The following is a 68,937-nucleotide window of genomic DNA, read 5'->3' as shown; positions in this document are numbered from 1 at the left end:
ACATAACAATATTTGGTGCAGTGCTATGGATTAACCGAAACCAGTGGCCCCATAACTGTGTGTGATGGGGTCAGAGGCCGATTCCACGTCTCCATCGGAAGGTTGATCCCGACAATGGAAGCCAGGATTGCTGACGTGCGTACAGGAAAAGCTCTTCCACCGTATCGACATGGCGAACTGTGCGTCAGGGGGCCTCTCGTCATGCAAGGTACGTGACGCACCCATTGCATGCACGCACACTTGCAGGAGAGCAAATTAATAGCATTCCACAGAGGTGGTGGTGTCTTCATCTGAACCCTGGAATCCTGGTGTGGGGTATCTATCCCTAGGCTACATGAAGAACGAGGAAGCCACATCTCTTGCCATCGACCGAGAAGGGTGGCTGCACACCGGCGACTTGTGCTACATCGACAAGCGTGGGTTGGTCTACGTCGTCGACAGGATCAAAGAGCTCATAAAATACAAAGCTTACCAGGTTCTCTTTTGCTCAGCTTTCGATGACGAGCACTCGATTTGCCAGTTTCAGCCGATGCTTGCTTGGGGCATTGCAGGTATCTCCGGCGGAGCTTGAAGAGGTTCTTTCTACGCATCCTGATGTCATGGATGTTGCTGTCACTTCGTGAGTAAAAGGACTGCTTAGTTTTATTGTGATGGCGTTAATCGATTTGGTCACTGATCTAATATGACTGTGGGAAACTATAACTTGATCGAGAACTTTTCTCTTGTAAAAGGGAAAAGATAAAGAGGAAGAAAACACACTTGGCAGAACAGCTTAGCGATGAAAAGAGAACACAGGAGAAGAGTCTAGTGCATGTCAAATATTAAAAGACTAGTATACATGTATGACAGTGACCATTTCGATAGATATTTGGTAAAATGGCACCACACAATTCTAGTTAGAAATGGACTGCATTCACTTCTGTCGGTATCTAGCGTTGTTTCTGAAAGGGTAATGGCACTGCTATTCCCATGATTGGGTGTGTGAAAGTTCCAACTTTGATAGCAGGTACCCTGATGAAGAGGCAGGGGAGATCCCTGTGGCATGCGTTGTCAGAAAGCCGGGCAGCAATGTGGAGGAAGATGATATCTTCGCTTTCATGGACAACAAGGTAGAGGGCAGACTTTTAATATTCCATACACAGAGATTAGAACACTGTCATCTTCCTATCCAACCAAATAATAGAAAAAGGAAGATAGCAAATGCTGTTGGAAATATTCATATATGAATAGGGAGGATAGTCTCATACCCCACCCCACGCCCCTAAGGATCGAAAGAACCCAATTACATACACTAGATTTTACCGACAACATGATAACTCAAGTTTTTGTTTGACCTCATGCATATATTAACCTAAGCAAATCCGTAATAGATTCTTGGCAATAAGGGCTATTGTGATTGAGAAGAGAGAAAAAGGTTTATATTTTTGAATTTGTGTTTGTATAGGTGGCTCCTTACAAGAAGATTAGGAAAGTGGCTTTCGTGGAGTTCATCCCAAGATCTCCGTCAGGGAAGATCCTGAGGCGGCATCTGAAGGCCGCGGCTGTTCGCCGTCAGAGACGAGAGATATCTGCAAGGCTATAGAATAACATGTCACGAAGCATCACTTCCTTGAGCTGCGTTCGCCGTACTGTACGGAATGGATGTTGTCGGATTGGGAGGCTTTGCTTCTCTTACTGTTTGTTTTCCTTTGATGTTGTTCTCTAATCTGAATAAGTCGTCGTTTGATTCTATGTCAACAAACGGTGTAATAACACCACAGAAGGTTGCAAAGATTTGTTACATGAGTTCATCTAAATTTCCTTGGATTTCTCCCGACAGCTTTGGGATCAACACTTACTCAGCCACTATTATTATTTGATGAAAGAAACAACACATTGTTTGGTGAGAGCAGCAGTTGGATTCAAAATGTAGCAAACACCAGAAACCAGGAGATTGAGAATTACAATAAAGAACCGAACCATCTAACAGAGGCATAGTCGTTTCGAAATCAAATCGGATACTGCATTTAAGCTACGTAGCTTATCGTCGGGGCATATATAATTTGGTCCCATATGACCAGTGCTCATGGCTCACGAGAACCAACAGTTTACGATCTGCAATGATCAATCAACGTATAATTGGTTTGTTGGTAATAATGCCATGAAATAGACTGAGTTTAATGTAACACACACAGTTACATGGCATCCTTCGATAGCAGGTTGTGAGACTGCATTCTCCGTGCATTTGTGAGTCCATCGGTTGCGTCTCCTCTTTCGAAGACGGCGGCAGCACCCATCCCTGTGCCTGCACATACCATACAAATATTGGTCAGGTATGAACAGCAAAATCAGAGGAAGAGACAGTGGACGGTAAGAGAGGATGGACAGACCTATGCACATCGAGATGACCCCAAATCGGCAATCTTTTCCCCTTCGTTTCATTTCATTTAGGAGAGTGCTCACACTGCGAGCACCTGCAATGAACAGAGAAGCAATCACATATGACGTCCACCATCAGCCAAGAGCAGAATTTCCTCGATCATCTTATGGTTCGAGTGAATCAGAACTCTTCAATATTTGAAGATAGAAGGAAAAGATACCAAAGATAATAGAGAAGACAACAAAATATCCTCTATCTTAAGATAATGCCCCAGTGGAATTTAATCCAACTATTTGAAGTTATTCGTAATATCATGACTAAAAAAAATCATGCTAATTAATGAAAAGGCATGAAAGAGAAAGAGAAAAATCTGCAATCTCGTAAGACGTACTCGCATTTGATTTCCCAAATCCTCCGTACCGATCACATCGAACCATCTATGATCGATGGTGATTTTATATAAGAAAATATCTTAATTGCAACTGCAGTTAGTAAGAGATAATGGGTTACCATCTAATGAACCCATATACTAAAAGGTCATCGTACCCAATAAACAGGGCTTTGCTGAACTATTTTGATTCTAAGATGACAAGAAAACAAGGATGCTAAGAGATGAATGGTAAACACTCCTCGTTGAATAGGATATTTGTCAATCATAAAATATCAACCTCCTCCCGCATTGATCACATGCATCCAGAACAGATGCACATTGAAGAAAGATGTTTGGTAGTTCCTGCAATAAAGAAATAAACGGTGGCAAATACCTGTTGCACCCAAGGGGTGACCAAGAGCGATAGCACCTCCATTAACATTTACTTTTGTCGCATCCAGCTCCAGCTTCTTGCAGCAATATACAAATTGAGAGGCAAAAGCCTACACAGAAGCAACAACAAATATCAAGACATGCAATAATATAACTGCATGTTACCAAAGACAGTTATCGAAATACAAAATTTATACAACCTCATTAATTTCAAACAGATCGATGTCTTCAATCTGAAGACCAGCAGATTTTACTGCAGCTGGAATTGCTACAGCCGGACCGACACCCATGACAGCAGGGTCAACGCCAACCGCAGCAAAACTCCTGAAGTTATCAAGTAAATATAACTAATGGATAATCTTGGAAAATTATTCTCTCTTCAGAATAAAAAAAGATCACCACAGATATCAATGACCATGATAAAATGTATAACACAAGCCTTACAAAGGTTAAGTTAAAAACAAACAGTTTAGGCCAATCAAAACTATGATAAGGGTGGTCGAATGAGCAGTTGTGACTGCTGAAAAGATTGAACTTAACTATCTTATTCACCCTTAACAGTTTGCTCTTTGGCATGGTCTTGTACTGCTGTAGTTTAAGAATATGTTTACAATCATTTCATACCACCAAATATGAACCATCTGTATTGGTTATATTTGGTTACATTAAGTAAAAACTTCTGTCAAGGACAGGCTTTGATGTAACATGAACAAATATGTAGGATAGGATAGGAAATGGTCCTTTTCGTTGTATAATGTAAGCTCATCAAAGCAATAAGCTGCTACAACAATATAGTGTCCAAAAGGGATTTAAGTAGTTGTGATCATATCGGTGCTAACTTGCAAAACAAACAATATTCATGTTACAAGACGAATCACTCTCAGAGCTCGAGTTAAATAGACAAATTTACATAAGGTTGATTATGGTAAGCAGCTTAAAGCTTCACTGCACAAAATCAATGTACCAGAAAAACAAACTTAAGCATATGGAATGGGCCAGGTTGCTGTCAGGTCAACAATGACCAGATCCACAAAACTGAAACCTTCACTATACTCAGACCTAGACTGAACCATCATGAAGATTAGACCAAAACTTGGCCCAACCATAGAGAACAAAGCTCAGGTTGGGCTGACTGATCTGAGTCCTTGGTTGATATCGGTGCTACACGGAAGGATTACTTGTTTGGGAAGAAAGACTATTGAGAACATGATATTTAGATATATGCCACTTCAAACTCAAATCAGTTATAAAGCCACAAGCTAAAAGAGTTGATCGGTTTCTAGCCCAAAAAAACCTTACCGGCTAAATCACCAATCAGAATCCAACATGATGACCCTTGAAATTGCTAACCGCTATTTCTTTGAGTCAGCTCACAGCAGAGAGAGACTGGCCCATTCACACCCTCTAAAAGCCTATCCAAAAGCCAACTTTTGGCAAGAAAGGCTTGCAGGAAAGATAAAAAAAGGGCAGGAAAGACGTAACACCTATCCCCCTTCTTGTTTATTTATTTATTTTTTTGTGTACATGAGCATGATGCATATGCATTCATAAAGTAAGTTCAAGCAAGTGAAGCAAGGACCTCAAGCTATTAGATTCAAACAGACATGATTTATATTAGTACAAGAATAGATTTAATATTCAACGAAATATACAAAATTTAACCTGAATACACCAAGGATAGGAAATCCATTTTGCATTGCTACGTCTCTCCTCATCAAGAGGACTGCTCCAGCACCATCACTTACCTGACTAGAATTGCCTACAATAAAGTGTCACATACAAATGACTGCCAACAGAGAACCAGCTGATAACATATTCATCATATAAAAGAGAATTTTAATACCAGCAGTTGTACTTCCATCCTTCTTAAATACTGGTTTTAGCTTTGCCAAACTAGAGATGGAAGTTTCTGGCCGGATTCCATCATCCACGGATATGGTCACCTGCTTTTCCTCACCAGTTTTTGGGTCCACAATCTTCAAAAAGTTAATCATATCATCAGAACCAAGAATTAGCGAGCAATAGGTGCATAAGCTTTAATTTTGGGCCAATGATGGTTACTTTCTTGTGGTATATGTTGGGTGATACTATTGCTACTGACTGACTCGAGGCCAAATGATATTAAATTGCTAAAGGAAGCAAAAACGAAAAAGAAAAGGTATCGTGATAGGATCAGTCACCTTTGTGGTAACTGGTATGATTTCTTCTTTAAATTTACCGGCAGCAGTTGCTGCAGCTGCCTTCCTATGAGAATTAACCTGACCAAAGAAGAAAAGTACTTTAAGACAATAAAAAGCATCGAAACACCAGTATAATCAATGGCAACAGACGCACAGCAGCCTGGTCTTGCTCTTGTCTAGTCACACCATAGCGATGTGCAACATTCTCAGAGGTAATTCCCATGGGAAGTAGACAATTTTGGGCTTGCTGAAATGCATTTACCTGAATCACTCAGAAAAACTCTGCAGTCAGAAAAAGAATGCAAAAACTATCTTATGGAAAACTAAACAAGACTCCAAAAGCATACTTTTGGATTTATTGAACCGTCCCACGACATTGAATTTGTGGTCATAGATTCTAACCCAGCACCGATTCCTGTTTTGGCAAAGGGAAAAAGAAAAGATTAGGAGACGATTATTGCTCCAGCACAAAGGCAAGGAAACCAAAAGGACCTCACCGATATCATAGAATCCAGATTTAATAGCAGCAGCAACATCAGCAACTGCCTGAAGGCCTGACGAGCACTGCCTGTTGACAGTTCTGACTGGAACAGTTTCTGTGGGGAAAATTTTATGTTGTATGATGTAACAAAACTGTACATAAAACACCAACATAAATAAGAAAGCAGGAAGCCTAGGTACCAGGAAAACCAGCATAGAATGCTGCCATCCTGCATTCAGTTGCTCTTTGGGCGCCTGGTGCCAACACAGTACCGACCACAATATCACCCACTTCATTTGGGTTTAGGTTCGTCTTATCCAACAATGCCTATATGAGAAAAAGATCTTTTTGAGATTACCTCCACTATTTAATCTCTACCTTATCAAACACAAATCTGAGGAAAACAGACCTTCAGCACAGCAGTAAGCAGCTCCTCAGGATATGTATCCTTGAAACCCCCTCTCTTGGACTTGCAAATCGCAGTTCGATAAGCACTAAAACATATGGTGGTAGGATTGAGAACGATCAGGATAGGAGCAGAACACATAAACGAACAACATATGATGTGATAAACCATCGGAAATCACAACTAGCAACATACTAAACCAAGAATGAAAGAAGGCTCTAGTGGCTTGTAGGAAGAAAGATCACACTACAATAGTACTCAAACGACAACAGTCGTAAAATTAAGAAAACAGAAAGAAACTTTCTGTTTGACGACTGAATCATTGAATCATTGACAGAAGGTCTTGACGACCGAACCATCCTTCTAATTTAGCCAGCAGCAGTACACTTTCTCAATTCATTAGCATCTTGAAATGAGTTGAGAAGCAACATGGCCATTATAATCACTACCACAAGCGGTCAATGATGTCAGCCGATCATGACATCCTTGTGGAGTAACAAAACACTTAGGTGCATCATAATAATTGAACACAAATCTTCGCTGTAACTTACTCATTTGCCTTAGAATCCTTTTGTATTTTCTTTTGGCAATAAATCATTGTCAAAATTTAACAATTACATTCTAGAAAACGACAACCTTCTTTCAAAAAGAAGTACAATTATTTTGGACAACAAATAATCGATATGTCCAAATTTCACGATTACCTTGTAAAATTCTATTGGTTTACGATCTCACTTTTCCTCCCTAACAAATACTACAGTCTCCTTCCATATATCAAATACGAATTGAGGGAATTAGAATTCTGACCATTAATCACAACTCAAACAAAACAAAATTAAATTTACATATGAGAAAGAACTTACGCGACAACCACGACGTCATCGCCGAAGCAGGAATTCCTCTGATAAGCCGCACTGTCCCCAGCGGCACAAACAGAAGCCTGTCGTCGAGAATTTAAAAGGGGGGAAATGGTGAACTGGCTGTTTTATACCACAACAGAAACGGAACACGTCCAATATGATCGAACCAAATCAACAAAGGAAGAACCCAACACATAAAAGTAAAAAAAAAAACCCTCCAACGCGATGAATCACGATACAGGAAATGAAACACTAACTGATCCATCCACCACCGTGACGGAAAAGACAGGGTGGGAAGCGATTACCGATATCAAATGCGAACCATTCGGGGACGAAGAAGGGGAGGGTCGGAGGTGTCGAAGGAGGACCCGCTGCCGATCGATCGCCTTCTCCATGTACTTGATCCGATGCAGATCGCTTTCCCCCCTTTCTCTCTCTCTCTCTCTCTCTCTCCTCTCTCTCCAGAGATATTTCTTTTGTATCACCGGGCAGAAAGAAGCGTTCACGCCATTCCAACGGAGACGTCTCCGGACAATTATATCGGAGTAGCCACACGCGTAAGAGGTCGTATATAAGAATCTATGCGGACGGAAGCACGGCAATGACGAATTCCATATCAGCCCTTCGATCGATCCGATAACGAGAAGATCCAGCCGTCCGATTCTGGATGTTAACTTGAGACGACATAAAACGTCACTTGTGACGTCGGCACTGATGGACGGGGGTGGGTGGGATATAGTTGTCTACGTGTCAGATTAGAGTGACTAGTTATTGTTTAGGAAAAGTGCCATATATGATGGCAGCATTTTTGGCATCTCCTAAAAATGACATGGAAATAGAATGTATTTATTAATACTTAGGAATTCCATTTAACTGTGGTAACGAATTGTTTTTCCACTTATGATATTAAAAATCAATAGGTTCGAATAGTAAGTATCAACAAATTGATATATGAATAAAATCATTTCAAATCAAGATCAACTCCAATGATTTTGTGGGATGGGGTCCACCATTCCTTTTTGTTATAATACTAAAAATAATCAGAAACTGGTGAAAGCAACCAACATATAGAAAGGAAAATTATCTCCTCTAAGATCTGGAATAAGCTAAATCATCCATTGTGCAGTTAAACCATTGTATTCTGAGAGAAGACAAAGAGAAACAGATAGATTAGGTATCAGGCAAAGATGGATACTTCCAGGTTTGCTATTTAAGAACCATAGTCAGTCTTATGAGGAGAGACCATACGTAATACAATCTTTAAGATGACAAAATCCATTCCTACCAATACAATGACCAAGCGAAAGGTACAAGGATAACGGGCAAAAGACTAAATTGCAACTATATAAAATTCTGCTGCATTGTAGCAAATTCAACTGTGACGACACGCCACCAGGATGAAGTCTATCTATAAACCCACTTATTGCTAGATGGACCGTGTAAAAGGTCAAACCGAGCTAAAACAGCAAAGTAGAATAAAAGAAACTGACAACGCTTCCGCATGCGCTCCACATATGGAGGCAGGCGGAGGTTGGGCAATTGGAGGAAATGACATTTCTGACGGTGTAACATAGAAGAAATTTGTAACACCGTCAAGTACAATTTCCCATCCTTCGGGTTGTAGCGTTCTGCTACTTGGCATTACGTTAACATCGAGTGCCGACTTGGCAAGACAGGACCCCAGCATCAGAAGTCAGTGTGTCAACCAAGAAAGAGGGCTTGGCCCCAAAGCTGGAGGCCCGTGCGTAGCTGGCTGAAACCCCTGCACCGGAAGGGGTGAAAAAAGCACCATTCAGAAGCAGGTCACCCTCCGACCTCCAATTCCAGTTCTTCCACGTGCTTTGATCTGTGTCCACTCTTTTTGTTACCTATTCAATCGAAGCATAGGGATTATTAGAAGTCGCGATGGAAGGAAAATTCTTATAAATGGTGCACAAAAGAGGGAGGATGGACGGAGCTGTTGTAGGTTGCTTCTTGTACCTCCTTTGCAAATGGATTGGTCGGCGCAAGGTATCGGTTGCCTTGACTGTTGATCGTTGGATTCGCGCTCCCGCCAATGGCGTACATCTCCCAGTGCGTGTAGTCATTGTTTACCACGTGGAAGTAGCCATGCCTGCACCTGAAATCTCAAGCAACATAGTCATTGTGGAGATTATTTATTACTTTCAACTTCTCGGACAATATGTTAATTTGTTCCGTTTTCCTAAGCGGATCAAAAGAGTTGAACAATATATATTCCATCGTTGTGGATTTCCGAAAGTTACCTGGGCATTCTCTGAATCAGGCTTTCACCAAAATGATTAAATGCGATCGTTACTTGCATGATGCTGTCCCTTGCATAAGAATCAGTGTGTCCCAAAAGCATGACCTGCATCAATTCGGCCAATAATGCTCACACAAGACAAATTTTCAGAATTTAGATAAATCATCAATGTCAATCATGCAAATCTTTTTTGTTCTCCCGTGCTAAATGCCAATTGCAGTTAAGAAAATAGAAATCAATTCTTTGGCGAATGCTCCTTGGTGCCTGTCATAATAGGCAATCTCAATCATCAAAGAAAGAGCACTGAAATAAGGTGGCTAGATGTACAGTAGTCATATTTAGAAAGTAACATTTGGTAGCAACATATTTTCTTTGTTTTTAACATGTCTTGCACTGGACAAATAGAACGCATGATATATGAAATAGCACTTCCTGTCGAATTCGTCCCCTATTCAACACTCTTTTGGTGCTACAGAATAAAATCGAATAACCGACGTTCGACTGGAGCAATGCAAGAAAGGGATACCTCATTGTGGTGGGTGAAGTAATTGTTGGAGACCGTAATGGCAGTGGAGCCCATGACGGCATCGACAAGTCCATCGGCGCAGTTGGACAGAGAGCAGTGGTCCACCCAAATGTGGCTGGAGCCGAAAATGGAAACGGCATCCCCATCAGCCATGGTTCTCCATCCATAGTGAGAAGGAGAGCTGCGGACCATGGCATTCCCGGTGGGCTTGCAGTCGTGGATGTGGAGGCCATGGATGATGACGTTGGTGATGTACTGGATGGTGATGCAGGCGCCATTGGCAATGTGGACGCTGACACCGCGTCCATCGATCGTCTTAAAGCTGTTCATAATGAGTTCCTCCTTGAGCGTGATCTCCATGTCGTGTTTAAAGGTGATCCAGAGGGGCACGTCCTGGATGACGGCGTATCTAAGTGTTCCCGGGCGAGGATTCACGGGATCATCGTCCCCGGAGTCTGTCACAACGTACAACTCCCCGTCGCGGCCACCTATCGCGTTGCGTCCAAAGCCAATGCCGCAGTCAGCGAGCTTTTTTCTGTTGACATGCCAATCAGGGTCGCACCGCCAGCAGTCGTCGATCGGGTTGCCTGAACCGCACGACAGATAACCAAGAGATCTGCGAGCCGTGCTGTTGATTATGGTCCTGACGAAAGAAGTTTGTCATACCGAATCGTTAGCATTTCCTCATGAAAAGAGTGGACTCTCCGTCCGTTGCTAAGGCTATGTAGCAAAGATGCTCGGTGAATTGGCAGAACAAAACACCATAAGTAAATCCATAGGCCATCAATTTTGAGGAATTTATGGACCAGTCACCTACAGGGATGGGAAAGGATAGCATCTCAGATGCAAGTTTCACTGGTCCACTAGACCTGTGGAGCAAACCGTTCATGTGAGGAATTAATGCGGGTGTAGGAAGTACAACGTCAAGGAGAAGCATGTCTTTAATGCAGCGAAAGATAAGAGACTTGTTGTACTAATTAGATGAAAGAAGGTGATGGCGACCACTCCAAGGGAGAAAGGTATTCTTCTATCATCGAAACAATCGAAGTCTCCGCAGGTAGAGCGAGCGCAAAGAGTGCATGGCGCACGTGATCCCATTCGGTACCAAAGAAACGAAGGTAAAATTGAAATGAAGAACCGAAAACAGTGCATCTAGTCTGTCTGTGATCATTAAAATGCAATTGAACATGTCGAAGGCGTCAATGGAATCCTATCATGAACAAGAAAAGATGCAACTGCAGGTGACTTATTCTGGCCGTGGGACTCCAGGAAATGATGGGAGGACACTCAACGTTGATGCTGCAGTTATTATAATTAAATAGCAGGAAGACGAGATTTTGACATGCAAAAAGAACAACAGGAAAACAGCAAACAACAAAAGTTTATATCCAACAAAGCTGCATTCATTTAGAATTCCTCAACTTTCTATTCGAGAGAATTGACAACGTAGGATATAGAAATCAGGATGACTTACATCAGGACCGTCGAAGCAACCTCCTCGGGGTCGTCGACTGCGGCTTCTGCTGCCCGGGTTACAGCCCTAGGAGTAGGAGAAGCGTGAAGCATCATTCTTGGTCAATAGTCATTGCTTGCAATTTTCATATATTAAAGCGACTAAGAAACAGTGAGAAAAATGGACTAGTCGATTTTATTTTGACCAAATCACGTCACGTCTCCCAAGTCGAGATGTTACAATTTTTCGGGAATGACGCACAGATCCCGGCGGTCGGTTGCCTTCTGACCTGACCATAGAATACCTCGGAAGGGAAATCTACGGTGCCAAAGCGGGAAACGCCATGGTTCAGCCATGGAGAATAAGGGAATCGATTGATTACCAAGAAACGACATTCTGGCCCCATCACAGCATCACTCACCCCATCCTTCGATGGGTATTGACCGGAGTCTTCTGCATTGGTGGTGTAAAAGGACGAAGAAAGGGCTTGAGATTTGATTTGGTTGGTTTTTTGTTCCTACCCTTTTCCAAGAAAGCAATGGCAGTGGAGGAGAGCAACGAGCAAAGCGAAGCGTAAGGAAATAAAGCGTGATCGGAAAGCTAAGAGATGTCGATCTCAGCGAAGTCCGATGAACGGCCCAGATTCTCGTAGGAACCGGGAAAACTCGAACATGGAGTTTGGAACTCACCTCTCTTCCAAGGAAGCATCGGCGCTGGTCGCGTTCGCGGAGGCCTCTCTCAAGCTCCTCCGCGATGCTCCGCCATTCCTGCAAGAAGCCCGAGAAGTACAACAACCTGTGAGAACCTTCTTCTTAACTAGTTCTGCCCAACGCCACTTGCTCGGCAAAACCTCAGCTCTCGCTCTGCTCCAGAACAGAATCAAAGCCATCTCAAACCCCCCAAATTCCCATTTCCATAGAAATGGCAGAAGCCCGCATAACGTTTCACAAGAAACGACTGGAACTCCTGCATCTTTATTTCAAATGAAACGGAAAGAAGGAAAGAGATGTCAAAGGGACAAACGATAGAAATGTACCTCGAGCCAGAGGACCTCTCGCTTCCAATCCACCCCCGACCTCCGTTCAAAACCAGCAGGAAGCCCAGAAGAAGAAGAAGCAGAGGAGGAATCCATCTTAAACCCGCCGTCATTGCCGCCCTCGTCTCACCTCTCACGTTTCCCAGAGCAAAAAGATGTGATCGAAGGAGAGAACAGAAAAGCTGATGGAGAATGCAGTTGCAAGGAAACACCGCAAAGGTAGTGGCATTATATAGAAGCCAATTCGCTGTCACCGTAACCCGGCCTAACCATGGTTAACCCACCGTTAACGGAGACGGCATCGGGCCCCGACGAACACCACTCCTCGCCTCCTCAACTAACAACAACACCAGCTTTAACAGAAGCTTCGCTCCTCCATCCGTAGCGGGGGGCGCCCGTCCACGTCGGACGTCGTACCGGGTTTCGCCCACGAGCGTTATCGTGGCGGACGTCGACGTCGACGCCGCTCCACGCACTTGACAATTTGGATGGCGACCATCGGATGCGTTTTAGACGGCTGATAAACAATCAGTTTTTGGAAATAGACATGGCTGACACGCAAGGGAGTATACGATGGAGTGTGCCGTCCATTCGTTTGATAAAATGCCGTGCCCTCGGTGCTTAGAGAATTCAAACACACTTGAGGTTGTTCTTAATCCAGATGATGGAAATCCAACTTTACATCAGATTTGACATCTTGAAGTCTTCCGCTAAACGAGAGGCTTCGAGTAAAAGTGATAAAGTGAAAGAAGTGGGCATGCTTGATGGCCTTTGTTAATGTCAACCGGTGACGGTCAAAGCTTCCATCCAAATGCCATGGAACCCAACTTTCCAGGCAGCAACTTCAACCCCCGGTCTCTGTGCAAATGGTTATCTCGCTCGGAACAAGTACCGTACCATGTTTGTCATCCATCATCTGCTGCTTTAACTGTTACCACTGCGTCCAAGCATCTTCGGAAGCGTGACGTACGCCGGAGTACCTCAGACAAAGGAAGGTTCATGTTCGTCCTTGTTCCTTCCGTTCACCCGTCGGCACATCTGATCCGATGAGATCAATCCGATGGACCGGTCAACACTCATCCCATGTGCCCTGTCTCTCTCTCTCTCTCTCTCGTACACGAGTCGGACTCGGAACAAACGCACTTGACGACCATAGCATCTTCGTCATCCGTTTCCATTTCAGCCTGAGCTGTATCTGAACATGTCCATCGTACACCAGTCGGCAAAATTGAATACCTTTGACCGCCCGATTGATTGAGGGATGCTCTCAAATCAAAGTGGTTGATTCTTGAAGAAGGTCAAGATCGTTGAACACCGAGGGTGGGTGAGTGTCGCCTCATAATTTTCTATATCTGACGCTTTTCAGCCTCGATTTCTTGTTATATCAGATTTGATATCCCGGCTGTGATGAGTATCTATGTGCATCGATCTTCTGATAGAAGGAGCATATGGGTTGTCTTCTCACCGAAACAAGGCAAGAAATATCGCATGGGGCACATCAGATTTATTCCGAGTCGAATTGATCGTGCCACATTGAAAGGTGGTGGAGAAGTGGAATTTGATGATCTTGCCATCCATCTCACGTAAAGGGAGGAGATGGAGTCATGATTGCGTGCAGGAAAGTCCAGCCGCCTCGCAAGAGCACACAGATATGCGACCTCCATTTTTGGCAGGTGCGAATGGTGATACGAAAGTTTAATTGCCTTCTGAGTGCTACAATTATTGTTGTTATTACTCTGATTATTATTATTATTATTATTATTATTATTATTATTATTATTATTATTATTATTTAGGGTCGAATCGACTACAGCTTTTTACTGGATACTTCCGAATTCCAATAGAATCCATGCAAGACTGCTGTGTCGTAAGAAAACTCTCCTTCCTCACTGCCATGCGTTATCGTGTCCGAGAACTCGTGGAATTCCAGGTGTTATCTTCGGCGTTCGGGTCATGGAAGAGTTATTGCAGTACACTCCTCTCTCTAGTCTTCTTCGTTAGATAGGGAATTGAGACGAGAGTCACTGGTTAAGGTTTAATTAGATTTTTTGGACCTTCCCGTGATGCGTCATTTTGATACGTTAAGGTGAACCACACCATCTTCTAACATCGTCACGCATGTCGATTCGTGACGAGAGATATTAACCGGAGGAGAGGATAATAGATTTCCCCCAATCTTGTCCTCTATGATATGACTTTTAAAATAGATATTATTATATATTCATCTTTTATCGATGTCGAAAATAATTAAACATAATAGATTTCGAATCGCTTAAATTAATTTAAGAGTTGATAAAGTTTATTATTTGAATAAATTAAAAATATATTTGAGAGGGCTTTTTATAGTTATGACTATATGATTATTATGCTCGTAGTTATACATTGGTGTCGAGAACAATTTTATATATTCCCTATCCTAAGTATGATTATATTGTCTCGAATTTGAGAACATGTCGTATAAACGATATGATCGATAATGCTTGAGAGATGATGTCATGCCATTTACACTTAACGAAAACACTGTGAATGAGGCATTGAGATGTCGATCATCGCCATGAGATATTGATCACGTGATGTATAGACGTTAGTCATCTTAGTGCCACAACATTGATCATTTTGCACTGTAGTATCTTGTCACCGATGAAGTGTCGATCACATAGGGTATAGGTATTGATTACTTAGCATCAAAGTGTTGACTATTTATTATATAGGTGTTGACCACCCTATTATCGAAGTATCGATCACCTCACGTCTCTATGTCAATCATGTAATGCAATCACATGATTATTTCTTTTTAAGATTAAAACTCTGAAATATATTTATATTTTTAATACCTATTTGGAGAAAGAGGTTTGAATAAATGTGTCATTGTGAAATGAGTATTTGATAAATAATAGATGAAAATTATATTTTTAATATGCATTCACATAAATATTATTTGATAAAATTATATTTCAAAAATTTATTAAATATTTTATAATAAAATTAATCCTTATAATATTTTTATATTTATTTTAAAACTGTACTTTTATTTAAATTAATAAGTAAAAAATAAAAATAAATAAATGAATGTATCTAATCTCATAAAAATTTCATAGGCCCAAGTACATAATAAATAAATAAAATTTTACCTTTATAAAAAAAAATATAAATTATATTGATTTCTCATGAAATTATATTGAATTTTAAAATTTTTAGATAAAGTCACAGAATATTTTTAAATTATCTAAAATTGTATTAATTTTTTATAAGATATTAATATTATCCTGAGGTAATATTAGTATTTAAATATTTTTAATATAATATTCAGATCACCTGTAATTTAAAAAAATATTAAATATGCATATTTTAAATATACATTGAGGATTATATTGGACAATGTACATTTAAATATGCTTCAAATGCACCATCAATCAAGTCTCTCTCTCTCTCTCTCTCTCTCAAAACAAGTCATCTAACCCGAAGGGACAATGGACACATGAATTGGGGAATGACACAACAGGATTCAAAACAATCATGTCAAATCTTCGTGCCATCATATCTGCATTGCACATCCCACCGATGTATATAATAATATAAAATAAATAAATTACATAACTGATAAGATATTGTTAATATTCTGATCACCCATATATATTTATATATATAATTATTTTGAGATAAAAATATTAAAATTTTAAGATGTGAACTGTAAAGAAAATTCTTGATCTAATTCCTCGTGCTCAAATTAATAATTTAAAATAAATATGTATAGACGTGAGTGATGAAAAATAATTTTTTTTATAATTACTTTAAAAATAAGTTTTTATATCGATTATAGGAGGACAATAGAGAAACAATATATTTTACGGGAATAATCCTTAATCATCTCTAATACATTATCTTTTTAGTTTTGTCCATATAAGCGACAAGAGAGAAGGTAACTTATAACTATCTATTTTGAACTTATGTGCGTATTGACAAATCAAAGAAGCATGTCTTATCACGTGGAGGCCCGATAACATATGATAATCGATTGATGATATTTATCTATCACATATCAATATAAAATGATATAGTTTCCATAACATATAACTATACAATATGCAAAGTATCGCCAAGCGCATTTGGGCTCGTTGAAATGGGCTAAGATTATCCCGGCCCGTTAACAGGCAAACCGATTCACAATTCACGTTTCCTTCTTGTTCCCAGCTTCGCCCTCTCTCTAGAAAACCCAAATACTTGCGAAGGGGAAGAGACAGATCGCTGGGAGATGGCTCGCCGTAGAAACGAAAGCGACGACGATGACGACGATTTCCTCTACCGATACCCCGTCCCCTCCTCCTCATCCGCCTCGGCCGCCAACTCCCGCTCCCGCGGCGGCAGCGGCGCCTCCTCCAAGGGCGGATCCGGCGGCCTCGCCCCCTCAAAATCGACGGTCTATGTCTCCAACATCGATTACACCCTCACCAACTCCGACCTCCACACGATCTTCTCCACCTTCGGCAAGGTCGCCCGCGTCACCGTCCTCAAGGACCACGCCACCCGCCGCAGCCGCGGCGTCGCTTTCGTGCTCTTCGTCTCCCGCCACGACGCTGCGGCGGCCGCTCGGTCCATGAACGGGAAGGTCCTCAACGGCCGCACGCTCTCGGCCTCCATCGCTGCTGACAACGGCCGTGCCGCCGAGTTCATTCGCCGGAGGGTCTACAAGGACAAGAGCCGGTGCTACGAATGCGGCGAGGAGGGCCACCTCTCCTACGAGTGTCCGAGGAACCAGCTGGGGCCCAGGGAGCGGCCCAATCCGAAGCGGGCGCGGCGGAGGGAACAGGGCGGCGGCGGCGGCGGTGGCGGTGGAGGTCAAGATGGTGGTTCTGACGGTGGCGAAGAGGAAGCTTTCGATAACGATAACTGGGCGTCGGTGGTGGACACGAGGGGGTTCGACGAGAAGGCGAGGGAAAGGGACGAGCGTTTTGGTGATGGGAACGACAAGAAGAAAAAGGAGAAGAAAGTTAGCTATTTCAGCGACGAGAGTGGCGAGGATGAATAGGAAGGTAATGCTGTGAAGCTTTCTCCATTCTCATATCGTTCTATTAGTTTGATATTACTCTATTCTGATCATGAAGAAACACTATTCTATGTCATGCTTCACAATGTGCTTATAGAGTTTCTGAACTATTTATTCATGACATAAACATAGGAATTAACCATCAAACTAACGTAGCTATACTGTAGCATCTCTACTTTTAATTTCTAATTGTTGTATGTCTCACCAGGTCTTTTTGTGTTTTCTTTTAAGACAGATTAAGTTAGAAATTATAAGTCTTTTCTAAGCCAAATTGGATCCAACTTTCAGAAATTGTAACCATCAGCCTATGGATGGATTTAATAGAATGATGAAGAAATAGTCTCTTGTCTAACCATAAGACTGATGCAGCAAAGCAAATCACAACTGGAACTTTTTTTTTTGGGTGACTAATGGGCAGTGGACCTTGAAAATAATTTGTCCTTGATCATCTCTGTAATTTTGCATAAGATCTGGCAATCTAGACTTGATTGGCAAATGCTAGAAGTTTTGGGATCTTAATATTTTGGAACCTAGGTCAAATTTTCCTATGAAGTAGAATTTTAAAAGTGATGGCTCTGAATAAGAATGAAGTGCTTACATTGTAGTTTTCCGCCAGGGATCATTAAGTTTAACTTTGGATGAGAGTCGAGTGAATATTATTCTGGGTAAGTGGATTAAAATATTCTCTAAATTGAGATAGGATTAAATAGAGAGTTGGATACCATCAATCTTTTTCTCTGATAAAGATGGAAAAAATGTATTTGTTTGGAACTCTTGTTCAAAAGGTATTTGTTTAACTTTGTTTAAAAGGTTTCTTCAATTGATGGTGTGATTTCATATAAGGAGCAAAATTTTAGCTAATCATGTGAAGTCAGTGAGTTCATCTTGATGACAGTGTGCTTGTTATGGTCCCTAACTGAAGTCAGTGACTTTTCTTGTACATATTTGACTGTCCATAGACCTGATATCGTTTGTGCTTATTGTGAAAAGGGGTGTACTGTGCTGAAGATTTTATTTGCAATGCATGTGATAAATGAGTTAATATTTTGTGCTTTTTGTGTATCAGTTTCACTTCTCTTTCAAGCTGAAGCTCTATGATTTTACTGGAACTGATAAGGTTAATAATTTTACTAAATGAGTTTGTAGTCTATAGTCAGTGTCAAAGATAATAGAGAGCGGTTGGGATAAACTGTTTGAATGGAAGTCTTGGATACATATATATGGTAGATTGGGCTATTCAGGCTGGAAGATCTTGATTTTGGCTGAACAAAGGTTTATATAACAAAATTCAGAAAATAATTTTAGGACAGCTATGAACATAATGCGCATTAATGAGGATATATAACCTAAACTCTATAACTTGTTCAATGGCACCTAGTCACAACTGTTAAAAAGAACGTTTGTAGCCCAGTTATTTGGGATCATTGTCATCTTGGCTGATACTGTGCATTTGATCAGCCAGGTCCATTTTTTCTGACTATTCCATGCTTATTGTTACCTGGATCCGAAACTGCCCTACTGATCGAACCTTGGCAAGTGTATGTAGTGCAAACTCTCTCGTTAACATCTGTTGAATGATTAACAGTTTCTGTTCTCATTTTAAATGGATTGTATTTCCATTTCTGAGGAAACCAAAATGATGAATATATGTGATTGCAGTTATGCCTTTACTTTTTCTTAGTTCTAATATTTGATTATGACATGAGAGTGCTTGTTTACTTTTCAGGTTCCTGATGAAGAGTTTGAGTATCTTAGGCATCTCATAGAAGAAAAGTGTACTGAATGAACTGATGAATGATAGGGTATATGCATGTCTTATGTGCTATTCCTTCTGTATCGATACACACAATTTTCTTAAGATGTTGCTTACTTTTGGAAGTAGACTTGATCTTTTATTTGGTTGAAATCATTTAAGTCTAAACTTCTAAAGTTCAACTCGATTAACGGTGGACTTGCTCTTCTTCTTATCACATTTTAATCTCATCTGCATATAGTTGAGGTATTTGCATACTTACAACATGGACCTACATCTATGTGGTGTGCCTATTTCAGTCAAATGTCGCCTTGCGAGGTATTTGCATAGGGCTGCAGCTGAACCTTGTGGGTCAAGGGCTCTGTGCAGCGTGGCCACAGCCAATGCTCCGCGCAGCTGCACCAAGCGTGCCTCGGCAATTCAGCATGCCCGCGGCTGCACCAAGCCTGCCTTGGCAATTCAGCATGTCCGCGGCTGCACCGAGCCTGCCACGTGGCTGTACTACTACAGCACTTTCGCCTGCATTCTGTGGCTGCCTATTTCAGTCAAATGTTGCCTTGCCAGGTATTTGTTGGTTCCTCTGGAGGTGTAGTTATTCTCAGCACTTATCATCTCATCACTGCACCTGCTTCCATTTTTGTTGATCCATTTATTTTGTTTCATATGCTCCAGATACTGTGTTCTTGGATCAATAATTCTATCTATCTTTCAACATGCAGTTTAGCTGCCATTACTGTTAAATTGTCAATCTATATATGTTAAGTGTATCTAGTCAAGTTTTTATATTAGAAGTAACATTAAAATGTAAGGCTTGATTAAATTCCGGCAAAATATGAAAGAAAAAATCGGCATGTTTGGCTCTTTAGTAAAATGTGTGTTTCTGATTTAACAGTTCTTTGTTAGTTCTCCACCACGTCTTATTAAAATTCTTGATATAACTATTATGAAAAAGATAATTGTGCAAATAAATTTTGTCTCAACTCATACCCACTCATTTATCTTTTTTTTTCTTCTCTTTCTGCTAATTCATTTTATTAACATATTTTCAACAACAAATGTCTTAAACTTGTTACCACCTTTTCTTTGTTGCAGCTGTATGTGCTTGCAAATAGTTCTCTATCTCTTCTGAGTAGTTCCAGCTTTTATGAAACTTGCTATGAATGGAAGTTTGATAAATATGTCATTTGCCTATCAAAGTGGAAATACAAGTGATATTCCATGGTGTTTATAACATATACTAATTGAGAATGATATTATGAGAATACTTAAGATGTCGAGGAGCTTTTTCTCTGCTAGATTGAAAACAACACTTTAAGAGTTTTTTCTCAATGTCATAAAAATAGCATAGAGAAAATGTCGATGATGTCCTAGTAAGCTCCACGTGATTTGATCTCATGTGTGCAAATTGGACGAGGTGTCCTTGAGGTGTTTTCAATGTGGCATTTGCACATAGACCAAGGTTGGAGGGAAGTTTCTAGACATGTTCCCTCCAAAATAAAGATGATAAAAGAGTAAAGTTTGATCTCTGTATTATGCCAAAAATAACTTTTTATGCCTATTAAGAGAGGAGAGGAATATTCTATGGCATATTTTTATATGAGACATCTTAAAATCACCTCCCATTTGACCTCTTGTCTACATAGGCATAAGAGGAAGGTAGCTTGCAACTATTGTTGTAGACTACGTTCACATGAGTAGATAAAGAGGGAGCAAGCTTCATCCTCAAGGCTGATGTGGCTATCATGATTATAGTCACATGTCGGATAAACATGAGCTCCAATATTTCCTCTATCATTTGTTCACTTTGTCTCCCTCCGCCAACCCCCCCAAGGCGTGCTTCGGGAGCTCCTTTTGGGAGGGTCTTGCAGCGAGGTGTTAGATTCATTCGACATGTGGATCTTATATTCCTTCGATTGCTTCTCCAAGGGAGTTGGGGGGCATCCAACCTACACACCTCAAGCAAGCCTCTACCGAGTTGCCTTACTTTCTAGGTGCACCTTCAACCCCAAGACGTTCACCCCCGTAGGGATGCGTCGGGTGCCCTTGGGATGCTCATCCCAAGGGGGGTGTATTAGGCAATCTTATATACTTGCCCCTATAGGTGAACTTGAGGGTTCACTGGGAAGTCTCGACCTTCGTCTCTTAAGGTGGGTGGGCGGAGTTCCTATGATGTAGGTACCTCGACCCGATCATTGGCCTTATGTTCCGATGTTCATATTCCTTTATCTGTCCTCGAATGCACTAGAGTTTGGGCTTCGGTTTCCTCTCCAACCATGGATAGTATCATGTCTTTAATGGTGGAGAATTTTTCTATCGTAGATGGCACCCAACTCATGACGTTATTTTGTGGTATGCATCAGGTATTACTGTCATGCCACCATCATCTTGACCTGTAAGGTCTTCACTGCATGTGTTTGGCTGTGCAAGAGATAGAGTGGCTATTGTCTTACCACTCGAGAGAGCTTCCAGGTGAGTGGTGTCCTGACCAACAATAAGGGTTGGACTGGCTGATCAACATGAGTCTCAACCTAGCTCCTTAGGGTGTGATCTGAATCCCTCATTCCCGAGATATTTTCTTTCGAGGTGTGATTTGTTAGACCGGTGACTTGTTTTTTTACTATGCTCTTTGTAGGGATGGATCTTCAAGTGATGAAGAGACAAGGAGCTGCCTCCTCTTCGGGTATGGTTGTCGCCTCCTCGTCTCTTCCCTTGCTTGCTCGCGAGCCTATGCTTGAGGTATCGATTTTGACCTAGTTCGATTGACCTTCCGTTGTCAGCCAGCCAAGGAAGAAGAAAGCCATGCAAAAGGTTTCTTGTCCCCGATCGATCGAGGAACATGAAATCGAGCATATTCCTAAAAAGGATCCTTCGACATCTAAGGCACCTAGGACATCCAGGCCCCCCTCCCCTCGAGGAGGCGGGGGGGAGATGTAAAGATTAATGTATGACTTGTGTCAGGGCAAGTTATTGCCTTTTGTAGCATTAAAGATTGCTGACCTACAAAACCCGACCTTTGGTGAGCAGCTCCAAGAGGTGGGATGACCTACAAGACGATGATGTTATATGGAGCGATAGGGAGGCCGTAGAATAGTACTGTTGAGGCTCCTTATGCGTTGGTATGGCCAAGTAGATTTACGTCTCTCCATTAGAAAGGGAGGGTGGGGTGGGGTGGGAGAGGCAAGTAGATTTACTTAGGACATCTCGGTCCTGCTCTGGGAGGAGGGGGGAATAGGCAAAGATCAACGTATGACTTATGTCAGGGCAAGTTATTGCCCTTCGTAGCATTGAAGATTGCTGACCTGCTAGACTCGCGATGATGTTATATGGAGCGATGGAGAGGCCATAGAACGGTATTGTTGAGGCTCCTTATGCGCTAGGATATCTAAGTAGATTTACGACTCTCTATCAGAAGTGATGATTGATGTCGCTTATTGTAACAAAGTGCTAGTAAGTAAAGTCATAGATTGGTTATTTGATTTCTTGAGATTGCTTCTCAATTAATGCCTCCACCTTGGCTTATAGCATCACCATTATGTCACGGCCCTGATCGACTGTGTATGTGATGTTGAATCCGTCATTAATTAGCCTTCGTGATTGATAGCCTTCGTGTAGATGTAGAGTTGAGAAGGGGGAGGGGTGTTCCAACCCTCATCGCTAGAATTGAAGCTCAAGTGACCGAGTTGGAGAAGTTGGAAGAGGCCCAATAGTGCCTTGCTAGTTAGGTCAACCAACTAAAGACTGTTTGGGCCAATAATCGTCAAATGAGAAATGAACTCCATGAGGACCTACAACACCGAGCTCCGTGATCAAATCTCTACAAACGAGTAGATTATAAACCTAACTGAGCAACTGGTTGTTGCAAACGAACAGATCCAGAGCCTGAACGAGCAGGTGGTCGCCTTGAACAATGAGGTGGAAGCTTTGAGGGAGGATGAGAGGGGCATGGTGCTGAGGTATTAAGAGGAATTCATCATTGACTACAAGGTCTCAATCAGGTCCAGGAAGGGCTTGGAGAGATCGGGGGTCTCCTTTTATCAGTACGGATACCACATTGCCTTGGCTCGTTTTAATGTAAGGTATCTTGGGATGGAGCTTGAGGAGGATCCCTTTGTTGATTACCTTGAGGATAGAAATATTCTGATGGCCCCCTTAAGTCCCCTTGAATGATGATTCTGGCTTACCTTCTTGCCTGAATGCTTGAGTCCTTAGTCCTATTGTATTTGTCTTGTTTAAATCATCAGGTCTATCTACCCAATCTGGTCTTTCGAGTCTTTACTTCGTAGAGTCGTCGGGCTTGTCCACTTGACTAACTTTCTATCTTGGTAGGTCGGGATCTCATTTTGGATATAAAGACAGTGTCAGGATGGTGTAGTCTTTGTTTGAAGCAATGAAACTTTTTTTCTTCGACTTGCTATATCTCCCACTTTGATATAATAATAAATTTTTTTCTTTTTTTAAATAATTATTGCATGAGGCATGGTAGGCCGAAGCCTAATACTCAAACATAGCAATCCAAACTAACCCTAAGGCATGCCTTAGGGGTAGAATTTCTTTAAATTTATAATATGTCATGTTTGAGGTAGCACCGTGCCTTTGTTGTCCCGAGGACATGGGTTTCGTATCAGACGACCTTAATGACTCGATAGGACCCTTCTTAATTGGTGCTAACTTACCTTGGGATCCAGTCAGATTACTGACTTCAACTTTCCGAAGTATTAGATCCCAAAGTCTGATTCCTCGAGGATAAATACCTTGATTATAGAGTTTGGCTACCACTTTTTTGTACCTCAGCATCCTTAGATGTGTCTTGACCTTGACCTCATCGATCAAGTTAAGACCAATCCGAAGTCCCTCTTCAGAGATTTTTTCATCAAGTTTTCAATTCGAGGTACTGGGAAGACAATCTCGGGTGGCAGGACAAGACAACCTTGATGCGAAAGGCTAGATTGAATGGCCTCTCGGGTCGAGGTGAGGGCTCTTGATGCTTTTAAACAAATCGCTTGAGTTCTTAAATATGCTCTTTTAAATCATGATAGTCTTTAGTGTTATGATCATAATTTTAATAAAATTGATAGTACTTGGATCTGTCTCTCCTTATTAGAGGGGGTTTTCATCGGGTAGGAGTCTCTCAAGAGCTCCCTCTTTTTGGTTTAGAGGAAAACTTTAGCTCTAATCATGTTGAGGAGTGTCAACTCTGATCTTGGATGAGGTGGTTCAAGCTAATCATTTCTCCTTTATTAAGGTGATCTCAGGGTTGGGGTCAGGGTTGGTTGTGGATGCTCTTGCTTTGGCTTATTGCATGACTTCTCATGCTTCTCGGAGACCATTGCATCAATGACAGTGTATTCACTAGCTCTTTGAAGTGCTTCGTGTATAGTCGCCAGTGATCTTTCTATTAAATGTCCAAAAAACATAAGAGGACCTATACCCCATCATAAAAGTTTGTATGAGGAGCGATGGATGAGCATCAGCTATGTCTTGGATCTCATTTGTGAATCAGGCGACGAAGTTCGAGAGTGTCTCTTCCTCCCCTTGTTGGAGGCCCAAGAGGGTTGTCGTCGAGCGCTAAGGGCGTACATTTCCGAGGAAGTATTGTTTGAACTCTCTTGCTAGCTGATCGAAAGAGCTGACTGAAAGCAGCTTTAGGTGGGCATACCCTTCCTGCGTCAGACCCCTTAGAGTGGTTGGGAAGGTACAACAAATCAAAGCATCAAGATACTATATACATATATTTGAGCATGAAAAGTTGTAATATATTCCATTGGGTCAACGCTACCATTGAACGCTTCTAAGATTGGGAGTCGATAGCTCATTGGAATTGGCTCCTCTTGAATCTTTTGGACAAATGGTGATCAGGCGGGGTCAACCTTTCATTTCGACAGTTGAATGTCTTATCACATCTTCGCCAAACGTTAGTCCATTTATCACAATTGGGCCTGAAGAGAGTCCTCCATTGAATCTACTGATTGAGCCTCAAACTCAACTACTACGGATTAAGGTAGTGCGACCCATTGAATTCTACGATCAAGGATCAAAGTGCCACCTCAACCAGGGGCTTAATAGGCTTCGAGCACTCCTAGGGGGTTAACACTTCGGATCGGGGAGCCTTGACGGGTGTTGAGGAACCAAGGACTACGTCTGGGCTAGTTGAGGTAAGAGCGGGGCAACGACCTGTATCATTCCTATTAACGTATAAACTTGTTGGGTGAGGTTTAAGAAGACATCAATGGGGATGAGCAGGTGGTTCGGGGTCATCCCTAGAGGCAAGAGACCTGGGTCATTAAATAGATGCCAGTACCTCATCAATGTTTGCATCAAGGTGGAAGTACCGAGGTGCAAAAATGATGAGTACTGCCCCCTTGAGTGAAATTACTATGGGTCGGGGGTAGAGCTTCTTCACTTGAGCGTTCGTATAGAGGGTCGATGGGTGAACATTCCAATGACATGAGCCCTCCTAACGCTAAAAAAATAGAAAAAAATATTGGTGATGTCCTAGTTAGTTCGACATGGTTCGGCCTCGTGTGTGCAGGTTGGATGAGGTGTTCCCGAGGTGGCCACTCCATCTCTCTCTATGACATCTGCATAAAGACCAAGGTCGGGGAGGCTTTCTTACTTGATCCCTCTTATGGTTAAGTTAACCAAGCTCAACGCCGAAATTAGTAAAAAGATGGTAAAAGAGTAAAGTCTGACCTTTGTGCCAAAATAACGTTTTATGCTTGTTAAGAGAGGAGGGGAATATTTTATGGCATATTCTTATATGAGACAATATAAAATCATCTCCTTTGGCCTCTCCTTCACACAAGTGCAAGAGGGAGGTGATAAGTCAATATTTGGTTATCATTATTATGACCTATAGACTCATGATGAATTTTTTACTTTAGGGGTGCTCGCATGATTTCGCTCTTTGGAGGCTTGTGAGCCCCAAAAAGCACCTTTATAGACTTGAGCGAAAGTATCGAGGTGCAAAAATGACGAGTACTGTCCTCTTGAGTGAAAGTACTATGGGTCGGGGGTAGAGTTTCTTCACTCGAGCGTTCATTGAGAGGGTCGATGGGTGAACATTCCAATGACATGAGCTCTCCTTCTAACACTATAAAAGTTAGAAAAAATATCGATGATGTCCCAGTTAGTTTGACATGATTCGACCTCGTGTGTGCAGGTTAGATGAGGTGTTCCCGAGGTGGCCACTCTATCTCTCCCTATGACATCTGCATAAAGACCAAGGTCAAGGGGAGGCTTTCTTACTCGATCTCTCTTATGGTTAAGTTAACCAAGCTCAATGACGAAATTAGTAAAAAGATGGTAAAAGAGTAAAGTCTGACCTATGTGCCAAAATAACGTTTTATGCTTGTTAAGAGAGGAGGAGAATATTTTGTGGCATATTCTTATATGGGACAATATAAAACCATCTCCTTAGCCTCTCGTTCACACAAGTACAAGAGGGAGGTGATAAGTAAATATTTGGTTGTCATTAGTATGACCTATAGACTCATGAGGAATTATTTACTTTAGGGTGCTCACATGATTTTGTCCTTTCGAGACTCGTGAGCCCCAAAAAGTACCTTTATAGATAAACGTGATGTTAAATACTTATAAACCCTTAGTTCCCCTACTCCTTAACCAACATGAGACTAAATGTCCTTATCAATACTCTCCCCCGGAGATAAGGGCACATGACTCTCCTTATTGCGCTATTATGATAAGTCAATATTTGATTGTCATTGGTGCAACCTCATGGACTCGCAAGAAATTGTTTACCTTGAGTGTGCTTGCACGATTTTGCCCTTTCGAGGCTCATGAGCCTCAAAAGGCACATTTAAGGTAAGGATAGCCCTAGGGCTTATAAGTCTTTGGTTCTCTTATTCATCAACCAATGTGAGACTAAATATCCTTATCAGGGCTCCCCCCTAGGAGAGTCAAGGGCTCATGATCGTCCTTTTAGTGTCATTCTGATAAGTTAACATTTAGTCGTTATTGGTGCGCTCCCATAGGCTCACGAGAAATTGTTCACTTTTGGCGTGCTCGTATGGTTTTGCCCTTTCGGGGCTTGTGAGTGTAGATTGGATGAGGTGTTCTCGAGGTGGCCACTCCATCTCTCTCTATGACATCTGCATAAAGACCAAGGTTGAGGGGAGGCTTTCTTACTTGATCCCTCTTATGGTTAAGTTAATCAAGCTCAAGGACAAAATTAGTAAAAAGATGGTAAAAGAGTAAAGTCTGACCTTTGTGCCAAAATAACGTTTTATGCTTGTTAAGAGAGGAGGGAAATATTTAATAGCATATTCTTATATGGGACAATATAAAACCATCTCCTTTGGCCTCTTGTTCACACAAGTGCAAGAAGGAGGTGATAAGTCAATATTTGGTTGTCATTAGTATGACCCATAGACTCATAAGGAATCATCTACTTTAGGGGTGCTCGCACGATTTTGCCCTTTTAAGGCTTGTGAGCCACAAAAAGCACCTTTGTAGATAAAAGTGATGCTATAGACTTATAAGCCATTAGTTCCCTTACTCCTTAACCAACGTAGGACTCTTCTTATAACATTATTATGATAAGTTAACATTTGATCGTCTGTCACGGCCTTAGCTGGAATTGCCTAAGGTGTGAGGCACCCTTGTGGCCAAGACGCGAACTTAGCTTGCGTTGCCTAAGTCGCGCTTCGCCCTTGCGATATTGCTCCGCAAAGATCAACCCACTTGTAACCTCTCGCAGGTCCTGAAGGACCTGTAAAAGAGAAAGTTGATTAGTTCGAAAGAACGAGCAACGGACAAGTCCTGAAGTCTCACGAAAAGGGGAAGCTTTACAAGCAATTCAGCGAGCACCTTGCGTGCACAAGAGAAAAGAGGGAGAGGGGGGAAAACAAGGGCTTTAGAAGGTTGAATGAACAGCTGCAAGCCCACAAACAGCTGCTCACCGAGTCCCGGGCGCGACAACAAGTTCCCGTTAAGGCAACGTGCGAACTTGCAAAAGAGTGTTCAACGCCCGGTACTATACCGAAGCCCCATCCAGCCCTGTGCCACCCGGGGGGTTCAAAGGGGCTGAGATAGCTGACATTTTGGTGAGCGGAGGCAGATTCCAGAAATCAGCCCGCGACACGCGAAAACAGAGCTGTTTTGGGGCTGTTTTGCGTGGTTTGGTGAGCGATCGCTTTGTAACGCCGCAGCTGGTTCGAACTTACATTTTTACAAGCAAAATGACCCAAAACCAAGAGAAAACATGCTATCAAGCAACTGTACATGTAGGTGTGAGCGACGAACGGTTCATTGAACGAAGTTGTTGCGAGTACGTGACGACCGTTCGTGACATTCTCCCCCACTTAAACTGTCGACGCCCTCGTCGACGCTTGTTGGTAGTTGTTGATGATTTCTTCTTCATGTCGCAGGGCGTCTTCAGGCTCCCAACTGGCTTCAGTTCGGGGAAGTTTTCGCCACTTCACCAAGTACTCTGTCTGCTAAGCTCCGTTGGGTAGCTTTATCTTACGGTCCGCCAGAATGGTTTCAACTCGCTTCTCGTAGGAGGCTGTGATGGGAGGTAGCCGAGTTGGAACACTTCGGGAAGCATCTTGCGGATCCGAGTGGTAGGCTTTTAGGTTGCTAGCGTGAAGGACGTTGTGAATTTTGAATCATGCCGGCAGTTGTAACTTATAAGAGACGTTGCCTACCCTGCTGATAATTGGGAAGGGCCCTTCATACTTACGCACCAATCCTTTGTGGACTTTGTTCCTAAAGAATTGGAGTGATGTTGGTTGGAGCTTTACCAACACCAAATCGCCAACTTTGAACTCTTGCGGTCGCCTTCCCAAGTCTGCCCACTTCTTCATCCTTTTTGTCGCCTTCTCCAAGTAAGCCCGCGCAATATCTGCATTTCGATGCCACTCCTTTGCGAAATGGTAGGCTGATGGACTACTCCCAGTATACCCAATGGCCATGGTATGCGGAGTCGATGGTTGTTGTCCAGTTATGATCTCGAAGGGGCTCTTGTTGGATGTAGAGCTCTGCTGCAAGTTGTAGGAGAATTGGGCAATGTCCAACAGCTTCACCAAATCTCGTTGGTTGGCACTCATGGCGTGCCGCCCGCAGACAAGGGCAGCGCCCCGCCCCCCGCCGCACAGGTCGCCGCCAGCAGGGTGGCGGCGGCGACAGCAGAAATTATGAAAATATCCCTATGAATTCAGAAATTCCCTATATGTCCTTGATTTCATAAAATACTAATTAATTAAAAGGTTTAGTTGATTATTATTTTTTATCATTATCTAGTAGTCCTACATGATGATGATTATTTATACATGTGATGTATGATGTGCGGACGGATGATCATGGACCGTGTGATGTGTGTACTTGTGATTATTATTATTGAGGTCCGCGAGCCTCCATTATATTTCTCGTTTATTGTCGGGCCTGCGTGCCTATGATTAAGTTGTAATCACATGAGGAGGCGCAGCGGGAGCGTGGATGCGATAGCGGGACCCACGAGACGGATGATTGCGATGCATCAAGATGTCGACGGAACCGACGATGACGAGATGGACGATCATAGGGCATGGAGATGCACCGTTGCACACATAGATCTTGATGTGAGTGATTAGGCCTACTGGCTCGGGCCTAATCACATTAGGTTGTGGTCCATGATCATCTGGTGTGATTGCTTATACACATACTAGATATGTATATATATTTGCATGCGATGTAGATATATATTAAATATGTATATGTGTGACATGTCATATTAGGAGACCAAATCATAGAAACATCACTCTTGATAATATTAAGTCGGTAAACGTGAGGCAATTAGATTGACCCACGTGGCCTTCCATCGTTATAAGTAGGAACCGATTTTCGGTGTAGGTTGAGTTGGTCGAGTCCCTCGAGACTCACCTATATTGCGATTCGCTATCTTGCTTATGACATTGAGATGTCACCGGTGACCTGAGGGCATGGTATGCTTGGTCGAGTCCCTCGAGGGTATATCATCAAATCAGACTCATCTTGTAACGAAGGTGTTGACTTAACCGAGCATCATAGTTGGTCGAGTCCCTCGAGGCCATGGTGATTCGGAGGCCGAACAGGACAGGAATCACAAGGAGTTGTGATCGACAAGAGTTGCCTACCTTTTAGGCTTAGTGTGATTGGTCGAGTCCCTCGAGGTTACACTAAGACGCTGATTGGATCCTGATCCCCACTAGAAGTCTGTCGGAGACTTTCGTTTCATGTGCTGAGGGTGTCGTGTGACTCGTTAGTAAAATAGTGGGAGCATATTAAGATAGAAGTCCATATCTTGATAGTTTATTTCTTGCAAAATCTGCATGTTATTCATTTCTGCTGTATCTTTATTTTCAGAAAATGTCGCTTTCAAATCCCTTATGTGGAATACTTGATGTCAACCGCCTCACTGGTCTAAATTATACGGATTGACTTCGTAACTTGAGAATTATTCTCACGGCGGAGAAAATCGTGTACGTCCTTGATATAGTGATGCCTGCGCCCGAAGAAGGGGCAAGCGAGGATGAGATCACTCACTACGTGAAGTACATTGATGACTCTACTCTTGCTCAGTGCTATATGTTGGGCTCTATGACTCCTGAGTTACAGAGACAACATGAAAAGATGGATGCCAGATCCATTCTCCTACATGTCCGCAAATTGTTTGAGGAACAGGGAAGGACTCAGCGATATGAGATATCCAAGAGCCTCTTCTGCGCTAAGATGATTGAGGGGACACCAGTTCAGAACCATGTCCTAAAGATGATTGAGTGGATAGAGAAACTCACAGGTCTAGGAATGGTCCAAGAGGATAACTTGTGTGTGGACATTGTGCTTCAGTCCCTACCAGATTCCTTTTCACAGTTCATAATGAATTTTAATATGAACAAGCTTGAGGTGACTCTCCATAGCTCCTCAATATGTTGAGGGAGGCAAAGAGTACTATTAAGAAAGAGAAGTCAGTTTTCTATAATGGTGAGACCAGAAAGAAAAGGAAAACAGAAAGGTCCCCCAAGAAGGGAAAGGGCAAGGGCAGACCATGCAAAGCAAATATTGCTAAGAAAGACCCAACAAAGGACAAAGGCCAATGTTTTCACTATAGCAAAGATGAACACTGGAAGAGAAACTGTAAAGAGTACCTTACAGAGAGGGCGAAATAGAAGCTTGGAGAAGCTTCAGGTACATTCATGATCAATCTCTAATTGTAAGATTTTTGTGATAGTGCATTGGTATTTGATACCAGTATTGCTTATCACATCTATAATTTATTGTAAATTCTAGCAAAGCCGAGGAGAGATTGGTGAGAGGAATATTGCATAAAGGTTTGTTTATGCTAGACACGACTCCACATATCATGAATGTAAATGTGTTCAAGAGGAAACGTGATGAGATGAACAGTGCATACCTGTGGCATTATAGGCTAGGTCACATCCATGAAAGAAGGATTCAAAAGTTGCTAAATGATGGATATCTAGATCCGTTCGACTATGTGTCATATGCAACTTGCGAGCCTTGCCTTCATGGAAAACTGACCAACTCTCCATTTAGTGGAATTGGAGAGAGAACCACTGAGCTGTTGGAACTCATACATAGTGATGTATGTGGACCCATGTCAACTCATGCCATTGGTGGTTACTCCTACTTCATTACCTTTGCTGATGATTTCTCAAGGTATGGATATGTGTACTTAATGAAGTACAAGTCCGAGGTTTTTGAGAAATTCAAAGAGTATAAGAATGAGGTGGAGAACTAGACTGGAAAGAGTATCAAAACTCTTCGATCAGATCGAGGAGGTGAGTACTTAAGTACAGAGTTTACTCAGTTCCTCAAGGACCATGAGATATTATCCCAATGGACACCTCCTTGTACACCTCAGCTCAATGGTGTCTCTGGAAGGAGGAATCGTACGCTATTAGATATGGTACGGTCCATGATGAGTTTTGCTGACCTACCCATCTTATTCTAGGGATATGCCCCAGAGACCGTAGCTTACCTTCTGAATAGAGTTCCAACTAAGTCGGTAGTGTCTACATCATATGAGATATGAAAAGGGAAGAAGCATAACCTTAAGGTTGTTAAGATTTGGGGCTGCCCTGCCCACGTTAAAAGACACAACCCCGATAAGTTAGAATCAAAGACAGAGCGATGCAAATTTGTGGGATACCCCAAGGAAACTTATGGGTATTATTTCTATCATCTCGAGGACCAAAAGATCTTTGCAGCTAAGAGAGCAGTGTTCCTTGAGAAAGAACATATTCTTGGCGGAGATAGTGGGAGAATGATAGAGTTGAGCAAGGTTGGAGAACCAAGCTCAAGCACCACTCTACAGCGCGAGTCTGTTCAGGTACCTAATACACAAGTTTCAACTTTACGTAGGTCTGATAGAGTATCTAATCCTCCTAAGAGATATGTGGGACATATTAGAGGAGAGGATGTTGAGGATATTGATCCTCAGACATACGAGGAGGCTATTATGAGTATAGAATCCGGGAAGTGGTAAGAAGCCATGAATTCTGATATGGATTCTATGTACTCCAATAAGGTTTGGAACCTAATTGATGCACCCGAAGTTATTGTACCCATCGGTTGCAAGTGAATCTTTAAGAAAAAGATCGGAGTAGATGGAAAGGTAGAGACCTATAAAGCAAGGCTAGTGGCTAAGGGGTATCGTCAAAGGCAAGATGTTAACTACGATGAAACCTTCTCACCCGTAGCAATGCTAAAATCCATCAGAATTCTATTGGCTATTGCAACACACTATGATATGAGATCTGGCAGATGGATGTGAAAATCACATTCTCAATTGGAACCTCGAGGAGGAGGTGTATATGATACAACCTGAGGGATTCGTGTCCAAGAACTGCCCAGATAAGGTATGTAGGTTGCTTAGATTCATTTATGGACTAAAGTAAGCTTCCCGAAGTTGGAACATAAGATTTGATGAGGCAATCAAATCTTATGACTTCGATAAGAACGAAGACGAGCCTTGTGTGTACAGGAAGGTAAGTGGGAGTGCTATCACCTTTTTGGTGTTGTATGTGGATGACATCCTCATCATTAGGAATGACGTAGGAATGCTATTCACAGTAAAGGCTTGGTTATCTAGACATTTCTCCATGAAGGACTTAGGGGAAGCATCCTATACGTTGGGGATTAGAATATATAGAGATAGATCCAAGAGGATGCTTGGCTTGTCCCAGTCCAGGTACATAGAAACTATTGTCAAATGGTTTGGCATGGAAAATTCCAAGAGAGGTCTCATACCGATAAGACATGGGATATCGTTTTCTACGAGTAAGTCTCCAAAGACTCCAAAAGAAAGGGCGAACATAGATATGATATCTTATGCCTCAGCAATAGGGTCTATCATGTATGCCATGCTATGTACTAGGCCTGATATAGCGCATGCTCTGAGTGTCACGAGCAGGTATTAGGCGGATCCAGGCTTGGAGCACTGGAAAGCAGTAAAGTGTATCCTTAAGTACTTGAGAAGGACTAAGGATCTTTTACTAGTATATGGAGGTAGTAGCCTTAAGGTTAAAGGCTACACAGACTCAATTTTTCAGTCTGATGTCGATGATAGCAAGTCGAATTCAGGGTATATGTACACCTTAAATGGAGGAGCAGTGTGCTGGAAGAGTTCCAAGCAAGATACTACTGCTGACTCGACTACAGAGGCGAAGTATATTGCTGCATCAGATGCAGCAAAGGAGGGAGTCTGGGTGAAGAAGTTCATCACAGATTTGGGAGTCATGTCGGGTAGCGAAGAGCTGATCTCCTTATATTGCGACAACAATGGGGCGATTACTCAAATAAGGGAACCCGGGTCTTATCAGAAGTGTTCTGAGGAGGTTCCAACTTATCAGAGAGATCGTAATCCGAGAAGATGTAGTAGTGGAAAGAGTTCCATCCGAAGATAACAGTGCAGATCCACTGACAAAGCCGTTATCTTAGATTATCTTTGAGTGTTACAGGGGTCTGATGGGGATCAGACACATAGGTGATTGGCTTTAGGTCAAGTGGGAGATTGCTAGTCATAGGTGCCTAGCAAGCCAATCAAGTGAGTGATGGCACGTGTGACTTGATACAGAATCTTTTTGCTTATTATATTTTGGCGTATATCACTTTATAACTATTGCATATGTGCATATATATATTGTGATGTCCTTGGATTTATGCAATGGGAATCGAATCGTGATGAGATCACGATAATGAGATCGATTCACCTTTAAATACATATCCTAAATAATCCCGGTCATAGGTTACTCGAGAGGGACATCGTGATAACCGGACAGACTGGTGTGTTGTATATCCATCCATATGATGGATGCAGCTGGTCTCATAGCTGCTCGTGTAAGGACACTAGAGATACAGTACAAGTGCTCATTGGAGAATGAGTTCACCGATTGATCTGCTTACGGAATGCTAGATGGTTGATGATGCCTTATTGTCAGACAACGATTCCGTAGTCCTAGTGGTGTATCTGGTCCTTAGACTTGAGACACCAAGGATGTCCTGTATGAGTGCTCCACTCTTTGATACCAGACTTATAGGTTTGGCTATCCCAGATCTAGTACAACTGGTCATTGGGAGTGGTAGTCGACCTTACGAGGGCTATTGAGTGTCGATAGAGGATCATCTACTCTCAGCGTCATGAGAGGAATATCCTATGTGTTCTTGCTCAGACAAATCCTTGTCCAGGGTCATTCGGGTTGAGAGAGAAAGAGTTCTTCAAGAGAATCCGATTAGAGCGAGACTCGAGTAGAAACCGTATGGGTCTGACAACACCATGCTCGATATATGGTCTCTGGGATATTAGAGGGATGAGGGACTATAGGTACACGGTAACTGAGGATAGACAGGTCCAATGGATTGGATTCCCCTGTATCGTCTGGGGACTACGGCGTAGTGGCCTAGTACGTCCGTAGTCGATGATGCTAGTCATAGGTGCCCAGCAAGCCAAATCACGTGAGTGATGGCACGTGTGACTTGATACATAATCTTTTTGCTTATTATATTTTGGCGTATATCACTTTATAACTATTGCATATGTGCATATATATATTGTGATATCCTTGGATTTGTGCAATGGGAATCGGATCGTGATGAGATCACGATAATGAGATCGATTCACTTTTAAACACATATCCTAAATGATCCCGGTCATAGGTTACTCGAGAGGGACATCGTGATAACCGGATAGACTGGTGTGCTGTATACCCGTCCATATGATGGATGCAGCTGGTCTCATAGCTGCTCGTGTAGGGACATTAGGGATACAGTACAGGTGCTCATTGGAGAATGAGTTCACTGATTGATCCGCTTACGGAATGCTGGATGGTTGATGATGCCTTATTGTCAGACAACGATTCCGTAGTCCTAATGGTGTATCTGGTCCTTAGACTTGAGACACCAAGGATGTCCTGTATTAGTGCTCCACTCTTTGATACCAGACTTATAGGTTTGGCTGTCCCAGATCTAGTACAGTTGGTCATTGGGAGTGGTAGTCGACCTTACGAGGGCTATTGAGTGTCGATAGAGGATCATCCACTCTCGGCATCATGAGAGGAATATCCCATGTGTTCTTGCTCAGACAAATCCCTGGCCAGGGTCATTCGGGTTGAGAGAGAAAGCGCTCTTCGGGAGAATCCGATTAGAGCGAGACTCGAGTAGAAACCGTATGGGTCTAACAACACCATGCTCAATATACGGTCTTTGGGATATTAAATGGATGAGGGATTATAGGTACACGGTAACTGAGGACAGACAGGTCCAATGGATTGGATTCCCCTGTATCGTCTGGGGACTATGGCGTAGTGGCATAGTACTTCTGTAGTCGATGAGTCAAGTGAATTATTACAGAGATAATAATTCACTGAGTTAGAAGGAGTTCTGACAGGTATGACTCACGGCCAGCTCGATATTGGGCCTAGAGGGTCACACACATATGGTAGGCATTGTGATGAGTAGAGGTTCAGATATGAGATATCCGACGGAGCCCTTGTCTTATTGGATGCAGATCCAATACCCACTAGGGGAGGACCCATTAGGGTTTGACAGGGGACCTCTATAAATAGGAGGGATTCAGAGCCTAATAAGCTAGAGCCTTTGCTTGGCTTTCCTATTCTCCTCTTCCTCTCCACCTCAGATCAGGCCTGGAGTTTTGAGGAGCGTCGTCGCAACCCTGCTGTGTGGATCACCGCTAGAGAGGAGGACGCTTGACCTCCTTTACCCTCTCCTAAGGATATGCAAGGAAACAGGGATATACGATCTCCCTAGGTAACACAATCTACTTTATACGCAGTTTTGAGTTTCGTGGATTTTGCGCACCAATCTTCGCACGACGACGAACATCTTTTTGGGAATCGGGGATTTTGTTTTCTTGTTCTTCCGCTGCGCATGTGATGTCGCCCTATCAGAGCCAGGTTGTTCGTGCGAATGATTGGTTTTGCGTGTGTTGTGTTTAGGAAGAATATCAAAATCGTTGACGCAAAAGCGAGAAAGGGCAGCAACAGTTGCTGCCCTCGATATGCGTGCGTGAAGCGCAGCCGAAGCCGGGCAGCACAGGGGCTGCGTCTGCAGCAGCCGACCGGCGGCCTACTTGCAGCAGGCTTGCTGCCGGCGGGGCTGGCAGCCCACGGGCAGATGCGCCGCAGGGCAGCGACGCCTGCCGCCGCTGCTCCCGCGGGCGAAACCCCCCCCCCCCCCACAGGGGTGGCCGCCCGGCGGGACAGCACCGCCCGAAGGGGGCGCCCACCCGCAGCGGCATCGCCGCCAGCGGGCGTGCCGCTTGCAGGCGAGGGCAGTGCCCTCGCCCCGCCGCACAGGCCGCCGCCAGCAGGGTGGCGGCGGCGGCAGCAGCAAAGGGGAGTCGGGCATTAGGGTTTTCTGGACAAAAGACAGTTTTGCCCCTCGGAATTTAAGAAATTCCAGTTTCTATCTTATGTCCAAATTACGAAAATACCCCTATAAATTAAGAAATTTCCTATATGTCCCTGATTTCAGAAAATATTAATTAATTAAAAGGTTTAGTTGATTATTATTTTTATTATTATCTAGTAGTCCTACATGATGATGATTATTTATACATGTGATGTATGATGTGTGGACGGATGATCATGGACCGTGTGATGTGTGTACTTGTGATTATTATTATCGAGGTCTGCGAACCTCCATTATATTTCTCGTTTATTGTCGGGCCTGCGTGCCTATGATTAAGTTGTAATCACATGAGGAGGCGCAGCGGGAGCATGGATGCGATAGCGGGACTCACGAGACGGACGATCGCGATGCATCAAGATGCATCAAATGTCGACGGAACCGACGAGGACGAGATGAACGATCACAGGGCATGGAGATGCACCGTAACACACATAGATCTTGATGTGAGTGATTAGGCCTACTGGCTCGGGCCTAATCACATTAGGTTGTGGTCCATGATCATCTGGTGTAATTGATTATACACATACTAGATAAGTATATATATTTGCATGCGATGTAAATATATATTAAATATGTATATGTGTGACATGTCATATTAGGAGACCAAATCTTAGAAACATCTCTCGATAATATTAAGTCGGTAAACGTGAGGCAATTAGATTGACCCACGTTGCCTTCCATCGTTATAAGTAGGAACCGATTCCCGGTATAGGTTGAGTTGGTTGAGTCCCTCGAGACTCACCTATATCGCGATTCCCTATCTTGCTTACGACATAGAGATGTCACCGGTGACCCGAGGGCATGGTATACTTGGTCGAGTCCCTCGAGGGTATATCATCAAATCAAACTCATCTTGTAACGAAGGTGTTGACTTAACCGAGCATCATGGTTGGTCGAGTCCCTCGAGGCCATGGTGATTCGGAGGCCGAACAGGACGGGAATCACAAGGAGTTGTGATCGGTAAGAGTTGCCTACCTTTTAGGCTTAGTGTGATTGGTCGAGTCCCTCGAGGTTACACTAAGATGCTGATTGGATCCTGATCCCCACTAGAAGTCTACCGGAGACTTCCGTTTCACGTGCTGAGGGTGTCGCGTGACTCGTTAGTAAAATAGTGGGAGCATATTAAGATAGAAGTCCATATCTTGATAGTTTATTTCTTGCAAAATCTGCATGTTATTCATTTCTGCTGTATCTTTATTTTCAGAAAATGTCGCTTTCAAATCCCTTATGTGGAATACTTGATGTCAACCGCCTCACTGGTCCGAATTATACGGATTGGTTCCGTAACTTGAGAATTGTTCTCACAGCGGAGAAAATCGTGTACGTCCTTGATACAGTGATGCCTACGCCCGAAGAAGGGGCAAGCGAGGATGAGATCGCTCGCTACGTGAAGTACATTGATGACTGCACTCTTGCTCAGTGCTATATGTTGGGCTCTATAACTCCTGAGTTACAGAGACAACATGAAAAGATGGATGCCAGATCCATTCTCCTACTTGTCCGCAAATTGTTTGAGGAACAGGGAAGGACTCAGCGATATGAGATATCTAAGAGCCTCTTCCGCGCTAGGATGACTGAGGGGACACCGGTTCAGAACCATGTCCTAAAGATGATTGAGTGGATAGAGAAACTCACAGGTCTAGGAATGGTCCTAGAGGATAACTTGTGTGTGAACATTGTGCTTCAGTCCCTACCAGATTCTTTTTCACAGTTCATAATGAATTTTAATATGAACAAGCTTGAGGTGACGCTCCCAGAGCTCCTCAATATGTTGAGGGAAGCAGAGAGTACTATTAAGAAAGAGAAGCCAGTTCTCTACAATGGTGAGACAAAAAAGAAAAGGAAAGCAGAAAGGTCCCTTAAGAAGGGAAAGGGCAAGGGCAAGGGCAGACCAGGTAAAGCAAAGGTTGCTAAGAAAGACCCAGTAAAGGACAAAGGCAAATGCTTCCACTGTGGTAAAGATGGGCACTGGAAGAGGAACTGCAAAGAGTACCTTGCAGAAAGGGCGAAATAGAAGCTTAGAGAAGCTTCAGGTACATTCATGATCAATCTCCAATTGTCAGATTTTTGTGATAGTGTATTGGTATTGGATTCCAGTATTGCTTATCACATCTACAATTTATTGTAAATTCTAGCAAAGCCGAGGGGAGATTGACGCGAGCAATATTGCATAAAGGTCTATTTATGCAAGACACTACTCTACACATCATGAATGTAAGTGTCTAAGAGGAAACGAGATGAGGTGAACAGTGCATACCTATGGCATTGTGGGCTAGGTCATATCCATGAGGGAATGATTCAAAAGTTGCTAAATGATGGATATATAGATCCATTCGACTATGTGTCATATGTAACTTGTGAGTCTTGCATTCATGGAAAACTGACCAACTCTCCATTTAGTGGAACTGGAGAGAGAGCCACTGAGTTGTTGGAACTCATACATAGTGATGTATGTGGACCCATGTCAACTCATGCCATTGGAGGTTACTCTTACTTCATTACATTTACTGATGATTTCTCAAGGTATGGATATGTGTACTTAATGAAGTACAAGTCCGAGGCCTTTGAGAAATTCAGAGAGTATAAGAATGAGGTGGAGAACCAGACTGGAAAGAGTATCAAAACTCTTCGATCAGATCGAGGAGGTGAGTACTTAAGTACAGAGTTTACTCAGTTCCTCAAGGACCATGGGATATTATCCCAATGGACACCTCCTTATACACCTCAGCTCAATGGTGTCTCTGAAAGGAGAAATCGTACGTTATTAGATATGGTACGGTCCATGATGAGTTTCGCTGACCTACCCATCTTATTCTAGGGATATGCCCTAGAGACCGCAGCTTACCTTCTGAACAGAGTTCCAACTAAGTCGGTAGTGTCTACACTATATGAGATATGGAAAGGGAAGAAGCCTGATCTTAAGGTTGTTAAGATTTGGGGCTGCCCTGCCCACATTAAAAGACACAACCCCGATAAGTTAGAATCAAGGACAGAGCGATGCAAATTTGTGGGACACCCCAAGGAAACTTGTGGGTATTATTTCTATCATCTCGAGGACCAAAAGGTCTTTGTAGCTAAGAGAGTAGTGTTCCTTGAGAAGGAACACATTCTTGGCGGAGACAGTGGGAGAATGATAGAGTTGAGCGAGGTTGGAGAACCAAGCTCAAGCACCACTCTACAGCCCAAGTCTGTTCAGGTACCTAATACACAAGTTTCAACTTTACGCAGGTCTGATATCACATCCTCCTGAGAGATATGTGGGACATATTAGAAGAGAGGATGTTGAGGATATTGATCCTCAGACCTACGAGGAGGCTATTATGAGTATAGACTCCGGGAAGTGGCAAGAAGCCATGAATTCTGAGATTGATTCTATGTACTCTAATAAGGTTTGGAACCTAGTTGATGCGCCCGAAGGTATTGTACCCATCGGTTGCAAGTGGATCTTTAAGAAAAAGATCGGAGTAGATGGAAAGGTAGAGACCTATAAAGCAAGGTTAGTGGCTAAGGGGTATCGTCAAAGGCAAGGTGTTGACTACGACGAAACCTTCTCACCTGTAGCAATGCTAAAATCCATTAGAATTCTATTGGCTATTGCAGCACGCTATGATTATGAGATCTGACAGATGGATGTGAAAACCACATTCCTCAACGGGAACCTCGAGGAGGAGGTGTATATGATGCAACCTGAGGGATTCGTGTCCAAGAACTGCCCAGATAAGGTATGTAGGTTGCTTAGATTCATTTATGGACTAAAGCAAGCTTCCCGAAGTTGGAACATAAGATTTGATGAGGCAATCAGATCTTATGACTTTGTTAAGAACGAAGATGAGCCTTGTGTGTACAGGAAGGTAACTGGGAGCGCTATCACTTTTTTTTTTTTGTGTTATATGTGGATGACATCCTGATCATTGGGAATGACGTAGGAATGCTATCCACGGTAAAGGCTTGGTTATCTAGACACTTCTCCATGAAGGACTTAGGGGAAGCATCCTATATCTTGGGGATTAGAATCTATAGAGATAGATCCAAGAGGATGCTTGGCTTGTCCCAGTCCAGGTACATATAAACCATTGTCAAAAGGTTTGGCATGGAAAATTCCAAGAGAGGTCTCATACCGATGAGACATGGGATATCGCTTTCTACGAGTATGTCCCCAAAGACTCTAGAAGAAAGGGCGAACATGAATATGATACCTTATGCCTTAGTAATAGGGTCTATCATGTATGCCATGCTATGTACTAGGCATGATATAGCGCATGCTCTGAGTGTCACGAGCAGGTATCAGGCGGATCCAGGCTTGGAGCACTGGAAAGCAGTAAAGTGTATCCTTATGTACTTGAGAAGGACTGAGAATCTTTTACTAGTATATGGAGGTAATAGCCTTAAGGTTGAAGGCTACACAGACTCAAGTTTTCAGTCTGATGTCGATGATAGCAAGTCGAATTCAAGGTATGTGTACACCTTGAATGGAGGAGCAGTATGTTGGAAGAGTTCCAAGCAAGATACCACTGCTGACTCGACCACAGAGGCAGAGTACATTGCTGCATTAGATGTAGCAAAGGAGGGAGTCTGGTTGAAGATGTTCATCACAGATTTGGGAGTCGTTCCGGATAGCGAGAAGTCGACTTCCTTATATTGCGACAACTATGGGGCGATTACTCAAATAAGGGAACCCGGGTCTTATCAGAAGTGTTCTGAGGAGGTTCCAGCTTATCAGAGAGATCGTAACCCGAGGAGATGTAGCAGTGGAAAGAGTTCCATCTGAAGATAACATTGTAGATCCACTGACAAAGCCGTTGTCTTAGTTTGTCTTTGAGCGTCATAGGGGTCTGATGGGGATCATACACATAGGTGATTGGCTTTAGGTCAAGTAGGAGATTGCTAGTCATAGGTGCCCAGCAAGCCAAATCACGTGAGTGATGACACGTGTGACTTGATACAGAATCTTTTTGCTTATTATATTTTGGCGTATATCACTTTATAACTATTGCATATGTGCATATATATATTGTGATATCCTTGGATTTGTGCAATGGGAATCGGATCGTGATGAGATCACGATAATGAGATCGATTCACCTTTAAACACATATCCTAAATGATCCCGGTCATAGGTTACTCGAGAGGGACATCGTGATAACCGGATAGACTGGTGTGCTGTATACCCGTCCATATGATGGATGCAGCTGGTCTCAGAGCTGCTCGTGTAGGGACACTAGGGATACAGTACAGGTGCTCATTGGAGAATGAGTTCACTGATTGATCCGCTTACGGAATGCTGGATGGTTGATGATGCCTTATTGTCAGACAGCGATTCCGTAGTCCTAGTGGTGTATTTGGTCCTTAGACTTGAGACACCAAGGATGTCCTGTATGAGTGCTCCACTCTTTTATACCAGACTTATAGGTTTGGCTGTCCCAGATCTAGTACAGTTGGTCATTGGGAGTGGTAGTCGACCTTACGAGGGCTATTGAGTGTCGATAGAGGATCATCCACTCTCGGCGTCATGAGAGGAATATCCCATGTGTTCTTGCTCAGACAAATCCCTGGCCAAGGTCATTCGGGTTGAGAGAGAAAGAGTTCTCCGGGAGAATCCGATTAGAGCGAGACTCGAGTAGAAACCGTATGGGTCTGACAACACCATGCTCAATATACGGTCTCTGGGATATTAGATGGATGAAGGATTATAGGTACACGGTAACTGAGGACAAACAGGTCCAATGGATTGGATTCCCCTGTATCGTCTGGGGACTACGGCCTAGTGACCTAGTACTTCCGTGGTCGATGAGTCAAGTGAATTATTATAGAGATAATAATTCACTGAGTTAGAAGGAGTTCTGACAGGTATGACTCACGGCCAGCTCGATATTGGGCCTAGAGGGTCACACACATATGGTAGGCATTGCGATGAGTAGATGTTCAGATATGAGATATCCGACGGAGCTCTTGTCTTATTGGATGCAGATCCAATACCTACTAGAGGAGGACCCATTAGGGTTTGACAGGGGATCTCTATAAATAGGAGGGATTCAGAGCCTCATAGGCTAGAGCCTTTGCTTGTCTTTCCTATTCTCCTCTTCCTCTCCACCTCAGATTAGGCCTGGAGTTTTGAGGAGCGTCGTCGCAACCCTGCTGTGTGGATCACCACTAGAGAGAAGGACGCTTGACCTCCTTTACCCTCTCCTAAGGATCTGCAAGGAAACAGGGATATACGATCTCCCTAGGTAACACAATCTACTTTATACGCAGTTTTGAGTTTCGTGGATTTTGCGCACCAATCTTCGCACGACGACGAACATCTTTTTGGGAATCGGGGATTTTGTTTTCTTGTTCTTCCGCTGCGCATGTGATGTCGCCCCCATGATTTCCCAACAGATGAGTCGAGTGAATTATTACAGAGATAATAATTCACTGAGATAGAAGGAGTTTTGACAGGTATGACTCACGGCCAGCTCGATATTGGGCCTAGAGGGTCACACACATATGGTAGGCATTGCGATGAGTAGAGGTTTGGATATGAGATATCCGACGGAGCCCTTGTCTTATTGGATACAGATCCAATACCCACTAGGGGAGGACCCATTAGGGTTTCACAGGGGGCCTCTATAAATAGGAGGGATTCAGAGCCTCATAGGCTAGAGCTTTTACTTGCCTCTTCTATTCTCCTCCCCCTCTCTACCTCAGAGTAGGCCTGGAGTTTTGAGGAGCGTCGTCGCAACCCTATTGTGTGGATCACCGCTAGAGAGGAGGACGCTTGACCTCCTTCATCCTCTCTTAAGGATCTGCAAGGAAACATGGATATACGATCTCCCTAGGTAATACAATCTACTCTATATGCAATTTTAAGTTTCGCTGATTTTACGCACCAATCTTTGCACAACAACGAACATCTCTTTGGGAATCGGGGATTTTGTTTTCTTGTTCTTCCGCTGCGCATATGATGTTCTTGTTCTTCCGCTGCGCATATGATGTCGCCCCCAAGATTTCCCAACAGGGGGGGGGGGGGGGTGGATGGAGGCCGTCAAAGCATTGAGTGCCTGTTTTTGTGGGCACTCCCTCACCATGTGCGGTCCTCCGCACAAGAAACATCCTCTAGATTTTGAGGTCTTGCCTTTCGGGTTTGGCCCTTTGTGGGAACTCTTCTTCTTTTGTTCGCCCCCGAGCTCCTTCCCTTGAGAATGTTTTGGAGGGCGATTGCCTGAAGATTGTTTCCTTCTCCCTAGGTCTTCGGAGGAAACAAAGTCGGTGAGTCTTTCTGTAGTAACAATTGCCCCAACCACATCAGTAACATTCCTTCGATTGAGCTTCTGTCGAGCCCATGACTTCAAACCATCGAGGAAGCTGAACAACTTGTCCTTCTCGGACATGTCCTGTATGTCCAGCATTAGTGCAGAAAATTATTTCACATAGTCTCGGATCGCTCTTTAGCATCTCTGGCCCCTCCATATCCATGAGGCTCGGGTGCCCTCAAATTTTATGGCGGTGCAACGCTGGTGTTGCTTCCTCTCGCATTTAGTGTTCTTATGAGCATGACACCTTTGAAGTGAGTTCCGCCACAACATCCTGTAAGTGTTGCACGGAGTCTTTGGTGTCATCAGACAGTCGGTCGACTAGGGCCTTGACCTTGTCGATTCTGGACTCCGCTTCCTCTTGCGAGCTCTCTACCCCAACAAGCCTATGTTGGCCATGGTAGAGTTCCTCCATGCTCGCTTCAAGAACATCCAGGAGGGTTTCCGCCGTTGTGAGTCTCTTCATGTGACTCTTTTTCCTAATTAGCGCTCCAGATTGTGCTTCCTCCGCTCATGAAGAGTAGCCAACTTCTCGCTCATCATGTTCGCTACCGCGCTCCTCTTAAGCGGCTCCAACAACATGAGAGCGAGTGTGCACATGCAGCCCACCTGCGGTTGCTTGGGGCAAGGGTCCGGCTTGCCCCATCTTGCTTGATTCGCCACGATGCTTTGCCATGGTGAAGTTGCGAAGTTCGTTCGCTGCTCGCTCGAAGTGCTTGCTCGCTCTGATACCACAATGTCACGGCCTTAGCTGGAATTGCCTAAGGCGTGAGGGACCCTTACGGCCAAGACACGAACTTAGCTTGCGTTGCCTAAGTCGCGCTTCGCCCTTGCGATATTGCTCCGCAAAGATCAGCCCACTTGTAACCTCTCGTAGGTCCTGAAGGACCTGTAAAAGAGAAAGTTAATTAGTTCGAAAGAACGAGCAACAGACAAGTCCCGAAGTCTCGCGAAAAGGGGAAGCTTTACAAGCAATTCAACGAGCACCTTGCGTGCACAAGAGAAAAGAGGGAGAGGGGGAAAACAAGGGCTTTAGAAGGTTGAACGAACAGCTGCAAGCCCACAAACAGCTGCTCACCGAGTCCCGGGCGCGACAACAAGTTCCCGTTAAGGCAACGTGCGAACTTGCGAAAGAGTGTTCAACGCCCGGTACTATACCGAAGCCCCATCCAGCCCTGTGCCACCCGGGGGGTTCAAAGGGGCTGAGATGGCTGACGTTTTGGTGAGCGGAGGCAGATTCCAGAAATCGGCCCGCGGTACGTGAAAACGGAGCTGTTTTGGGCTGTTTTGAGGCTATTTTGCTCGGTTCGATGAGCGGTCGCTTTGTAACGTTGCAGCTGGTTCGAATTTACATTTTTACAAGCAAAATGACCCAAAACCAAGAGAAAACATGCTGTCAAGCAGCTGTACATGTAGGTGTGAGCGACGAACGGTTCATTGAACAGAGTTGTTGCGAGTGCGCGATGACCGTTCGTGACACGTCGGTACTCCCCCCTAGGAGAGTCAATGGCTCATGATCGTCCTTTTAGTGCCATTCTGATAAGTTAACATTTGGTCGTGGTGCGCTCCCATAGGCTCACAAGAAATTGTCCACTTTTGGCGTGCTCGTATGGTTTTGTCCTTTCGGGGCTTGTGAGCCTCAAAAGGCACCTTTAAAGATAAGGGTGACCCGGGAGGCTTATAAACCCTTAAGTTCTTCTACTCCTTAACCAATGTGGGACGAAATGTCCTTATCAGTACTCCCCCTCATGAGGGAGCCTATACGATTTTGCTCTTTCGGAGCTCATGAGCTTCCAAAGGCACCTTTGAAAATAAAAGTGACCTAGGGAGCTTATAAACCATTGGTTCCCTTACTCCTTAACTAATGTGAGACTAAATATCTTTATAGGGGAGTCAAGGGTTCATGATCTTCATTCTAGCGTCATTTTGATAAGTCAGCATTTGATCATCATTGGTGTGATCCCATAGGCTTACGAGTAATTGTCTGCCTTAGGCATACTCGTACAATTTTGCCTTTTCAAGACTCGTGACCCGGGGGGTTTATTAAGTCTTTGGTTCTCCTACTCCTCAATCAATAAGTGACTAAATGTCCTTATCATTACTCCACTCGTAGGGGAGTCAAGGACTCATGACCCTCTTCTTGGCATCATTTTGATAAGTTAACATTTGATCGCCATCGGTGCGACCTCGTAGGCTCACGAGGAATTGGTCGTTTTGGGTGTGATTGTACGATTTTGTTTTTCATGGCTCGTGAGTCCCAAAAGGTATATATGAGAGTAAGGGTGATGTTAGAGGTTTATAAACACTTAATTTTATCGAGAGGTAGCTTATAATCATTATCTTAAATTTATGTCCACTTAGATAGATAAAGTTGGAGTAGGCACGATTCTCGGATGTGATTGCCACGTCTATGTTCACGTGTCATATAAACATTGGCCATAATATTTCCCGGTCAAAATCAGTATCTACTATGCCATAAATAATTTGCAGATGATTGCAATGCTAATCAAACTACCAAAATTTATTGTTTTGGTCGACAAAGTACGTTTATGCTCCACACCTACCATAACATGCATATTAGATGGTTAAAGGTTTCTGCTTTTGCTTACGGTGTCTGAACCTGTAGGCTAATGGCTACGACTCTGTTGTGTGACTTATGGCTTCCCTACTTTGCAGCTGATTCTATTACATTATTCGTTGCAGTGGAGGCAGAACAATTCAGACTTTGAGCTGAGGTAGTCTTAAACTTGGACTGCACTTGTGCAAGGTAGCCGTCTTCTTCTTCTTCTTCCTCCTCCGCAGTCGGAAGCACTGCATCATATGCGAGCCATTCATAGTATCTACCACCGTATGACATATGCACATTAAAGCACGCTCGTTTGGGATCGGAGGTCAAAGATTCACAGGAAGACGCTACCAGGAAATGTGTCAGCTCTCTTTGTCACAGCCCTCCTGCCTTAGCTGTTCTCGACTCAACGTGGAGACTTGCACCGGTTCTGAACCAGCGATGCAAAGGACAAGCATGACAGCCGGACGCCGGCACCAAATCCATCCCACATCGACAGGTACGTCTCTGCCTCTTAATTACCCCTATCCATCCCATTCAAGACACTGTTTCATTTGCAGGAAGACTCATCGATCCGATTCATCTGAAGCTCGAATCATCAGGACAGCGTCTTCGATAAGCATGTCGGTTAAGGTTGCAGAAAAACTAGCCATTAGGCCAACTGTTTCGCCCCTTCTAATCCTGCATGCAAAGCGTGTGTCCTGTCATATTACCTTTCCTCTTCCTCCTCTCGCTCATTAAGCAGCACCGCTCACTGTCCTCGCCCTATATAACTACTCCCGCCCTGCACCGCCCACTCCTCACCACGGTGGTAGAACGTCAAAGCTGCTGCTATCATGAGGAACCCCGTGCTGGTGGAAGGCGCCGGGGATGGGGCGGCGGTGGGGGAGAGGCTATTGGTGCTGTGGCGGCGGATCAGGACGCCCATGGTGGTGCCGCTGCTGTGGGCTCTCATGTACGCGTGCGCCTTCATGTCGGTGATGCTGTTCGTGGAGAGGGTGTACATGGCGATCGTCATCGTCCTCGTGAAGCTCCTCCGGATCAAGCGGTACACCAAGTACAAGCTCGATTCCATGAGGCAGGAGATGGAGGCGGAGTCGTCCCACCCCATGGTGCTCGTCCAAATACCCATGTTCAACGAGAAAGAGGTACGCCAATGGCCGGCCATTCGGCTCATCATCTAACAACTCTGCAATCGCCCATCCAAACAGATGTTGTCAGTTCGTAATTATGTGATTAGCTTTTATGAATCATATAGTTGGTAATGAAGAGGAACACAAATGCTAAGCACGCGATGACAGGTTTACCGCTTATCGATCGGGGCAGCCTGCGCCATGTCATGGCCGTCTAACAAGATGATAGTTCAAGTTCTCGATGACTCCACTGATCCCGTCATCAAGGTGATGATACCTGCAACACAGAGAAAGAACCACCGTGGCAACGACATGCGATGATGCTTTGCTCACCTACGATGCTTGCTTTTGGTTGCCGTGGTCGTCGCAGGAGATGGTGGAATACGAGTGCCAGTCGTGGGCGAGCAAGGGAGTCAACGTGGAGTACGAGTTCAGGAACAGCCGAAGCGGCTACAAGGCGGGCGCCCTTCGCGAAGGCCTCGAGAAGAGCTACGCCAAAGACTGCGACTTCGTCGCCATCTTTGATGCCGACTTCCAACCCGACCCCGACTACCTGTGGAGGACCATCCCTTTCCTTCTCACTAACCCTGAGCTCGCTCTGGTGCAAGCTCGATGGAAGTTCGGTGAGCCCGTCGATGGTGATCATCTACTAGTGCTTGCAGGTGGTTGGTAGCTCTCGTTATTCATCATCAACCACGTCTATCCGTTCTGGTGCAGTGAATGCTGACGAATGCCTCCTGACCCGCCTCCAAGAGATGTCTCTGGATTACCACTTCAGCGTGGAGCAGGAAGTAGGGTCTTCCACGTACTCCTTCTTCGGGTTCAACGGTAAGGGCCCTCCTCCCTCTTCGCATGCATGACCAGGAGACGACGGTCACGGATGCATGCATCTGCAGGCACTGCGGGGGTGTGGAGGATGCAAGCCCTCGTCGACGCCGGAGGGTGGAAGGACCGGACCACCGTGGAAGACATGGATCTTGCAGTCAGGGCTTCCCTCAGAGGGTGGAAGTTCGTGTTCGTCGGCGACCTGGCAGTAAGTGTCATCTCTGCTCTCCCAACCGAGCTCGGATGCATCATCTACTAGTGCTTGCAGGTGAAGAACGAGCTACCCAGCACGTTCAAGGCGTACCGCTTTCAGCAGCACCGGTGGTCTTGTGGCCCGGCAAACTTGTTCCGGAAGATGCTGAAAGAGATCCTATGCTGCAAGGTACCCTCGAAACCCTCCTCCTTTGGAGATCTCCCCCCGAAGCTCCTACTGTAGCAAGCGATGTGGTTTCCTGCAGAGGGTGTCCGCTTGGAAGAAGTTCCATGTCATCTACGACTTCTTCTTCGTGAGGAAGATTGTCGCCCACTTTGTGACCTTCTTCTTCTACTGCGTGATCATCCCGGCGTGCGTCCTGCTCCCGGACGTCCATCTTCCCAAGTTCATCGCCGTCTACATCCCCTCCGCCACCACCGTCCTCAACGCCATCTGCACTCCCAGGTTACCCAAATCCTGAATCACGCTAACGACATGAGATTCCCATGAGAAAGCTTCCCTGTTGGATCATGGCGCAGGTCCTTCCACCTGATCATCTTCTGGATCCTGTTCGAGAACGTCATGGCGATGCACCGAGCCAAGGCGACCATAATAGGGCTTCTGGAGGCGAACCGCGTCTACGAGTGGATCGTCACCGCCAAACTGGGGAACGCTTCCAGGAACAAGAACAGCTCCAGGTCGCACAGAAGATCTCGATGCCGCATCGTGGAAAGGTAAACGAACGCTGCAGAGTCGTCATCTCAAGGACAAAAGAGTGCCGCGTACTTGTACTGATGATGATACCTCGGTTGCATCAGAATCCACCTGATGGAGGTCCTCATGGGACTCTTCCTCTTGTACTGCACCATCTACGACATCATGTTCGGCCGCGACCTCTTCTACGTCTACTTGTTCGCCCAATCCATGGCGTTCTTCGTCGTCGGCTTCGGTTACGTTGGCGTATACGTTTCCAACTGAGAAGGAAAGGGGGAGACGGCCGAGGCCTTCAGATTCAATTTGCCGAACACCCCAAGTGCACAGAACTAACATACTGCTCCCACTGCTCTGATCTCCTGAGACACGGGAAATCCAACGTTGGATGTAGGGTTTGTGACAGGGTCAGTAGGGTCGTACCATTGACCCCACTCTATAGATGTTTTAAGCTTTACTTAAATGCAAGAAAGATGCAGTAGCAATACAAAGAATGTTGGAGTAATAATAATAAAGCCAAAAAAACTCTGATGTCATTTTAAGAAGAAGAAAGATATCATATCAGTTGCTTATGATGAGTACCTTTGTAATGAAACACTGGTGGAATATACCAGTCAGATGCATCATCCTACTCCATGCTCCAGTTTCTCTTACTCTCTCTCCCTGTCAAAATATATATGTTTGCAGAGGTAGCTTTTGTGCAGGCATCCATGGTGGTCAAAAGCTTCAACATATTAGTCACTGCAGTTCTTCAACACTCTGATATGCAGTACAGTTATTTCCATTATAAGAGAATGTTTGACCGGATAAGTGGAGAAAGAACAAATAACAGGCACATATTTAAAAGTTGGAAGGTGGAGTATGAAGTACATAAGACTTGTATTTCAACATAATACATTGCGCTTGTACAAAAATGAGGCTCAACCAAATCTACTAGAAATGATGGGAGTGGGTAACAATCAATGTAGCAATCCACTAAGAGAAAACTCACCTGTTATTGGCAGCAATTCTATAAATAGGAGAGGTTCACTAATCGACAAGGATGAAGGCCCAGAAATAACCAATCATCTATAACACTCAGTTAAGTTCATCGATTTTAGTTTCATATTCTTCTCTGGTCGATAGGACCTTGACGCGAACCATACCTCGTTGCCACTCAGAGTTCCCAACCAAGATAAGCCTGCTTGCATTGACTCGTTCGGCGTGCTTAAAAACCCTATCAAATAATCAAGAAATAACAATCAAGAGAGTCATTTCAAAATTACACAAGTTGTTAGTTTCTTGCATGATATACATTTTCAGGCTATACCTATGGGGTTTTATTAAATTAATGAAACTTAAACAGTTTAAGACATACCATTTAAGGCGTTTATCTTCTACAAGGTCAACACTATGGCCTTTTCTTCTGAGGGCGGAGGCGACCATGGAGGCTTGTCCTTCAAGCTCCTCATCCAGTGGAAATACAATGTCATCTACTTGGCGACCCAGATCAGGCAGAAGCCCTTTTTCCTTTAGCAACTGCAAAGATGACCATTCTGAAGATGTTAAATGATGGTTACGGCAGATATGAAGGGAGATGGTCACTTGATGAATTGTTTCAAATGAATAGTGAATAAATCAGTTGACTAAAAATTGAGTAACAGTTGCATGTTCTTCTTAAGATTTAAATTTCTGTTGGGATGTTCATATTTATCTAATAATGAGTATCTTAATTCTGGATGTCTCAAAAACAACATTAACAATAAAGCAACCAGATATTTACTTCCACTATAACTGCATCTCCGAACCCAAACCCACAAGCGGGAATGTCATCACTTCCAAATGTGGACAGCAGCTGGTCATACCTTCCTCCACCACAAATCGCTCGTAGTTTGCCTTCTCTATCAAAGGCCTGGCAAAACAAAAAAGTGACAAATTAATAGACAACTGGCAGTTACCTCCAAGATTCATCATGTATGCAAGATTTGTTATGTATGAACGTGATACACTATGTGACACAAGCATGATCGATCTCATTCTTATGTGCATTAATAAAAGAGGAAATTCAAATGCAGTCTGCAAGGTAGAAGGTTTGGTAGAGAAAGGACTAGAACACAAGAGTTGCACTTGGCAGCAATAAAAAAGAAAAAGAATACTATTCCAATTAACTTCATATCCATCTACAAAATCAAGTTGCTAGTAGAACCAAAACATTCAGCTAAGATGGACAAATGGCATCATAGTTGCTAGTAAAACCAAAACATTCAGCAAAAATGGACAAATGGATATCAATGTAGCATCCAAGTAAATTATTACTCAAATTGATTGGAACCAGATGAAATTAAACCATAATCAAATCATTCACTTGTTTAAGATACCAAGGTTAATAAACTAATGCTAAATTTCACTAAGGGTGTGACTGGTCTCATAAAAGGGCAGGTGATACAGCAGAAGTTGAGAAAACCTCTCAAATGACTGGTTCTTTGCCTGTTGCTTTTGATCTAGCATCATGTTTAAACATGGTGTCTTGTGAGTATACCCATTTTCGGTTTTGTTTCCCTGTACAGGATTCATGACTTGCATGATACTTCTAATTCTTGAAAGTGAATCATGATTAGACGATAATTGAGCCAAACAATGTAAGAATAGCTGTCAATGTGCATCAATTAGTCTCTGATCAGAACACTAATAAATTTGGTGGGAGACATCTACTTCTGTAAGTATCCGCATAGAGAACAAAATGACTGCATCTTTGGCATATAAAACATAAACTCTACTGCATCGTTTGGTTTTGAAACATTGACTGGCATGTAGTTGAAGTATTTGATCACGTGATCACTGGAATTATATCTTTAAAGCAAGGAATTGAGATGTCAACATTCGAACCAAGGTTTGATTGCAGCACAAAAGACTTGCAGTTCAGCTAACCTAGGGCATCTAGATTAACTGACCTATAAATTCCTAACTTTTCGACAGAAAGTTGAGTGACTATTTATTGTCATTTATATGACATGTTAAGAACCATAACTCTTAAAATGAAGTAACAGGAAAATTTACTACATATCTGACCTCGAATACTATTCCTGTATAATAGGCAAGTCCACGGACTACAGATGCATCAAAAGTAATCCACTGAGAATAACCGTAATGCTCAGCAAGTGAAAAAAACTTTTTCAAATCAGCAATAGCTTCAACATCAGAACCCAGTACCGCTGCATAAGCACAACCAGACATGTCATAAAAGATTAACACTCTGTTGGTTCAAGCACCACTACATGTAGCCATTATCTATAACAACAAACCTTCAAGTTTGTCTAATGATGTAAGAGAGAGAACTTCAACGATCCCCTTGACAGCTTCTGAAGTTACCCCAGCACTCATGAGTTCTTTTTCAACCTCTTCTTTAGTAATTTTTCCCAACTGCACTATATGCAACAGAGCGAGCATCATAAGAACAAAAGCTAACATATATTGTAGTAAAAAATTCAGATGGAAAGAAACATTTTGAATGGGTGGTCAGAACTCAAATAATCACTGGATACCAAGATCTTATTTATAAGTGAGAAAAAACTAGTTTTTAAAGAATTTTCTAAATTAAAGGTAGGAATTATAAATTTCAAGCAGCACTTAGGCTAAGAGAAACAGCTATATGTCCCTTCTTAGTGCAAATGTCTTCTAGAAATTTTGAAGGACACAAAGCGTTCTCAAACTCAAGCCTTTGGTCTCATAGCAGATTCATGCAAGAAGTGCTGATCAAGAAAACTACAACTGGCTGAGGACATTTCATCACAACTCAAAAGGCTTTTATTTACTGGTGATCCAACCGAACAGTAATCACATACTCCATATTGTTGAGATTTTCTAGGATTCTGAGACAAATTGTTTACATCTGTTTTAGTGGTCAACTACATTTCACACAAACACTATCTCCAGGTTTCTGAATTTTAGGCTGCAATGGTAGTGATTGAACTTGCTTTAAAAAGTTGTTGGTTGGTGTCCCCTGTCATATAATCAATGAATGTGCACAACTGCAGATATTTGAAATGGCTATGTGAGTTATATTCCCCAAGGGAATCAACAACAGTTTTAGTCTCAGATATCAACTTAGCATTATTAATTTATTACATCCTTCCATCTTCTCTCTAATCTGCAATTATTTAAGTGTCAGTTAGGACATATCCAATATTTACTGCAGAATTTGGAGCGATTTGTTAAGCTGCCACCTTTTGTTAGTAAGAGCTCATGCCTACTATGTTACCTTATTGGTTTAGCTATTACCAAATGGAAGTATCTTATGCTTTTCATCTCTAAAATCTCAAATCTTCCAATGTTTCTAATATATTTCAATTTAACCATTATCTGGATAGGGTATCTTAACAAAAGATAAACATCTGTAGCTGATGCATCTCAGAAACTAATGAATAGTACAAGTACCACAATCAGCATTGAAGCACTTCAATTGTAAATGATAAACTATCTTATGCATGTAAAACTAATTGTTTCAACTCAAACTATAAGTCGGTGAAGAAGATATTAAGAGTTGGAAGGTAAACTAACCTTGTCAACAATCACACAAACTTCTGCAAATAGATGTTCTGGTATAGCATACATTTGCAACACTGCCTGGAGAACCTGTAAGCAGAAAAGAATTCAAATCAGAGGCGGCTATGCATTCACAATTCTATATCGGAGTTCCACCTAATAATTTGAACAAGGATAAATTGAGAGCAATCATCAATGACAAACATCAGAAGACAAACAATTTCTTAAAATGATCCATGTACTACATTAGTGTTATGAAAATGACTACATAGTTAATAAAGAATATTAAAAAGATTGGGACAATTTTTTATGGGATTTCATGATCTTGATAGTAGATCAAATGGGCTTGTAAGTTGGAATACACAAATCCTGAGAACTAGAAGATCATGGAATTATATATCTCAATTCTTACAATCTAGTGATGCCTGGCAAATGGTTGTGGCATCTGAATTCTAATGCCCCCTTTGAGTAGAAAGCCATTATCTCAACAATAGAAGATGGAAGAATGATTACAGAAACAGATCTTAGCCACGTTTATAGAAAAGCATTTCAGACACTTTGCCTACTTTTAGAATCAGCACTCTTCACACAATTGGCAATGGTTTGGCTACCCATTTTGAAGGATTATTGTGCATGCACCTAAGACTGAAGGAACACTACTGCGACTATGCTTATAAACAGGTGCTGCAACTGATAAACATATTGTTATATTTATGGATGGATACATATGCATTAAAAAATAAAATATACACACATACATACATACATAAATAAATAAATAAATAAATATGTATGTATATTTTATTTTTATGTACCTATATTGATTATGTAAATTTGTACTTATAAAGCTCAACATATTTCACCTTTCAAGTTTTTTACAAATTCCAAGTCTTTCAACGTCGAATAAACTACCAACCATAAATGTAGGAAATAGGAACCGAGATACTCTTTCCAATCATATACACAGATATATAGACATGTTAAAATTAAAGAAAAGAATGATTTAAATGTACCTTTCGGCTAGAGACTCTGATTCCCACATCTGATGAAGTTATCCCAAGCCGCTCAAATAAGAGAACTATAGCATTAACAAGTTCAGCCTCAGCCTGTGACCAAAAGTAAATCTAGACAGGTTCTCAGGGAGAAAAGAAACATCAAAGATATTTCTCCAAACTATGACTGTGAAATAGAGAAAAATTTAATGACTGAAATTTACAATGTTTTATGAGAATGTTATCCATTGCATTCAACTTCTTCCCATAGATTATATCATAATACTTCGTTCACGATTTGTGCTCTCTTTTGTACTGTGTTTTTTATGCTATATATGACACTGTTACAACATTCACAACTACTAAGTTCCCAACCAAGTGTATCAGTTACATAGATGTTTACATGCCTTTGAGATCTTCAAGGGTAATATTATCCTACTCATGTTAAGGACCATCAAGTCTCCCTTTTATTATTTCTAATAAGGTTTTATACCTCTCCTTGAACCTCTAATCTTGGCTTGCCTTGTGCAACAAATCCTTTTTAAACATTCTCTGTCAATTTATCTTCAACTGAGAATATCTAGTATCCCATACATCTATCTTAACCTCCTCATCACATTGGAACTAATTTTTTGTTCAGTGTTTCTTAATTACATATATAATTCATAAAGCATAGCTGCTTTTATAACTATTTTATAAAAACAAATCTTTATGTCTATGTGAAATATGACAGTCCTTAACTGCAAGTCTCCATCTCTAGTTTAACCATTGTATTTTTTACTCATTAAAAATATGTTCAACAATATCCTATCTTTCTTAACACAATATATAAGAGAAATAAAGTTAACAATCTTTTAGTCATCTAAAATTTTAATTAATGCTAAAATCTTAGAAATCCTTTGAATATATGACAATGATGCGTTGAACCACTCATACAAGGAGAAGAAAATAGTCATGGTCTTTTCTTATGTGACCAAGATGTATAACATATAAAAAACTTACAATAAAAAACATGCAATACTACCAGTAAAATATACTGCAACAAAAGTGCAGCTGCACATACCCGAACTCTAGAAACACCTATTATATCCATATTCCACTGGTAATGTTCTCGACGTCTTCCTCTTGTCATCCGTTCATATCGCCAACATTGTCCTATGGTAAACCATTTTAATGGAAGAGAGACTGATTTGCTGAACAAAGAGGCATGTAAAATGTTAATTCTGGTGAAGGATACTACAATCACTTTTATGAACCGATATAAGTAGTCAACAACCACAAAGACTCCATAAATCATTCTGAGGTTCACAACAAGGAGGAACTGTATGTAAAAGAGAAAAGCTGGATAGATTCTCATGCATATTCAAAAAGTCTTATGCGAAAGATTACCCCTGCTTTATAAGAAGTCGTGCAAGTGAAGGGGTTATTTCAGGCCTTAAGACAACACGGCGACCCCCTTTGTCCTCAAAATTGTACAGCTGACAATGAAAGATTAATCAGTCAAATAATATACTCTTTTAAATATTTTAAACATATATGAACGTGAACAAACTCAGCAGCGAAATTTTAGGAAATGTTTAGTGTATCTACTCGGCAGTATGAAAAGAGGAGAATAAAGAAGTGCCAGGACATAAAAAGAACACAAATCCTACACTTCTTTACCTATTGTCTTAAATTAGTACATCAGAAGAAGATAGACTTCGCAAGGAATTAGTAACAGAGGGAAGTCAAAGAATATTGCTAGCGCCAAAAAGGTCTGCAGTTAACTGATGGTTGAAGTTGCGGGCACAAGTAAGATAGTGTAGGAAACGACATTATGACACTGGTCGCCACCACTCGTCAAGAAATAACCTAAAAATCGCATCTTTAGTTCCTATTGTCCAAGCACATACATCAAATTAGTATGCACATACCTGTTGGGTGATCTCCTCCCCAGCTTTCCTAATGAAAAGAGCCTCAGACTCGAGGACCGGGAAATCAACCTCCTCGAAAGATAGAATCCGAGACACCTGACAGGTATACATCAACCACGAATAACATCGAACACTTGGAGTGCAGAACACCAACACGATGATAGCCATATAACCGTTCACCAGACTCTTACCTCCCTGAACTGTTGGAAGAGCCAGTTCCGAAGCCTCATGTCCTCCGGAGGGAAATCCCTCGTTCCCCTTGGAGGGTTAACATCAATGAGCTGTTGCGTCTCCCTCCCGGAACCAGGCGGCGGCGGGACGCCTGGCGGCTCCGCAACCTCATCGATGTCGTCTGAATGAGGAGCGGATGAGATTGACGGAGCAGGTCGGTGAACGTAGGACAACGAGGATGGGAGGGCTCACCTCGAGATGCAGTGGAGGAGGAGGAGGAGGAGGGCAAGGACGAGGAACATTGAACGGAGGCGGCGGAGAAGAAAAGGCGGCGGCGCAGGCGAGGGGAGAATGGTATGAATGAAAGATGGAGGCGGGGACGGAGGAAGAGGAGGTGGTGTTGTAGAACCGGGAAGGCGGACATCGGGAGGGGAATCTCGAGTTCTCTCTCCCGCAGAGGAGGGGTCGGGAGCGAGGGCGAGGCTTCAACCGGTCCGGGGTTTCTTCTGATATGCCTAACGGGGGAGCGGATAGCGATACGTGGCAGTTCATCAACCGATATAGATAAAGATCCCTGATTGGTGCGCTACGCCGTATCAGTTGTCGACCGAGAATTGTATAACAAAGGAAGACACCCGGCCATCCGTACACCAAAGTCGGCGCATCCACACCGCTCATCGTATTCTCGTGGGAATCTCAACGATGACCCTCAGGATTCCGTGCTCGGATCATGCAACGGTCACGACGTGATTGGACGGTGATCCTGCGCTCGATAAGATGATCCGGGTCCTCTAAAGATGGGATTGATGCGATTATGACGATCTGAAATATATAATGGAAAAAGAACACACATCGCCCTACGTCATACATGACTTGAATGGATCTATGACGATTCAGCATGGGTAATAAATCGAAGATATCAATTGGTCATTTGAAATGATAGGATGGGTGATTGGAGTTTTGACATAAGATAAACATTGTTTTGTAGATTTAATGTTTAACTTGGTTTTGATGAATTTGTACACTACTCATGGTCGAGAAATGTGTTGTGTGCTTTGTTTGATGTTAATGATGTCTCGTGGGACGAGAGAGAGGGCATCGGCTGCAGCCATGGGTAAGATAGGCGTTACAAATGTTTTGACCCGCTTCTCATTTCATGATCTCCTGCATGAATCATCAACGTGTGCATTGGTTTTCGCCACAGAAGAAGCGGAGGAGGAAGAGACCGGCAATGCAGCAGCAGCAGCAGGAGGTGGAGAGGCAGCAGAGATGGAAGAGGACGACGACGTCGGCAGCACCACCGTCGTGGTGAAGCTCATCATATTCATCATAGCACATGAAGGGCTTTCAAACGATTCTAATATTTCCTGGTGTTACAACATCAATAAATACATTTCTTGTATCCATGAAATCATTCGGGTGATTCCTATTGTTATGGTAAATAACTTTTTTAGTCGTGACCTCGGGGTCGACGCGGCTGGTTCAGGGGTCCGAATTGTCACGAACGGTCGTCGCGCACCCGCAACAACTTCGTTCAACGAACCGTTCGTCGCTCACACCCGCATGTACAGCTGCTTGACAGCATGTTTTCTCATGGTTTTGGGTCATTTTGCTTGTAAATATGTAAGTTCGAACAAGCTGCAGCGTTGCAAAGCGACCGCTCACCGAACCGAGCAAAACAACCCCAAAACAGCCCAAAACAGCTCCGTTTTCGCGTGCCGCGGGAGGTGAGCGGAGAGCTGCCTCCGCTCACCAAAATGTCAGCCATCTCAGACCCCAGGAACCCCCCGGGTGGCACAGGGCTAGATGGGGCTTCGGTTATATACCGGGCGTTGAACACTCTTTCGCAAGTTCGCACGTGACCTTTACGGGAACTTGGTTTTGCGCCCGGGACCAGGTGAGCGGCTGTTTGTGGGCTTGCAGCTGTTCGTTCATCCTTGAAAGCCTTGTTTTTCTCCCTCTCCCTCTTTTCTCTTGTGCACACAAGGTGTTCGTCGAATTGCTTGTAAAGCTTCCCTTTTCGTGAGACTTCGGGACTAGTCCGTTGCTCGTTCTTTCGAACTAACTTCTTTCTCTTTTACAGGTCCTTCGGGACCTGCGAGAGGTTACAAAGTGGGCTGATCCTTGCGGAGCAAGATCGCAAGGGCGAAGCGCGACTTAGGCAACGCAAGCTAAGTTCGCGTCTTTGCTACAAGGGTGACTCGCGACTTAGGCAACGTAAGCTAAGTTCGCGTCTTCGGCCGCGAGGGTGTCGCACGCCTTAGGCAATTCCAGGTAAGGTCGTGACATTGTGGTATCAGAGTGGGCAAGCTCTTCGATCGAACAGCGAACGAACTTCGCAACTTCGCCATGGCAAAGCATCGTGGCGAATCAAGCAAGACGGGGCAAGCCGGAACCTTGCCCCAAGCAGCCGCAGGTGGGTTGCTTGTGCACACTCTCTCTCATGCTGTTGGAGCCACTCACGAGGATCGCGGTAGCGAACAGGATGAGCGAGAAGTTGGCAACTCTCCGCGAGCGGAGGAAGCGCAATCTAGTGCGCTAACTGGGAAAAAGAGTCATAAGGAGAGACTCACGACGGCGGAAACCCGCCTGGATGTTCTGGAAGTGAGCATGGAGGAACTCTACCATGGCCAACAAAGACTTGTTGGGGTAGAGAGCTCGCAAGAGGAAGCGGAGTCCAGGATTGACAAGGTCGAGGCCCTAGTCGACCGACTGTCTGATGACACCAAGGACTCCGTGCAGCACTTACAGGATGTTGTGGCGGAACTCACGGCAAAGGTGGCTATGCTCACAAGAACGCTAAATGCGGGAGGAGGCAACACCCGCGTTGCACCGCGACAAAACTTGAGGGCACCTGAGCCCCATGGATACCGAGGGGCTAGAGATGCCAAGGAGCTCGAGAACTTTCTGTTCGACATGGAGCAATACTTCCGAGCTACGAGGCCCGATTCTGAAGATACCAAAGTTTCTATAGCAACAATGTATCTGAACGGAGATGCGAAACTTTGGTGGCGAACTCGTTGGGAGGAGATCCAACAAGGTCGGTGTCGAGTCGACACATGGGAAGACTTGAAGCGGGAGTTGAGAACTCAGTTCCTACCGGAGAATACAGAGTTCGTCGCAAGAAGGAAGTTGAGACAACTCCGCCAAAGTACCACCATCTGAGACTACGTGAAGCAATTTTCTGCACTAATGCTGGACATACAGGACATGTCCGAGAAGGACAAGTTGTTCAGCTTCCTTGATGGTTTGAAACCATGGGCTCAACAGGAGCTAAATCGAAGGAATGTTACCGATGTGGTCGGGGCAATTGCAGCTGCAGAAAGGCTCACCGACTTTGTTTCCTCGAAAGACCCAGCAAGAAGGAAACAATCTTCAGGCAATCACCCTCCAAAACATTCTCGAGGGAAGGAGCTCGGGGGCGAACAGAAGAAGAAGAGCTCCCACAAAGGGCCGAACCCGAAAGGCAAGGCCTCAAAACCTGGAGGATGCTTCTTGTGCGGAGGACCGCACATGGTAAGGGAGTGCCCACAGAAACAGGCACTCAATGCCTTGACGGCTTCCATCCACCCTCCCCGATCGGACAAGGGCAAAGCTGTTGCTCTTAGTTCGAGCAGTTTAGAATCCAGCAGCGACGATGAGGAGTCGCAAGGACCCCGAATGGGAGCAATGCGTTTGTTGAACGCTATGCGGGGTCAAGTGGGGGAGAACATGAAGACGAAGGCACAAAAAGCAGGAAGTAGCGAGCTGATGTATATGGACATCAAGCTAAATGGCCAAACGACCCGTGCAATGGTGGATACGGGCGCTACCCATAATTTCATAGCCGATCGCGAAGCACAGCGACTTGGGTTGACCTTAGAGAAGAGCCCAAGCTAAATGAAGGCGGTGAACTCGGAGGCCAGGCGAATCTCTGGGTTGGCGAAGGGTGTTCCTATCAAAATCGGGACTTGGAGCGGAAACACCAACATGATGGCCGTGCCACTGGACGACTTCCAAGTGATTCTTGGAATGGAGTTTATGCACGCGGCAAAGTTGGTGCCGATGCCGTTCTTGAACTCCCTATGTATGATGGGAGGCGACGACCCCTGCGTGGTTCCCGTCTCTCGGAAAGGAACCAAGGAGCCCCAACACCTTTCGGCATTACAATTGAAGAAAGGGGTGCGAAAAGGCGAACTGACATTCGTGGCTGCAATGAAGCTAGAGCCACTCAACAAGGAGGCCATTCAAGAACCTGCTGTGGTGGCGAACGTCCTAAAAGAGTTCAAAGACGTTATGCCACCCGATTTGCCGAAGACTCTCCCACCACGCAGAGGCGTGGATCACAGCATCGAGCTGGAGCCAGGAGTGAAGCCTCCAGCAAGACCACCCTACCGCATGCCCCCACCAGAGTTGGCAGAACTCAGGAAGCAATTAGGTGAACTGCTAAGCGGTGGTCTCATCCGCAGCTCTAAAGCACCTTTCGGAGCTCCAATTCTCTTCCAAAAGAAACAAGATGGGAGCCTCCGATTATGCGTCGACTACCGAGCCCTCAACAAAGTAACAGTGAAGAACAAGTATCCCATCCCGCTCATTGCGGACTTGTTCGATCAATTGGGCAAGGCGAAGTATTTCTCAAAACTCGACCTTCGGTCGGGATATTGGCAGGTGCGCATTGCTGAAGGCGACGAAGCAAAGACTACTTGTGTGACCAGATATGGAGCGTTTGAGTTCTTGGTGATGCCTTTTGGCTTAACCAACGCTCCGGCCACATTCTGTACTCTCATGAACCAGCTATTCAAGGAGTATTTGGATAAGTTCGTGGTCGTCTACTTGGACGATATCGTCGTCTACAGCCAAACGCTCGAGGAGCATGTCAAGCACCTTCGGACGATTTTCAAGGTTTTCAGGGAGAACACGTTGTTCGTAAAAAGGGAGAAATGCTACTTTACTCAAACTGAGATCCTATTCTTGGGGCATCGAATCGGTGATGGCTCCATTCGGATGGATAAGTCGAAGGTGCAAGCAGTTGCGGAATGGCGAACTCCAAAGAAGGTATCAGAGTTGAGATCCTTCCTTGGTTTCGTCAACTACTATCGATGCTTCATTGCCGGATATTCGAAGCGGGCAACCCCACTGACGGAGTTGCTGAAGAAGGAGCAGCCTTGGAAGTGGTCGGACAAATGTGAGATAGCATTCCAAGACCTGAAGGCTGCTGTCCTAGAAGAACCAGTGCTCAAATTGCCAAACTATGGAGAGCCCTTTGAAGTCCACACAGATGCTTCGGACTTCGCTATTAGAGGAGTACTCATGCAGGAAGGTCATCCGGTGGCCTACGAGAGCCGCAAACTCAACGAGACCGAGAGGCGGTATCCAGTGCATGAGAAGGAGATGACAGCAGTGATCCACTGTCTACGAGTTTGGCGACACTACCTTCTCGGGTCGCGATTTGTGCTAAGGACAGACAACATCGCCCTGAGTTATTTCCAAACTCAGAAGAAGCTCTCCCCAAAGCAAGCACGGTGGCAGGACTTCCTGGCTGAATTTAATATGGCAATGGAATACAAGCCCGGGAAGGCGAATGTCGTGGCCGATGCGCTGAGTCAGAAAGTGGAATGCGTGAATGCTGCACAACTGGAGGGCAGAGGCCAAGCAAGTCAGTTACACTCCAACTTCCTTTCCCGAATCAGAGATGGACTGTATAGTGATCCCCAGGCAGTTATCTTGATGCAGCTCATCAAAGAAGGCAAGGCACGACGATTTTGGGTCCAGGAGGGACTTGTTTACACAAAAGGGAATAGGGTTTATGTTCCCCGAGTGGACAATTTAAGGCGTGAACTCTTAAAAGAGTGTCACGATTCCCTTTGGGCTGGACACCCCGGCATTCACAGAACGTTGGCTCTCGTGGAGAGGGCCTTCTACTAGCCAAAGATGGGGATTGATGTGGAGGAGTATGTTCGAACATGCCTTACTTGCCAACAAGACAAGGTGGAACAGCGGAAGCCGGTGGGACTTTTGGAGCTGTTGCCCGTACCAGAAAGGCCATGGGAGAGCATTTCCTTAAACTTCATATCAAGCTTGCCACCTGTAGGGGGACTTGGATCGATACTCGTGGTGGTCGATCGGTTTTCAAAGTATGCAACTTTCATTGCTGCTCCCCTACACTGTTCAGCTGAAGAGGCGGCCAGACTGATGATGAAGGGCGTAGTGAAGTATTGGGGAGTCCCACACAATATCATTAGTGATCGAGACGCTCGGTTCCTGGGACGATTCTGGACCGAGCTATTCAAATTGTTGGGGTCAAAGTTATACTTCTCTACAAGCCTCCACCCCCAGACGGATGGCCAGACTGAAAGAATAAATTCGCTCTTGGAGCAGTATCTCCGGCACTACGTGAGTGCCAATCAACGAGATTGGGTGAAGCTGTTGGACATCGCCCAATTCTCCTACAACTTGCAGCGGAGCTCTGCATCCAACAAGAGCCCCTTCGAAATTATCACAAGACAACAACCGTCGACTCCGCACACTATGGCAATTGGGTATACTGGGAGTAGTCCATCAGCCTATCATTTCGCAAAGGAGTGGCATCGAAATACCGATATTGCGCGAGCTTACTTGGAGAAGGCGGCAAAACGGATGAAGAAGTGGGCAGACTTGGGAAGGCGACCACAAGAGTTCAAAGTTGGCGATTTGGTGTTGGTAAAGCTCCAACCAGCATCACTCCAATTCTTCAGGAACAAAGTTCACAAAGGATTGGTGCGTAAGTATGAAGGGCCCTTCCCAATTATCAGCAGGGTAGGCAATGTTTCTTACAAGTTGCAGCTGCCGGCGTGGTTCAAAATTCACAACGTTCTTCACGCCAGCAACTTGAAGGCCTACCATTCGGATCCGCAAGATGCTTCTCGAAGTGTTCCAACTCGGCTTCCTCCCATCACAGCCTCCTACGAGAAGCGAGTGGAAACCATTCTGGCGGATCGTAAGATAAAGCTACCCAGCGGAGCGGAGCAGACAGAGTACTTGGTGAAGTGGCGAAAGCTTCCCCGAACTGAAGCCAGTTGGGAGCCTGAAGACGCCCTGCGACATGAAGAAGAAGTCATCAACAACTACCAACAAGCGTCGACGAGGGCGTCGACAGGTTAAGTGGGGGAGAATGTCACGAACGGTCGTCGCGCACCCGCAACAACTTCGTTCAACGAATCGTTCGTCGCTCACACCCGCATGTACAGCTGCTTGACAGCATGTTTTCTCATGGTTTTGAGTCATTTTGCTTGTAAATATGTAAGTTCGAACAAGCTGCAGCGTTGCAAAGCGACCGCTCACCAAACCGAGCAAAACAGCCCAAAAACAGCCCAAAACAGCTCCGTTTTCGCGTGTCGCGGGAGGTGAGCGGAGAGCTGCCTCCGCTCACCAAAATGTCAGCCATTTCAGACCCCAGGAACCCCCCGGGTGGCACAGGGCTGGATGGGGCTTCGGTTATATACCGGGCGTTGAACACTCTTTCGCAAGTTCGCACGTGACCTTTACGGGAACTTGGTTTTGCGCCCGGGACTAGGTGAGCGGTTGTTTGTGGGCTTGCAGCTGTTCGTTCATCCTTGAAAGCCTTGTTTTTCTCCCTCTCCCTCTTTTCTCTTGTGCACACAAGGTGTTCGTCGAATTGCTTGTAAAGCTTCCCTTTTCGCGAGACTTCGGGACTTGTCCGTTGCTCGTTCTTTCGAACTAACTTCTTTCTCTTTTACAGGTCCTTCGGGACCTGCGAGAGGTTACAAAGTGGGCTGATCCTTGCGAAGCAAGATCGCAAGGGCGAAGCGCGACTTAGGCAACGCAAGCTAAGTTCGCGTCTTTGCTACAAGGGTGACTCGCGACTTAGGCAACGTAAGCTAAGTTCGCGTCTTCGGCCGCGAGGGTGCCGCACGCCTTAGGCAATTCCAGCTAAGGTTGTGACAGAATGGCGGGGATCTTGCGTGGGGTGCCTCGGGTCCTCCTGGTGGCCGACCTCGGTGGTTTGGTCTGGATGTCCCATCAGGAGGAGAGCTCTGCCGTAGCGTCGGGGAAGAGGCAACCTTGTCTCGTACCTGCACACTGGTTGGGTCGGAAGCTCGGCCCGACCCCTCCGACGATCAAGTTAGCGATGTGGAGGGGATTGTGGATGAGGCAGAAGAAGAGCCTCTGAGTGTTTTGTGTCTGAGTGAGTTCCTCTCCCCCCTTGTTCGTTTAGAACTCTAGGGTATTTATATATGAGTCTGATGTTACCTGATGTAGCTGCTTGTAGGGGCAGGACAGTACCTCTTGTGGCGTCTGACTTTGCCACTGGGGTTGCGTGGAGAACCGGGCTGCCGTAGGATATGGGCACGCCTTGGTCGACGTGCTCCTTTGCCTCGGTTGAGCACACGGAGTCAAATGCTGAGGTTGTTGGCTGAGAGCTGGTGACGTTGGCGCACATCAAGTCGGCATTAATGCTTGCTTCCTCGGGCAGTGCGTCCACCTGGCGTGGCTGACGTCGTGGCATATATTGCCATTTTTACCCTTATCATATTCCCCCCCGAAAGGAGCTATGCGTCGGTTGTCACGCAAGGGGAGTTCGATGCATGGCTTCTGTCTTCAGGTGGGCTGACCGTGCGGACGCAGTTTCGGGGAGAATGAAGCCGAGGGGCCGAGGAGCACGACGCAGGCGGGCTAACCGCGCAGGTGTGTCCTGGGTGGCGTAAAGCCGAAGAGCCGAGGAGCACGACGCAGGCGGGCAGGCCGTGCAGGTGTGTCCCGGGTGGCGTTAAGCCGAAGAGCCGAGGAGCACGACGTGTTAGGATCGGAGCGGCACTAAGAGGGGGGGTGAATTAGTGCAGCGGATTAAAACTTCGGTTTTAATAAAAAAATCTTTCGTATGTTAAGAACAAAACTTGAGAAATTTAACTTGAAGGCGTGTTCTTAAAGTTGCGCAGCAAGAGTAATAAGGAACTAAAGCAGTAAGAAGATTTGCAGTAATGTAAATGACAATAATAAAAAGCAAACCAGAGATTACGCCGATTTTTAGAGTGGTTCGGTCAAATGACCTACTCCACTTGCGAGGCCCCTCTTCGATGAGGCTCCCACCTTCCACTAGCAAGTCTCTTGAAAGTGAAGGGTGAATACCCCTCTTACAACTTTTACAAGCGGTTCACTCTCTTACAGATTTTCAACAAGAAAGAAGGAGGTGAACACTAGCAAATTGAAAACAAGACAAGCTAACACTTTTCTAAGGCTTTTCTCTCAAACACTTGCTGCTCAAAAAGTTGTTCTCTCAGCTGAGATTTGAGGGGTATTTATAGGCCTCAAGAGGATTCAAATTTGGGCTTCAAAATTTGAATTCTCTTTGGGTTCCCGCTGTTGGAGGTGCCACCGCCCAGCCAAGCGGTGCCACCGCCCAGGGCTCGGGTGCTGGGCGGTGCCACCGCCCAGCCAGGAGGTGTCACCGCCCAGCTCTCGGGTGGTGGGCGGTGCCACCGCCCAGCTAGGCGGTGCCACCGCCTACAGTGTTTTCAGCCCGACTACAGTGTTTTCAGCCACTAGTTGGGCTTCAATCTTGGCTCTCTAGTTCGCTGGTTTAGCTTAATTTTTAGCCTAAACCAACTCTGACTTTGGGCCCAGTTGGCCCCTAACCAGGATATAGGATTATCTCTTAATCCTAATCCTAATTACAAGTGGACTACATAACCAAAACACATCCTAAGCAAATTTTCAACCGCGAACGTCGAGTCTTGTTCTAGCGAGCTTTCCGACGAACTTCTTCCGACGGACTCCCTGCAAGCTCCCAATCTTTGTGATGACTTTAACGAGTAGCCGAGCCTTCTCGGTGATCTCCGTGAACCTCCGACGATCTCTTCGGCGAACTTCCGAAAATTCCGACAGGTTCCCGATTTCTTCTCGGTTGGTTCTGGCAGCATCTCCGACGATTCTTCGGACTCTTAAACGTCCATCGAACTTGACTCCGGTATTCTCGCTTTGTGTTTTTTGGTTATCGTAGTTAATCCTGCACACACAAGCAAACACTCTACTCCGATCTAGACAATTATTATAACGCAAATTGACATTCTGTTGCCCGGCACGTCATTGGTTGGCGCTTCATCCGATTCTTCGGTGCATCGTCCTCTCTTGCAGCTTGTTGCCCAATCGGCGGTTGACCTCCGCAACCCCGATATCCTTGGCGCAATTTCGCTCTCCTTGGCCCGATGCCCGACGCCCGAAGCCTTCTGCCATCCAATATCCTGACGTGATCTCCTCCGACGCAACGTCAATTCCTCCTGCGTTAATTGTCTAATCCTGATCGAGTAGACCTGTATCACTCAAAATGTAGTCAAACATTTAAACACAATCAATTAGTTACATCATCAAAATCCGAGATTCAACAATCTCCCCCTTTTTGATGATGACAACTAATTGATGACTAACGGAGTTAACCTTAACTCCCCGGAGTTTAACTAAACTCCCCCTATCAATATGCCATTGATAGAACACTTGGATTATCCCAAATCCAAGTAACATTCATCACATGTTATGAAAAACATTTAAACTATCATGCAAATATATAAAATATTTAATTCAATGCATGAAGTCATCAATATACTTCTCCCCCTATGTCATCAACAAAAAGGAGAAGTAGCTACTCTTATGTGTTTATTATATGGGTTCAAACCATTGCATGAAAAACATAATATTAAATTTTTATCATCATGCAATTTTGAAGATAGAAAATTTAGCAAGTAATGCATCATGCTTGGGACATTCAAGCTATCAAGTTTTAGATATACAAGTTTTACAGCATATAAGATAGCACTTTTGGTAATGTTCAAGATAGCAAGTTCTACATCATGCAAGCTAGCAATATTGAGATGTTCAAGAAAGCAACTCTTGCTTCTTGAAATATGCAAATTGTAAGCTAGCAAATTTTTGCTTCCTTTGCAATGTTTGAGCTAGCAATTTTGCTTCCGTTGCAAAGTGCAAGTTAGTATGTTTTGCATCTTGAGATAAACAAGATTGTATTTTTGGTATGCAAATTTATAGTATACAAGCTATCAACTTTTGCACATAAAAAGTTAGCAAAATTTTACATCTTTTGAGATGTGCAAGATGGACTATTTTGCCTCTTTTCAAATTGTGCAAGCTAGCAAATTTGCTATCTAGCAAGTTTTGCTCCCCCTTTGTCAGTGTCAAATAGAAGGGAATAACAATACAATCATGTAATTCATTTCTCTTTACTATAATATTCAAATCATGATAAGGGTAAATAATAAAGATGAAAAATGAATGTCAAAAGACATATATCATTTTTGACAAATTTCTTCTTTTGTAGATAGAAAACATGATAGGAAACAATCTTGATTCAAAAAGAAAACTCAAGTTATAAATTATCAAGATGTCAAGTAGCATGTCATGGTTTACAAAAACAAGTTTCTTGCTAGTTAATAGCAAAAAGAATCTCAATTCATGCATATAAAATCTTATGATTCACATAGAACATCTCCTCTTTTATAAAACGAGAGAATCATGATGAAGAATCTTGATTTACATAGAGTTTCAAAATATAATTATCAATATCATGAATACTAAAAGACCATGAAAA

At 43.9% G+C, this 68,937-nt stretch overlaps 6 protein-coding genes across 13 annotated transcripts in view; 3 read left to right on the top strand and 3 right to left on the bottom strand.

The window, feature by feature from the left end:
- LOC103973112 (putative 4-coumarate--CoA ligase-like 8) overlaps positions 1 to 2,047 on the top strand; it is a 3,861-nt gene extending 1,814 nt beyond the window's left edge. Inside the window, exons 2-6 of one of the 4 annotated variants that reach the window (XM_018821309.2) lie at positions 22 to 208; positions 273 to 475; positions 552 to 619; positions 1,007 to 1,109; positions 1,445 to 2,047. In XM_018821309.2, coding sequence (XP_018676854.2) covers positions 22 to 208; positions 273 to 475; positions 552 to 619; positions 1,007 to 1,109; positions 1,445 to 1,582 — 699 coding nt within the window. In that variant the 3' untranslated portion in view covers positions 1,583 to 2,047. Of the gene's footprint in view, positions 1 to 21; positions 209 to 272; positions 476 to 551; positions 620 to 1,003; positions 1,110 to 1,444 lie in introns of all 4 variants that reach the window. The other 3 variants (XM_018821308.2, XM_009387590.3, XM_018821310.2) reach the window with 3 other exon arrangements.
- Positions 1,821 to 7,556, bottom strand: LOC103973111 (3-ketoacyl-CoA thiolase 2, peroxisomal). 2 transcript variants are annotated; one of them, XM_065125255.1, is made up of 15 exons: positions 7,355 to 7,556; positions 7,053 to 7,129; positions 6,193 to 6,277; positions 5,984 to 6,110; positions 5,800 to 5,898; positions 5,650 to 5,717; positions 5,457 to 5,564; positions 5,303 to 5,380; positions 4,966 to 5,098; positions 4,785 to 4,881; positions 3,323 to 3,446; positions 3,124 to 3,232; positions 2,370 to 2,453; positions 2,171 to 2,284; positions 1,821 to 2,094 (listed from the first exon to the last, which is right to left on the bottom strand). In XM_065125255.1, exons 1-14 carry the CDS (start codon positions 7,442 to 7,444, stop codon positions 2,175 to 2,177), a joined length of 1,389 nt encoding a protein of 462 aa, XP_064981327.1. In that variant the 5' UTR covers positions 7,445 to 7,556; the 3' UTR covers positions 1,821 to 2,094; positions 2,171 to 2,174. The 2 variants fall into 2 exon arrangements, with proteins under 2 accessions (XP_064981327.1, XP_009385864.2); XM_009387589.3 differs by having other exon boundaries at positions 2,179 to 2,284.
- A 742-nt stretch (positions 7,557 to 8,298) lies between these two features.
- Positions 8,299 to 12,574, bottom strand: LOC135622885 (probable pectate lyase 8). 2 transcript variants are annotated; one of them, XM_065125184.1, is made up of 7 exons: positions 12,328 to 12,574; positions 11,981 to 12,058; positions 11,313 to 11,378; positions 9,839 to 10,481; positions 9,314 to 9,417; positions 9,030 to 9,168; positions 8,299 to 8,917 (listed from the first exon to the last, which is right to left on the bottom strand). In XM_065125184.1, the coding sequence occupies exons 1-7, from the start codon at positions 12,438 to 12,440 to the stop codon at positions 8,696 to 8,698; spliced, it is 1,365 nt and encodes a 454-aa protein (XP_064981256.1). In that variant the 5' UTR covers positions 12,441 to 12,574; the 3' UTR covers positions 8,299 to 8,695. The 2 variants fall into 2 exon arrangements, with proteins under 2 accessions (XP_064981256.1, XP_064981263.1); XM_065125191.1 differs by having other exon boundaries at positions 11,981 to 12,154; positions 12,328 to 12,540.
- A 3,866-nt stretch (positions 12,575 to 16,440) lies between these two features.
- LOC103973114 (U11/U12 small nuclear ribonucleoprotein 31 kDa protein) lies at positions 16,441 to 19,995 on the top strand. 2 transcript variants are annotated; one of them, XR_010491190.1, is made up of 3 exons: positions 16,441 to 17,357; positions 19,098 to 19,173; positions 19,424 to 19,995. XR_010491190.1 is itself a non-coding variant. In XM_009387593.3 (2 exons), the coding sequence occupies exon 1, from the start codon at positions 16,580 to 16,582 to the stop codon at positions 17,351 to 17,353; it is 774 nt and encodes a 257-aa protein (XP_009385868.2). In that variant the 5' UTR covers positions 16,441 to 16,579; the 3' UTR covers positions 17,354 to 17,357; positions 19,098 to 19,252. The 2 variants fall into 2 exon arrangements, 1 of the variants encoding a protein (XP_009385868.2); XM_009387593.3 differs by lacking the exon at positions 19,424 to 19,995 and having other exon boundaries at positions 19,098 to 19,252.
- On the top strand, positions 19,551 to 50,292 carry LOC103973115 (glucomannan 4-beta-mannosyltransferase 1-like). 2 transcript variants are annotated; one of them, XM_065125156.1, is made up of 11 exons: positions 19,551 to 19,688; positions 47,044 to 47,405; positions 47,467 to 48,054; positions 48,208 to 48,306; positions 48,410 to 48,677; positions 48,757 to 48,867; positions 48,936 to 49,072; positions 49,133 to 49,246; positions 49,323 to 49,522; positions 49,597 to 49,791; positions 49,876 to 50,292. In XM_065125156.1, exons 3-11 carry the CDS (start codon positions 47,743 to 47,745, stop codon positions 50,033 to 50,035), a joined length of 1,596 nt encoding a protein of 531 aa, XP_064981228.1. In that variant the 5' UTR covers positions 19,551 to 19,688; positions 47,044 to 47,405; positions 47,467 to 47,742; the 3' UTR covers positions 50,036 to 50,292. The 2 variants fall into 2 exon arrangements, with proteins under 2 accessions (XP_064981228.1, XP_064981236.1); XM_065125164.1 differs by having other exon boundaries at positions 47,044 to 48,054; positions 48,410 to 48,662; positions 49,876 to 50,291.
- A 287-nt stretch (positions 50,293 to 50,579) lies between these two features.
- LOC135622880 (histidine--tRNA ligase, chloroplastic/mitochondrial-like) lies at positions 50,580 to 57,878 on the bottom strand. Its single transcript, XM_065125174.1, has 12 exons — positions 57,618 to 57,878; positions 57,386 to 57,546; positions 57,195 to 57,290; positions 56,671 to 56,759; positions 56,345 to 56,474; positions 55,303 to 55,395; positions 54,305 to 54,379; positions 53,050 to 53,167; positions 52,817 to 52,959; positions 51,531 to 51,659; positions 51,126 to 51,286; positions 50,580 to 50,984 (listed from the first exon to the last, which is right to left on the bottom strand). The coding sequence occupies exons 1-12, from the start codon at positions 57,787 to 57,789 to the stop codon at positions 50,846 to 50,848; spliced, it is 1,506 nt and encodes a 501-aa protein (XP_064981246.1). The 5' UTR covers positions 57,790 to 57,878; the 3' UTR covers positions 50,580 to 50,845.
- Between the last annotated feature and the right edge of the window lie 11,059 nt (positions 57,879 to 68,937).

The sequence above is a fragment of the Musa acuminata genome, chromosome BXJ1-3 (genome assembly GCF_036884655.1).
Source record: "Musa acuminata AAA Group cultivar baxijiao chromosome BXJ1-3, Cavendish_Baxijiao_AAA, whole genome shotgun sequence".
NCBI classification, from domain to species: domain Eukaryota; kingdom Viridiplantae; phylum Streptophyta; class Magnoliopsida; order Zingiberales; family Musaceae; genus Musa; species Musa acuminata.
The sequence above is the reverse complement of the archived record's forward strand: the minus strand, read 5'-3'. Positions and strand labels throughout refer to the sequence as shown.

Coding starts and splice junctions, on each gene's coding strand:
- LOC103973111 (XM_009387589.3), bottom strand. CDS start 7,444: ATGGAGAAGGCGATCGATCGGCAGCGGGTCCTCCTTCGACACCTCCGA. Junction 5,718..5,799: donor ATCTGGATTCTATGATATCG/GTGAGGTCCTTT, acceptor TTGCCAAAACAG/GAATCGGTGCTGGGTTAGAA. Junction 2,454..3,123: donor TCACCCCTTGGGTGCAACAG/GTATTTGCCACC, acceptor TGTTCATTGCAG/GTGCTCGCAGTGTGAGCACT.
- LOC135622885 (XM_065125191.1), bottom strand. CDS start 12,440: ATGACGGCGGGTTTAAGATGGATTCCTCCTCTGCTTCTTCTTCTTCTG. Junction 9,418..9,838: donor ACTTCACCCACCACAATGAG/GTATCCCTTTCT, acceptor GAATTGATGCAG/GTCATGCTTTTGGGACACAC. Junction 8,918..9,029: donor CCAATCCATTTGCAAAGGAG/GTACAAGAAGCA, acceptor TCGATTGAATAG/GTAACAAAAAGAGTGGACAC.
- LOC103973114 (XM_009387593.3), top strand. CDS start 16,580: ATGGCTCGCCGTAGAAACGAAAGCGACGACGATGACGACGATTTCCTC.
- LOC103973115 (XM_065125156.1), top strand. CDS start 47,743: ATGAGGAACCCCGTGCTGGTGGAAGGCGCCGGGGATGGGGCGGCGGTG. Junction 49,247..49,322: donor AAGAGATCCTATGCTGCAAG/GTACCCTCGAAA, acceptor GGTTTCCTGCAG/AGGGTGTCCGCTTGGAAGAA. Junction 49,523..49,596: donor AACGCCATCTGCACTCCCAG/GTTACCCAAATC, acceptor ATCATGGCGCAG/GTCCTTCCACCTGATCATCT.
- LOC135622880 (XM_065125174.1), bottom strand. CDS start 57,789: ATGTCCGCCTTCCCGGTTCTACAACACCACCTCCTCTTCCTCCGTCCC. Junction 53,168..54,304: donor TTTGTGTGATTGTTGACAAG/GTTAGTTTACCT, acceptor CATATAGTGCAG/TTGGGAAAAATTACTAAAGA. Junction 50,985..51,125: donor GAAGATAAACGCCTTAAATG/GTATGTCTTAAA, acceptor ATTATTTGATAG/GGTTTTTAAGCACGCCGAAC.